The following is a 64220-nucleotide window of genomic DNA, read 5'->3' as shown; positions in this document are numbered from 1 at the left end:
AATTAGGTCATGAGGGTGGAGACCTCATGAGTGGGATTAGTGCCCTTATAAAAGGGGCCCCAGTGGACACAGCTAGAACCAGGAAGCAGCTCTAAACAGACATCAAATCTGTCTGCCTCAATCTTGGGCTTTTCAGCCTCTAGAACTATGAGAAATACATTTCTGTTGTTTGTAAGCCACCCAGTCTATGGCATTCTGTTATAGCACCCACAACGTACTAAAGCAATATTTTACCTTTTCTGTCACTATGCTATCTTCTTCTTTTTTTAATGTTTTTAATGTTTATCTATTTTTGAGAGAGGGAGAGAGAGCACATGAGAGTGGGGGAAGGGCAGAGAGAGGGAAACAGAGGATCTAAAGTGGGCTCCAGGCTGACAGCAGAGAACCCAATGTGGGGCTCAAACTCACAAACTGTGAGATCATGACCTGAGCTGAAGTCAAAGCTTAACAAACTGAGCCACCCAGATGCCCCTCTTATTTTTTTTAAAGATTTTGTTTTTAAGTAATCTCTACACCCAATGTGGACCTGAAACTTACAACCGGGCACCCCTGTTCCATATATCTTCTAACCAAATGATTTTAATATATTAATTTTATATCCTGCTACCTTATCTTGTTTGTAGTGGTTTTCTATTGATTTGTTTGGGTTTTCTGGCTATACAAATTTATCTATAAATAATGATAGCTTTACCTCCTCAATTCCAATTTTATACTTCTAATTTCTCTTTTTAATTACAATGCTTGCTACCTCCAATACAATGTTAACTTGTAGTGGAGAAAGTATCCTTACCTGGTTTCTGATTTTAGCATATAAATGCTGCTAGTGTTTCCTGGTTAAGTGAAAGGCTGGATTGCTGGATTTGGAGGTGCGCACACACACACACAATTAAATTATATCAAGGAAGAAACCCTATATTTCTCTTACTGAATATTTTTATAAGGAATGGGTGTTGGAGCATCTGGGTGGCTCAGTCAATTAAGCTTCCAACTTCAGCTCAGTCATGATCTCAAGGTTTGTGAGTTCAAGCCCCACGTGGGGCTCTGTGCTGACAGCTCAGAACCTGGAGCCTGCTTTGGATTCTGTGTCTCCCTCTCTCTGCCCCTCCCCCGCTGGCGCGAGCGCGCGCGCTCGCGCGCTCTCTCTCTCTCTCAAAAATAAACAAACATTAAAAAAAGAATGGGTATTGAATTCTGCTGAATGATTCTTTGGCATCTCTGTAAATGATGATATGATTTTTTCCTTAGATTTAATATGTTAGATTATATTAATGAACTTTGTAATAGTGAATGATTCTTGCTTTCTTGGAATAAACCCCAAACAGTCATGGATTCTATTTGCTAATATTTTATTTAAAATTTTGCATTGCTAAAAAAAGAATTTTGCATTGCTATTCATAAGTGAATATTGGTCTATATCATTTTCTTTTTCTTGTAGAATCTTTGTCAGATCTTGGTATCAATATTATACTTACTTTATAAAAGAATTGGGAAGTGTTCCTTCTCTATCTAGACTCAGGAAAATAAAAATAGCATTCAAATTATCTGCTTTTTAGTATTAGACTTCCCCTGTGAAAGCATCATGGTCTGGTAACCTTTGGGGAAATGTAGCTCTTTTATAGCTTTCTCTATTTCTTCCATGAAAATGGACCTATATGGGTTTTTCTCTTTTAGAATCAAATTAAAGTAAATTATATTTTCCTAGGATGTTTTCCATTTCTTCCAGGTATTTAAAACAATTTGCATAGAGTTGGAAAAGGAAGTTTCTTATGTTTAAAATGTCCTCTTACTATGGTTATGTCCAACTTTTCATTTCCTAATTTGTATATTGTGCTTTCTCCTTCTTGATTATGTTATTTAATGACATATATTTCTATTTAACAAAATCAGCTCATCTATTTATTTACTAGTTCTACTGTTATCTCTTTTCTAACTCCTTTATTTGAACTTATCTCTTTTTTAATTTTTTCCTTCCATTTTCCTTAACTTTATTGTTTTTTCTTTCTATAACTTTCTGAGTTGGATGCTTATTAATTTAATATTTTCCCTTGTTTTTAATACAAGTATTTTAAGGCTACAAAGTAGCTTTATCTGTATCCATTAATTCTGATATTTAGTGTTTTCATTATTATTTTCTAAAAATTCAGAAGTTTTGGTTTGAGTTTCCTTTCAGACCCCAGAGTTGTTTGACAAAGAGATTTTACGTATTCAGATGGAAGATCCGTTTTATGTTGATTTCCAATTTTATCCAGTGTGATCAGAGAACATTGTTATTAGTTCTACTTTTTAGAATTTGTTAAGATTTTCTTCTTGGCCCAATATTGATTTTGTTATTTAGGTTTTTTATATTCTTACTGGTTTTTTTTGTTGTTGTTGTTGATGATGATTTGATCTGTCCTGGAATGAGAAAAGTGAGTTAAATTTCTCCTGTTTTTAGTGTGTTTTAATCTATTATTTATTTTTCCTTGTATCCCTTAACATCTCAGATTTATGAAGCTGCTATGTTATTTGGTACAAAAATAGTCATAACTTTATATGTCCATTGTGAATTGTGGCCTTTTTGCCTCAATTAATGCATTTTTTGCAACAAGCTTTCTATTTTGGAATAATTTTAGATTTACAAAACAGTTGAAAAGTTAGTGCAAAGTTTCCATATACTCTTCACCTAGTTGCCCCTCATGTTAATATCTTGTATGACTACATTTGTCAAAACTAAATATTACTACATTGCTACTAACGAAAGTCCAGACTTTATTTTGATTTCACCAATTTTTTCACTGATGTCTCTTTTCTGTTCCAGACTCCCACCCAGAATCCCATATTGCATTTAGTCATCATATCTCCAATCTGTGACACTTCCTCAGTTTATCCTTGTTTTTCATGACCTTGATAATCAGTTAATGCCTTTTGTTCTGAGTTCCTGACTTTGTCTGATAACTAAGATCGCAATCTGCATTTTCTTTATTTACATTTAACTGGTATACCTTTGTCTTTTCTTGTATTTTTAACCTTTCTGAATCAATTTGTTTTCATTGATTTTCTTGAATCAGCATTTAGATTTTACTCAGTGATCCAATGGAAAAATATTTCTCTTTAAACAAATAAGTTAAGGCCATTTATATTTATTGATACAAAAGATGTTTGGTGTCAACATTGTCATATTATTTTAACTTTTATTTACTTTTTTAGCTATGTGTTTATATATTTAAAGTATTTTAGGGGCACCTGGGTGGCTTAGTCAGTTAAGCGTCTGACTCTTGATTTTGGCTCGGATCACGGTCTCACAGTCGTGAGATCGAGCCCCACATCTGGCTCTGCACTGAGTGTAGAGCCTGCTTGGGATTCTCTCTCTTTCTCTCCACCCCTCTCCTGCTCATGTGCACGTGTGCACACATGTACTTTCTCTCTCTTTCTCTTTCTCTCTCAAAATTAATGAACATTTTTAAAAATCTATTTTACTATGTAGTCTGTTTTGTTTGGTATTTTTGTAGTTACTCTGATGTTTAGAAAAGTTTGTATTTTGGCCTAGTGACTAATTTGGGTTATCTTATTTTTAATTACTTTTTTTTCTACTTGTGTATTGCTAATGTAAAGAAACCCATTCCTAAAAGAGAACACAGGCAGTAATTTCTCTGACATCAACCTTAGCAACATTTTTCTAGATGTGTCTCCTAAGGGAAGGGAAACAAAAGCAAAATGGAACTATTGAAACTATACCAAAATAAAAGGCTTTTGTACAGCAAAGGAAACCATCAACAAAACAAAAAGAAGACCTACTGAATGGGAGAAGACATTTACAAATGATATACCCAATAAGGGGTTAATATTAAAAATATATAAAGAACTTGTATCATACCTGTGAAAGGCTGCTCAACATCACTAATCATTAGGGAAATGCAAACCAAAACCACAATGAGTTATCACCTCATACCTGTCGGAATGGCTAGTATCAAAAAGACAAGAAAAAAACAAGTGTTGGAGAGGATGTGGAGAAAAAGGAATCCTTGGGCACTATTGATAGGATGTAAATCGGTACAGCCATTGTGGAAAACAGTATAGGGTTTCCTCAAAAAATTAAAATACAACTACATATGATGTAGTAATTCCATTACTGGATATTTAACCAAAGAAAATGAAAACAATAATTCAAAAATATATATGCACCCCTATGTTTATCGCAGCATCACATACAGTAGCCAAGATATGGAAGCACCCTAAGTGTCTATCAATAGAGGAATACATAAAGAAGAAGTGGTATACACCTCACACCTGTCAGAATGGCTAAAGTGAACAACACGGGAAACAACAAATGTTGGTAGGGATGCAGGGAAAAGGGAACCTTCTTACACTGTTGGTGGGAAAGCAAACTGGTGCAGCCACCCTGGAAAACAGGATGGAGGTTCCTCAAAAAATTAAAAATAGAACTACCCTACAATACCTAGGTAAATACCCTAGGTATTTACCCAAAGGATACAAAAATATAGATTTGAAGGAGTACATGCACCCCAATGCTTATAGCAGCATTATCAAAAATAGCCAAACTATGGAAGAAGCCCAAGTGTCCACTGATTGATGAATGGATAAAGTATATGTGGCATATGTATACAATGAAATATTACTCAGTCTTCATAAGGAATGAAATCTTGCCATTTACAACAATGTGGGTGAAGCTAGAGTGATTTATGCTAAGCAAAATAAGTCAGAGAAAGACAAATACCACATGATTTTACTCACATGTGGAATTTAGGAAGCAAAACAGATGAACATATGGGAAGGGAAAAAAGAGAGATAGAAGCAAACCATAAGAGACTCTTAATGATAAAGAACAAACTGAGTGTTGATGGAGGGAGGTGGGTGGGGGATGGGCTAAATGAGTGATGGGTATTAAGGAAGGCACTTGTTATGATGAGCACTGGGTGTTATATGAAAGTGATGAAATTCTACTCCTGAAACCAATATTACAATATATGTTAACTTAAAAAAAAAGAGAGAAGAAAAGAAGTGATGATAGATAGACAGACAAATAGATATAGATATAGACATAGAGATATAAAATATTACACAGCCATAAAAAGGATGAGATTATACCATTTGAGACAACATGGATGGACCTAGAGGGTATTATGCTAAGTAAAATAAATCAGACAAAGACAAATACCATATGATTCCACTCATAAGTGGACTCTAAAAAAATGAATAAACAAAAAGCAGAATCAGGCCTAGTTGCCAGAAGGAAAGAAGATGGGTAGGGCAAAATGAGTGAAAGGGAGAGGGATATACAGGGATATATATTCTATATATAGAATGAATAAGTCATAGGAATAAAAGGCATAACATAAGGAATACAGTCAATGATATTGTCATAGCGATGTAATGGGACAGAGGTTAGCTATATATACTTGTGGTAAACATAGCATAATGTATAAACTTGTCAAATTACTAAGTTGTGTACCTGAAACTAATGTAATATTGTATGTCAACTGTATTCAAATAAGAAAATGGAAAACAAAAAAAAATACTATTGAGTTTTATGAGTTGGTTTTGTGCCTGGCCTCCTCACTGAACTCTTTTTTAATTCTAATAGTATGTCTGTTGAATCAGTTGGTTTTATTTCTTCTCTTCCAATCCTTATACATCTTATTTATTTTTCTCCCATTAGTATTGACCAAGGCTTCCAGTTCTATGTTGAACAGTAATTGGTGAGAGTATCTAGTCTTATCCTCAATCTTCAAGGAAATGTATCTTAACTTTCTCCATTTAGTATAAAATATGTTGTAAGGCTTTGGTATGTAACCTTCACCAAGTTAAATTTGCCTTCTGGCATGCCTGGCTGGCTTAGTCAGTAGAGCATGCAACTCTTAATCTCAGGGTAATGAGTTCAAGCCCCATGTTGGGCATAGAGCTTATTTATGAAAAAAAAATTTTCCTTCTGTTCCTGGTTTGCTAAGAGTTTCATCAAAAGTGGGAATGTAACATACTTATTCTACATTAATTGAGATAATCCTATAAGTATTCTCCTTTATTAGTGTGGTAAATTACATCCATAGATTTTTTTGAGGTTGAACGAATTCTCTTTGCATTCTTGGAATAAACTCCATTTGATTGTGATGTACTTTTTGACGTACTACTGTTGGATGCAGTTAGCTAATATTTTATTTGGGATCTGTGCATTCGTAATTGAAATGAGCCTATAATTTTCTTTTCTTTTTTTGTCCTTATCTAGTTTTAGAATCAAGGTTTGAAGATTGTCCTAGACTAATAAAATGAGCTAGGCAGCTTTCTCTCCTTTTCTATTTTCTGGAATAACTTGTATAAGAAGGGAAGTAAGTATTCCTTGTGAGTCTGGCACAATATACCTGTAAACTTATCTGGTCCTGGATTTGGGGGGGCAGGGAGGGGGGAAGGGATGTCCTTGCATACCATTTCAATTTCATTAATACTTAATGGTCTATTCAAGTTCTTTACTTCTTGCTATTCCATTTTTGTCATTTTATATTTTTCTAGGAATAAAGTTTTACCTAGATTTTCCAATTATTTCTATCTAGTTCCTAATAGGTTTCAGGCTTGACTACCTAGTACCTTCATGGACAGGGGAGCACTAAAGGAGCATCATGTCTGTCATTTGGGACCAGAGGGAGATTGGCTTCCTTTGCACTTCCAGCAAAGCAATGGCTATGTGTAATTCTTTGTTGCTTTGGATATTTGTGATTGTATATGAATGTGTGCACTTTTATAAATGTGTGTGTTTATACATGATGTTCTAATGTGTTTCTATTTATACGAAAATAAACTAAAAGAGAACAATTTTTCAAAGGGAAATTAGCTGGATGATCCTCTGTGTAGTTATTTTTCTGTCTATATGTGTCCCTGAGCTGTAAGAGGGTAATTCCCTGGGTCTCTCAGTGTCTCTGTGTATGTCTGCCTCTCCACCAGTGTTGATTCATTCTGTGTGTTTTTCCATGTCTCAGAGTCTCTGCAACTATAAGGGTTCATGATTCTGTGTGTATCTTTATGTCTCTGCACCCGTCTGTGTTTCTAAGGGTGGGGAGAATTCTGTATGCATCTCTGTGTTTCACTGTAGAAATATATGCATGGAGTGCACATGCTACGTGGCAAGTTCAGACTCTCCAAGTCTGGAAGAAACATTACAACAGGAAATGCTCTGGATTCCAGCTTCCGGATGGAATTTCACTCAGAAAAATACCCCTTCCTGGTCCTCCCAATAACTGCAACATTCTTTGTCTTTTTTCAAGAGGCTGAGTTGAAGGGGTTTATGCTAACCTTGACCTCAGAGGCCTTGTCTTTCAGGAGGACTTGGCAGAGCCATGAAATTCCACACCCTGCCACTTGCCTCCTGCCAGGCCTACTTCTTCCTCCTAAACCCTTTTATAGCTCCACATTATCTACCAGACCAATTCTGATCCAAATTGTCCAGAGAGGCCAGGGGAAGACACAGAGAGATGAGGACAAAGAAACAGAATAAGATTTTTAAAAGTAAATAGATAAATAAAGATTAGATTTTGGAAGAGATGAACAGATACAGAAATGATAACAGGAGATAAAGACAAAGAGACAGAGACAAAGAAACAGGGCCTGAAAGCTGGGAGCAAATACTCAGAAATGGGGATAAATAAATAAGGATGGGGACAGACAGATATACAGAGAGATGGAGTGGGAAGGGTGAAGAAAGAGGGACTGACAGGAATGAGGCATGAATGTAGGGAGAGAGAGAGAGAGACATGAGGTTAGAGAGGCAGCTATATAAAAGATGAGGACAGATGGGGTGCCTGGGTGGCTCAGTCGGTTGAGCGTCTGACTTCGGCTCAGGTCATGATCTCACAGCACGTGAGTTTGAGTCCCCCGTCGGGCTCTGTGCTGACCGCTCAGAGCCTGGAGCCTGCTTCGGATTCTGTGTCTCCCTCTCTCTCTGCCCCTAAGCCACTTGCATTCTGTCTCTGTCTCTCTCAAAAATAAATAAACATTAAAAAAATTGTTTTAAGATGAGGACAGAGAGGGACACAGAGATGATAACAGCCAGGTATATAGGAAGGGGGTGACTGGATGAGATAAACAAAGATAGAAACAGATAGTGTTAAAGATGAGGAGACAGGCTGATGATGTAGAAGCTGAAATTTTTGAGCATTTGTTATGTCTGAAGCATGGCCCTTTGAACTGTACATGTGTTAGTTCATTTAATGCTCACAGTAATGCTGTGCATGTACTGTTATCAACCCTATTTTGCAGATGAGGACACTGAGGCACAGCAAGTCAGCAGTACAACTAAGATTTGAATTCAAACAATCTAGCACCAGTGACTGTACTCTTGGCTACTCTATCAGTGACAAAGAGAGACAGAGGAACGGGGAGCTGGGGACAAGATAGCAAACAGATGAAACCCATGTAGGGACAGAGAGATGAAGATGAGAGACAGGCACATGAGGAGAGTAACCCAATAAGAGAGATGCTAAGAGACAGAAAAGGAAAAGATTAGGAGAGAATAAAATAGGGAAACAAGGGCAAAAAGACCAACAAAGAGAGATAGAAACAAAGAGTATAAATGTTGCAGGGAAAAAATGGAACAGAAAAGTGAGAATAGAGAAAGATAGGTTGGGAAGAGAGACAGATGAATGCAGCAATATAAACAGAAAGATGACGACTGGGAAACATCCAGAGAGAAGTAGGGACAGAGCAGTGGAGACAGAAAGGCAGACAGTAAAGAGGCCAAGGAGCCAAAGGAAACTGAAAGAGAAATAGAAAAGACAGACATTCTGGAACACACAGAAATTCAGAAACAGATGAGGTATGGCAATGTGGTAGTATATGTATGAGGACAGAGACTCAGACCAAGATGAATTAGATAGGAACAGGATGGAAACAAGACAACCCCCAACATACACAATATAGAGAGAATGGAGCAAGGAGAGGAGAGAGATGGAGCGAGACTAGGTGAGACAGGAAAAAGAAATCACCAGAGAGATGTAACCAGAAAAACAAGAGAAAGCAAAATGTAGACAGAGATGGGGGGGGGGTGGTGTCTGAGAGGTGGTTAACAGTGATGGTGAACTTGAGGAAGGGGAGACAGTAAAAAATAAGAAAGACAAAGACAAAATAAACTCATCTTGATCCAACAACTTGCAAGTCTCTTGGATATATCAGGGCTGGCACTGGGCTGTGTGGTGCTAACTAGACTATGAGCTTAAGAAGGCAAGGCCTTGGCCTTCATTATTCACTACTGTATCCTCTATCTACAATATATTCCCAATCATGTGGAGGACTACTGTTTGTTAAATATTAGGTCCTGGGAACTGTGTATGCATTGCATGGATTTTGCCATTGAATCTTTACAACTCTGATGTGGTAGGTATTATTATCATCATTCCCAGTTTACAGATGGAGAAACTGAGACTCAGAGTGATGAGTAACTTGCCCAAGGTCACACAGAGGAACTAGGAGTGAAGCCCCAGCCTGTACCAATGGCAAAAGTATTTCTTGAACCAAGGATTAAGGTGAATCTTTTCCTGACCATGAACTTGAGGTGCAAACAAATTCTAGTCTGTCTGGCTCCAAGGTCTACATATTTGACCATTATACCACACTGCTTCAGTGAAGCCTTACTGACACTGATGGAAGCCTGCTGAGCCAAGGTTAGCATGTCCGACTCCTTACCCTCTCAAGCTCCCTCCATCCAGTGAAAAAGGTTGGCCTGGCTAGCTCAGAGAGACTGGAAAAAAGTCCTATGAGTGTCACTAATAAACTGTGGCAGACCCCAGCCTGAGATAATCAGAGAATGCTTCCTGGAGGAGGGGGTAGTTCAAAGAGGCCAGAGGCAGATATATACAGAAGTCAGTAAAGGTTCAGGATCCCTTATTTGCACAGGTCCCTTCTAAGGTTCTGTTTAACCATCAGTGAAAAATCAAAGAGTAATGAGGATTTGTTACTTTGCAAGAAAATTGAAATGCCCTAACATCTTACAGCTTATATATGAAAGAAACTAAACAGAAGTTTTCCCAAACTTGACAAGTCCTAAAAATGTACATTATTGTGAAGCTGAAACTTTTCTAAAACACAAATTTCTATCAACCACGCTATTAAGAAAGCCTAATATTTTTATTATTTCTGTAAGAAATGACCTTACCTCATGCTTCAGTGACAACATAGAAGCCATCAGACATCAGGAATGGTTACTGGGCCCTCATCTTCTCACCACCGAATCTCTAAACCTCCCATTAACTGTGTTCAGCTCTGTCTCTTTCCTACCAGTTACAATGAGGGGCCTGAAGACCCTCCTCTTCTTGGAGGCTCAGTGCCCCAGATCCCAATCCCTCCTTTCTCTTTCTCTTCTGCATCTTTGTCCTCTCCCCCTCTACTGGATCATTCCCAGCAACAAACGAGCATAGTCTAGTATCTCCCATCTTTAAAGAAATCGTGCTTTCAGGGCATCGGGGGGGCTCAGTTGTTTAAGCATCCAACTCTGGATTAAGCTCAGGTCATGATCTCATGGCTCATGGGTTCAAGCCCCACATCAGGCTCTGCTTGGGTTTCTCTCTCTCCCTCTCTCTCTGCCCTTCCCCTGCTTGTGCGCGCTCTCTCTCTCTCTCTCTTTCTCTCTCTCTCTTTCAAAATAAACTGATAAACTTAAAAAAATAATTCTTTAACCCTCCTTCTACCATCATCTTATCTCTCTGGTCTCTATTCCCCTTCACAGCCAAGCTTCTCAGTGGAATTGCCTACACACCCAGGTCCACTTCAATAGGGGTGAGAAAGGTGTTCTGTTCCCTCAGATTTCATGGAGGGTCCTGTAATAATTTACACTCTCAACAGCACTCTACACAATTATTCCTGTTTGTTAAATGAATTTTATTTATTTTTCATGATATACTTTATATACTTTAGAATATACATATATGAACTGTTTGAATAAATAATAAATATCTGTGTACCCATCACCTAGCTTCAAAACCAGATCATTTACAAATGACAAAACCCCCTGGGTAACACTCCCCAGTCACATCTCTTTCCCCTCCCTGAGGTAACCACTGTGCTGAATTTTCATTTTTCATTCTTTGCTTTTTTTGTGTAGTTTTATAACATATGACTGTATCCAAATACTGTGTAATTTTTCATGTTTTTCCACTTTATATAAACATATTCTCCTATAACTTTTTTTGAATCAGCATTAGGTTTTCTGAGTTTCATCATGTTGATACATGTAGCTAGAGTTCATTCATTTTTTCTTTATACTATTACATCGTATAAATATGTCTGAATTTATTCACCCATACTCGTTTCCATTTCTTGCTGTTAGAAACAGTCTTCAGTGGGGCACCTGGGTGGCTCAGTCGGTTGACCGTCCGACTTCGGCTCAGGTCATGATCTCGTGGTCTGTGAGTTCGAACACTGCGTCGGGCCCTGTGCAGACAGCTTGGAGCCTGGAGCCTGCTTCGGATTCTGTGTCTCCCTCTCTCTCTGCCCCTCCCTTGCTCATGCTCTGTCTCTCTCACTCTCAAAAATGAATAAATGTTAAAAAAAATTTTTTAAAAAGAAACAGTCTTCGGTGAATATTCTTGTAGTGTCTCCCAGTGCACATGTACAAGGATTTCTCTAGGGGAGCAATCCTCAAACTATTTTTTTTAACTCAGAACTTCCTTTATATTCTTAAAAATCACTGTAAGACCCCCAAAGAGTTTTCATAAATGTGGGTTATATCAATTGATACTTGTTGCATTAGAAATTAAAACTGCAAAAGCTTAAGTATTTACTTTTAAAATAACAATAATTACATCATATTTAAATAAATATTTTATGAAAAATAAGTATTTTCCAAAACAAGGAATAATTCAGTGAGAAGAGTGGCATTGTTTTAAATTTTTGCAAATCTCTTTACTGTATTGCTTAATAGAAGGCAGCTGGATTCTCATATCTGCTTCTGTGTTCAATCTGTTTGATATCTAGAAAACTCCATTTTACATTCTTGAGAGAATGGGGGTAAAAGAAGCAAATAACACCTTACTAGTATTATTGTTTTGGCTCCCTGCCCACCGCTTCTGCCCCCAGTTTAATCCAGACCACACTGTGAGAACCACTGCTCTAGGATATGTACCTTAAAAGGCTGGATCATAGAGTATGTGCATCATTCAGCTTTACTAGAAAATGTCCAACTTTTTCTAGAGTAGTTGTATCAATTTACACTCCTACCAATGGTGTATCCATTCCCTCTTCATTCATTCTGGTGTTCACCCCTACCACTGCACCAAAACTACTATCAAGGTCACTACCAGTATCCATGTTGCCATATCCAATGGGCCCTTTTCAATCCTTATCTCAGTTGACTTCTCAGTACTCTTTTTAAAAATCTCCAACACAACCCTAGTTATGTCCCTATCTCTTTTACCTCTTTCTCAGTATCTTTGCCACCTCCTGCTCCTTCACCCAATTTCTATCATTGGAGTTCCTTGGAGCTGAGTCAAGGATCCTCTTCCTTTCTCTTTGCTCTGTTTCAGACTGACCTCTTCTTTCATGACTTTTAATGCCATCTCTATACTCACAACCCTCATTTATATCTGAAACCCAGACCTCTTCCCTGGGATGTATATACCATTACCTGCTTTAACTTCTCCACTTGATTATCTTAAGGAAGTATAGAATTGAACCCTTGATCTTCCCTCTGAAAATCTGTTCTTTCTGTCTTGTTCATCACAGTGAATGGCCTAGCCCATGTCAGATCCCTAGGATGCATTTTTGATGCCTCCCTCTCCCTCCCACCCCAAGCCACCACACCAACCCCTTTCAGTTCTAAATATCTCTCAAATCTGTCTACATCTCTCCATCTCCACAGCCACCACTTTAGTCTACTTACCATTATCTCTGACTGCAGTACACTTCTAATCTTGCCCACTTCCAATCCAATCCACAGAAGCCAAAGCACTTTTTTTTTTTAATTATACCATGTCAATCCCAAATTAAAAACCTTTCAATGTAGTGTATTTCAGCATTTGGGAGATGTGAATTATCTACAAAAGAGATACTATTTTATCATGATCCATTTAATATGACACAAACTGAAACAAAATTTCATGAAACAAACTTACCCTCCTACACAATTCTATCATACATTGATATTTTCTATTCTTTTCTCAAATTGATTTCAGTACCTTCTGCAATTTGACATACATTTAAAAGTACTGCTTCAATACCTTTCCACTGCTCATAGAAATAAGATCCTTTCTCCTTCCCATGTCCTATAAAGCCCTACATAATTTGGCTCCTGCCTACTTCTTTGAGTACATATCCCAATCCTCTTACTCTCAGCTCACTATGCTCCAGCCACACTGGCCTTCCTGCAGTTCCTAAGTATACCATTTCCCCTTCTGCCTAGGGCCTTCCCACTTGCTCTGTCCTCTGTATGAAACACTTTTGCCTCCACTCATCATCTGCTAACTCCCACCCCTTCACATCTCAGCTTAAATATCAGGTCTTGCCTGACCCCCTCAGACTAAATTGTCCCCACCCATTTTTCTCCTTCCTATCACCCTGTTCTATTTCTTTATATAAGCTTATCACAATTTGTAATTATGTGTGTGTTTATGTGTTATAATTATGTGTTTGTTTAACTGCTGTCCTTTCCAGCACCAGACCATAAACTCATGGCCTTGTTCATGTCTGTCTCATTCACTACTGCATAGCTAGTGCCTCACAAGGTGCCTGGCCCATGGTGTATGCTCCAAAAGATATTCATCAAATAAGCAGAGATCTGAAGAACAAATGAAGTGGAATTGGGGAAATGTGGAGAGTTTCACACAGAGGCAACAGCATATGCAAAGACTCAGAGGCTAGAGACACTAAGGAATGGTCTAAGACTTTTAAACTTAGACCCAAGAATGAAGTCTGAGAGGCTGGCAGTGGCCAAACAAATCATCAAGGGCCCAGCTTAATCTTCCCTGTTGAAGAAGGTAGGTTTCCTTTTGAGCCAGTGGGGACTCATCAAAGGGTTCTAAGCATGAGAGTGATATGAGTTGATTTACTTTTTCAAGAGATCATACTTCCTACAGTGTAGAGAAGGGATTCCAGGAACAAAACTGAAACAGGGAGACTGTGACAGTATTTCAGGTTAGATGTGGTGCTGGCTGACACTAGGGTCGTATCAGGAGAAGTGAAGAGACTACATAAATAAATTTGGGAGATATTCGGGAGGTAAAAATGACAAGATCTGGTGATTGCATGGGGGTGGAGAAGAGCGAAGAGTCAGGGGTGTAACTCAGGCTTCTGCTTTGACTGGGGTCATTCACAAAAGTGATGTACAAAGGACAAACAGGTTGGGAGGAGGATGACTTGAGGTGATGAAAAGGTTTTAGGTATTTCTGGAGTAGTCAGGTAGAGCTGTCTAATAACCAGTTGAATGCATGGGTCAGGAGAACTCTCTGGACCTCAAGAGGTGTCACTTTGGGAGTCATCAGCAAAGAGATGATAATTGAAGCCATGGGAGTGAATGTAATAATTGAAGAAAATAACACAGATGGAGAAGACAAGAGCTCAGGCCAAATCCCTAAGGAACACCAACATTTAAGGGTTGGACAAAGAGGAGCCTGGAAAGTAAAGGAATTTAACCAAGGCAGTAGGAGAAAAATGAGAGTGTGGTATCATGGAAGTGGCTTAAGGAGGAGGGAGTGGTCACAAGTGCCAAATACTAAGAAGAAGTCAAGTAGGATAGCCTTTGAAAAAATTCTATTAGATTTTGTGACATAGGCTGTGGCCTATGACTTTGTGACTTTGTGACTTTGATGAGAGCAGTATTAGGCAAGTAGTGAAGGCAGATTGGAGTGGGTTGAAAGATAAGTGGGAAGTGGGAAAACTGAGACAGTTAAGTGTAGGCAACTCTTCTGAGGAGTTTATAGAGAGGAGAAGAGAGGGTGGTGGTTGGAGAGGGAGACCTTTCAGTAATTGTTTACTTGTTTTCAGATGGAAGAGACCTGAGTATGGTTAGATGATGAAGGGAAGGAGCACGGACTCTGTAGGTTTGGTAGCAAGAAGTCAAGAACTTCTTTCAGTGACCTCTGCTTATTCTGTAAAGTAGGAGGTGGAGGTCATCTGCTAAGGCTTAGGAGCAGATAGAGAAGTTGGTGGTTTGAGGAGAAGAGAGGTTTGAAAGGGCTGCTGTGGAGGTGGGAGAGAGAGCAGCCTCGGAACACAGTAGGGTTGTGGGTCAGTACTGAGGGTGTGGTAGAAGCTGAAGACCATGAGTTTATAGTGGCACAAATCTGTGAGCCTGAATACTTTTCTCCAGCAGTGTTTAGCGGCCTTTGCACAGGCATGGAAAAGGCGGACAGTTGGGCTGATCCAAGGTTGGGATGTTGCCAAGCGGATGCAATAATCCTGAGAACTGAAGCTATTGGCGGGAGAGTGGCGAAGTAAAGGACCATAAGGTCTAGTTTGAGCGGAGAGAAGCGTATCAAAGACAAGTCCTCTATGAGCCAAGCACTAGGGAGACTCTGGAACCTGTGGAAAGGTTTCTGGAAAAGAGATTGAAGGATGAGCAGAGAGAAGATGACCTGAGAGAGGGACAGAAAGGCAGATTTGGGGCTTGAGCTCAGAGACTTGCCTATGTGGGACTGAAGGTTGGGGTATAGGGAATGAAGGCTGAGGTAAATTTTTAAGGGGGAGAAGGAGGGCCTTAGGGCGGTCACCGAGAGAAGTGAGGCGGGTTGGAGTGAGGGGGCGTGCCCAAGAGCAAATCCCGGGCGAGGGGGCGGGGCCCGGGTAACTGGGTCCCAGCGCCGCTGTGGCTGCGGCTGCCTCAGCCACGGCTCCCGCCTCCCCACCCCCCTTCTCCGGCTCCTTCCTGCCGGCCGCCGCGGAGACCTAGGCCGAAGCTGTTACCCTGCCCCCGCGGCTGAAGCTTCGTCCGGAGGGATTGGCTGAGGGCGAGCCCCGCAGCCTAAGCGCGCGACGCACACGCGCGCCCCCCGCCACCGCCGTCCTCTCCTCCCTCCCTCCCCTGTCCTGCCCTCCCTTCCCTTCCCCTCCGCCCCCCAGCCTCCGCTGCGGCGGGAGGAAGAACCCTTTCCGACCAGTCAGAAGAGCCCAGATCGATTCCCATTCGGGGAGAAAGAGACCCTGCACTCTAAACAGACCGACCGCTCGCCCCGGGGCCACGGAAGTGGCTCGCCTCTTACAAGAGAGCCCGCGCCGAGCGCAGCCCACCGACCCTCACCCAGCTGCAGCCGCATAGACAAGCGCTCCTCAGCGGGCCCCCGGCCTCGCCGAGCCCAATCCCCGCGCGGGGCCCGGGCCGGAGATGCCTGGCACGGCAGCAGCGGTGGCTGCTGCTGCTGCTGGTACTGCCACTGCTGCTAAGGCTGCTGGCCCGGGCCGGGGCCGGGGGCTTAAGACTCCGCAGTGGGGCTGAGCCCGCAGCCCCGCCCCCCGAGCCTGAGGCCGCCGCTTCGCCGGGCGCCCGGCCTCCTCCGCCTGCGCCTCCGCCCCAGGAGCTGGAGCCAAGCGGGGAGCCCGGGCCCCGCGCCCAGGCCCGGACCATGCATGGCCACCGAGCCCTGGGGGGTGCCGGGCCTTCGGAGCCCGAACATCCAACCACGAACCTCCCCGGCGCCGCTCCTCTGGTCACTGCCGACACGGACCCTGGAGCCTCTGAGCCCGGACTGCCGGTGCTTAGGGGCGCAGGCTCGGCTCTCGGCGGCCCCCTGGATCCCCAGTTTGCCGGACCATCGGACGCCAGCCTGGGCGCTGTTCCAGGCCCCCGGGTCTTACCCTGCGGCCCCAGTCCACAGCACCACAGGGCCCTACGCTTCTCCTACCACCTAGAGGGTTCACAGCCCCGGCCTGGTGAGTGATCGAGAGAGCATGGGAGCCCGGGCCACGGGCCTGGTACTGGAAGTGGGTTCTTATTCTCGGGGCCGACCCGCTCACCCTGGCCCTTCGAGTCTTCTCAACCCCCACCCCCTTCCCTCGCTCCTCTTCCGTCCAGTCCTTTCAACCTCTGCCCGCGGTCTTCTCTCTCTGTCCCCTTGCCCCCTCAACCCTTACCACCCCCTTATCTTCTATCCGCTGAGACTAATGGGAGAGGGAGCACTCCCAAGAAAAACGGGCAGGATTGCAAGGGAGTAAGAGGAATTTGGTTGGGGGAACAGTGTTTGTTTGGGGGAATAGGAGAGGAGTCTCCCATTTGCCAAGCGCTTACGTTGTGCCAAGCACTGGGCTGCGTGCTTTACATGGATTCTCATTTCATCTTCAGGAGCCTCCTGTGAAGTAGGTATCATTTTGTAGGGTAGGAAACTGAAGCCCAGAGAAGTTGAGTAACTTGCCCAAGGTCCCACAGCTAGTATGGAGCCAGGATTCAAAACCAGATATATTTGAGTACAAAGTCTGTGGTCTTTCTCTTTCCCCAAACTGAGGTTGGAGACCATGAAAGTAAATGCCAAGCCTTCTGCTTATGTGATTTTCTCCTGTACTGTTCAGCTCAGCAGCTCTGGAGTATGAGTGGAAAAAAAAAAAAGAGGGATGGTGGATTGATCCAAGGTTGGGGTTTTGCCAAGGTGTGTGTGGCGGGAGGACAAGGGAAGGAGGGAGTAGAAGGTGCTGATGAGAGAGAGAGGTGAAAGAGGTGGGCCTTGGGGGTCAACCTGGAGGGGAGGGCTGGAAGGGCTGCTAGGTAAGGAGACAGCAGAAGGGGTGGGAGCAGAAGCCAGTTGTAGCAGAGCTGTAGAGCTGCAGGGCTTCAAGGATGGTTGTGAAGAGAAACCAGGATGCTTGAACTTGGATTTGCAGAGGTGGAGCAGCTCTAGGTGAGGCTGGGGCCATAGGCTGTTGCCTGGAGAGGCCTCTGAACTGCACAGACCTGAGTGTCCAAGGAGTCCAGCATGGCTTCCCCCATCTGGGGACATCCCCATGTGGACCTGAGCCCAGGAGCCACAGAGAAAGAGCAGTGTTATTTCTAGTCTGCCTTCCACTGGGCAACACTGACAGAGCTGCTGAGCCCCTGGGACCCCCCAGGGCTCATATCCCAGGCTCCATAGGTCTCTGGGACTATGGCCCAGCACAATTAGCAGTAGTGAAGCATAAAGCACTGGAAAGACGTGCCCCTTACTGTGTTGTGACCTTGGGCTAGTTATGGAACCTCTGAGAGTTTCCAGGGGCTTCCTCTTCGTGGGCTGGAGATATCCAACTGATAAGAGGCCTTTAACACCCTGTCCTGCATGTTGCTCCTGCTGGCTTTCCAAACACCCCTTGACAGATGCTGTATGGAGCAGGCTACTCACCCACTTTACTGTAGCACCTCCTTTCAGATCTCGAAACATGCCAGAAGGACTCCCACCTCAGGGTCTTTGCATCTTCTTTTCCCTCTGCCTGGCAGCTCTTCCCCCTGCTCTCCATCTGGCTTGTTCCTCATCTTTCAGGTCTCAGCTCAGATGTCACCTCCTCCAAGAGACCTTCCCTGACCACTTTGTGTGTGGGGTGGGGGGGAACACTTGTGAGTCTCCATCACACAGTTGCCTGTGTGCTTCCATCCTTGCACTTAGTACAGTCTGAAATTATCTTATTGTGTCTACTTGTTTATTGCCCATCTTCCTCCACTAGAATGTGAGTTCTGTGAGGGCAAGGGGATTGTATCTGTTTTGTTTACTGTTGTATCCCCAGTGACTAGTGCAGTGCCTAACACACAGTAGGTGCTTAATAAATCCTTGTTGAACAAATGCCTGAACAGACATGAAGGGAGCGCATAATAAGCCCTCAGTAACTATAGGCTTAGAGAAGGACAACTGAATTCCTGCCCTCTAGATGCTCTTGGTCTGGGAGTCAGTAGCTGGGCAGTGTCTAGACCCTTGGTCAATAACCTCTGATTGATACATGGTGGTGATTCTGAGTTGCCTTCCCACTCCACCAATCCTTACTAATTACCAATCACAATACCCATCCTGAACTATTCCCCTCCTGCCCAAAAGAGCAAAAAAGTTTCCAGGATCCTTTTTCCCAGTGAAGTCCCTGCCTGTGTAGGTGTCTTTTTTTTATATACTACATGATAAAAAGTGTCAGGGAAAGACCTGACTTCCCATCCAACCATTCCTAGCTGACTCACTGTGTGACACTGAGTGAGTTCCCTTATCTGAGCCTCAATTTCCTCATCTAGAGAATGCCATGAGGAGTCTATGAGATACTGGTGAGAAGCTTGCAGAATAAAATAAAATTTAAAAAAAGAGAGAAAAACCTTCTGAAGAGGAGGCAGAGATATTACTCAGGCCCTGGCAAAGCAGGCGCTGGGCCATGTGATTCACAGCAGCATGGGGTGTGAGAGGCCCGCCTCCCCCACTGCCCAGCCTGCCCAGGGGTAGGCACAAGTGACTTGCTTCTCTCTCTACAGGACTCGCCTATAATTGGCCCAAGAAGCGCAGGGTTGGTGGTTGCAGTGTGTGTGTGAGTGTGTGTGTGTGTGTGTGTGTGAGAGAGAGAGAGAGAAAGAAAGAGAGAGGGAGAGAAAGAGAGAAAGAAAGAGAGAGAGAGAGTCCTCTCAATTAAAGGGTTGAAACATTTTAGTCCACATGTTAAGATTTCTGTGTGCCTGCCGACTTCCTCCCTCAGACTGCTGAGGCCTTTATTGAATCACTATCCTTAGGGGCCAGTGGACCATCGGGGGAGGGTGGTGCTTTTTAAAATAATACAACTGACTCTTGAACAATGTGGGGGTTAGGGGCACCAAGCCCCATGCCCCTACTTGCACAGCCTAACATCTATGTATAACTTTTGACTCCCCAAAAACATAACTATTAATAGCCTACTTTTGACCAGAATCCTTACCAATAACATAAACAGTCAATTCCCACATCTTTTTGTATATGTATTATATACTGTATGCTTAAAGTAAGCTAGAGGAAAGAAAATGTTATTAAGAAAATCATAAGAAGAAATACATTTATGGGACTGTATTGTATTTATAAAAAAAAAATCCATGTGTAAGTGAACCTGTGCAGTTCATACTGTGCTGTTCAAGGGTCAACTATAGTCACATCTTATCCATGTGAAAAACCTTCAATTACTTCAAAGTGCTTTCTCTTTTAGTTACCCTGATTATTGGTAGGGAAAGGGGCGATCGTTTTTATACCCATTTTCCAGGTTGATAAAACCTAAGGCCTAATTGGGTTACTGAGATAACCCAGTGAGATACCAGAGAGGGTTTTGAGAGAGTTTCCAGCTGTAGATGTGCTCATAGAGATTTGGGGGAAACCCTACCCTATTCTAGATTTGAAGCCTGGAATATCCTTCCAGATGCTATGTGGGGAGTAGCTTGAGGCCTGTGTCTCAGTCAAAACAGTTGCACCTGATATAAGAGTCTTTTCATGGGTAATAAAGAACTAAGCCAATTGAGAGGGGCAGAAAGAAGGCTGGCTTCTTCTAATTTGGAGCCTAGGGCATCATCAGAGACTCCAAGAGTTAGAATTGGAGCTGGAAAGGGCCCTAGACACCCTCTGGTTCTGGGTTTCCCAAACTGGGTGAAAATCAGAATCCCTTATTGACTTTGAAAAAATAACTGATTCCCAGACTCCACCTCAGAGCCCCAGAATCTTGGGGTTGCAATCCAGGAATCTATTTAAAATTCCCCAGGTGATTCTGATGCACAGTCTAGAGTGGGAACTGATTTTTAGTAGAGGTAGTAGAGGCTCAGAGAGGCAGTTTACTCATGGTCCTACAGTGAGTCAGCCTGATTAAGGCCTGAAGAATGCATTGGCCTCCCCTCTAAGGCCCTCTCCTCAGGACCCTATGTGGGCCTACCTCCCTCTCTCCCAACCCCAAAGGAAGGCATGGGATCTAAGCTAAAGGGAGTCAGCCCCTCACTCACATACACACAAATACCGGCTGCCTCAGTTTACCATCTATGCTTAGCTCTCATGAATGGCTTCCATCTGGCACTTCAAGCTGGAAAGCAGTTGCAGTTTTGGGACTCTAGGCAGAGGAAACAGGCATCAGAAGTACCCATCACAGGGCCTGGTCCAAAGGAAGAGCTCTAGGGAGTGTCAGCAAGGTTTGTAGAGCTAAGAGGAACATGAAGGGCAGTTAAGGTAAGAATTTCAGTAGGAGCAAAGGCACTGAGACATGGGGCATCCTGGGAACTGGGACTGGTGTTGAGAGGAGTAAGGGATATGCCTGGGAAAGGGACTTTATCCTAGGGCAAAGGGGAACCATTGAAGGGTTTATTAAGCAGAGGAATGATGTGCTCAGATGTAGGTGTTTGAGAGATCCCCATAGCTACTTGTGGAGAGTGGATGGTAGGGGCACAAGAATGGGAGCAGAGATGATAGGCAGTCATCCCAGTGACAGGCAATTATAGTTTGGTTTAGAGTGGTGGCAGGTAAAGACAATAAGATCAGAGAGATATTTAGGTGCTAACATGAACAGGCCTTGGTGGTGGCTTGGATGTAGAGGCCAAGGAAGAAAGAAAAGTCCAGGATGAGTTTGTGTGTTCTTGTCTGAAACCAACTACAGTGGCCCAATGGGTGGTGGGGAGGCCATCTACATGCAAGAGAAGGAGCAGGTTTGACGGAAGATACTGAGTTTGAAAGGCTTTGGGGGACATCCAGGTGGAAGTGGCCAGCAGACATTTGGATGGAGGGTTGGAAAGCTCAGAAGAGAGAGGTCTTGGCAATATATGTTTGGGAATTCCCACCACCAATGCACACCATGGATCACAAAGCAGCTCATGGGGAAAAGTGTGTGGGGTTCTGGGGCCAGTCCCATCCCTGAAGACATAGATAGTGATCCACTATCTATGATCCACACCCAGTTGGATCATTCATTACCTGACCAAATGTTGCCTTAGAAATGCCTTGGGGAAGGGGAGCAGTTTTTAAAGCACATTTGCATAAAGCTGAGGCCCATTTCACATATACCCAGGGTATTTGCTATTGCAAAGAACTCAGGGAATACTCCTTAAAAGCAAATGAAACATTCGTAAAGTAAATTCTTGTGGCTCCCTCCATGTTCTCCATTTTGAAGGCATCCTGTGAGGCCATAGAAGGAGGTCGCTTATGGAAACAAGAGGGGGCTCATGACAGGAGGGGTGGTGGGCTCTGCTGGGGATTTTTGAAGAGCAGCAGTTTAGGATTCCAGGGGAATGTCTGGGAAAAGACCCAGATTTGGTTCAGTCAGCTGAGGCCTTCCAAACAAACACAACAAAATATAAAGACTCTGGATAGCTGGGAAAAGGACTTCCCTGACAGGACTAAAAGAATTGCAGTTCCCAGGTTGCAGATGGTTGGCACGCCCTTCCTTGGCCCTTTCAGGTGCCTCTGTCCCTGTGGGAGGGCCTGGCTGGAGCTACCTGCTTCCTCAAGGGAGAGTGGCAGCTGTGTCCCAGACAGATTCCAACCAGGACTTTCTGGGGGCCAGTTAGCTAAATGCCTTAGGCAGATGTGGAGCTGGCCAGATCCTGGCTGGGTGGGGCTAGGACCTGTCTGGAATGAGGGCAGGAAGCACTGTCTGCCATTGGCCAGCCATGCAGAGTTATGTTTCCCCCTCTGGAGAATGCAGATATGTTGGAGCAGTGAGTCCAGCCTCTCTGGGCTCTAATACCCAGTTCCTTGGGCCTGGAAGGCATCACATCTCCAAAAGGTGCCTCAAAACACACACACACAGCTGGAGACAAGGATGCAGGGCAGTAGCTGAAGGAGTCTCAGCTCTCCTGGCTCTGCCATTAGTTCACTGTGCCCGTAGCCTTCCTTACCCCTCCCAGGGCCTTAGTTTCCCCATTTATAACACTGGGACCTGGTCATCACATTTATCTGGCAAATAATATGGCATCAATAAATACGTGGTAATAAATACTTGGCAGATAAGGTAAAGTAAAAGGGGAGGAAGAAGGGCATTTCTTTATTCAACAAATATCTATTGAGGACCTACTATGTGCTTGGCCCTGTGCAAGGTGCTTGGTGTACAACAAGACAGGCACAATCCTTGTGCTCATAGAGCTTCTTTCTAGCAGGGAAGATCTACATAACAAGTAATTCCAAGCATAGATGCAGCCGAACATATAAGGAGGGGGGTAAGCAGGGAAAAGAGGGCACTTGAGTTGAGACTCCAAGGATAAATAGGAGTCCAGAGGTAAGGCAAAGCGGAAAAGCCGGAAAAGCCGTTCAGGCCATGGGAACAACATGTGCCAAAGCCCCAGGCGGAAGAGAGCACTTTCGAGGAACAGACAAGAGGCCATTGTGGCTGGAGGGTGGGGGTAGGGAAGTGTTCTTGAGCTGGGCATTACTTGTCCCCAAGCTCTGGAGGTTGGAGTTCATCTGGGAGGCAAAGGGAACCCTTCACAAGGCTGCAGGAATTGAAGCAGACTGTTTTCATAAGATGGTTGTGGTGTGGAGAATACCTTGTAGAGAGGGTGGAGGGAAACCAGTTAGGAAGGTAGAGAGTGGGAAAAAGCTTATGGACTCTAAAGCTAAGAAAGTTGAGTCTGCTAAGGCTTAGGGTCTGCCTTCTTGTGTGAGTTAAGGGAAAGGGAGGAGACCAGGAGAAAGCCTAGCCTCTGGCTTGGGGAACTTTGTGGATGGATGTAACACTGTTGGGATGGGGAAGGCAGGAGGAGGAACCACTAGGGCCTGGGTGTGGTTTGGGATGCACTGAGTCTGAGGAGCCTGAAGACAGGAGATGGGGCATCGAGGTGGCAGTACCCAGCAGGCATCAGCTGTGCCCACCTGGGCCCCAGAGTTAAGGTCAGGAGGGTGAGGGGCATAGGTATGTGGCTGAGGCCCAGAGGGAATGGAAGGCTCTTCCCCGGTGCTGGCAGCTGTTAGCCCTCTGTGGCGCTTTCCTGTAGCCCATGCATGGAAAGGGTTAAGTCACAGAGGGAAGGCGGTGGGAAAGGCGGGACTGGCAGGGTTGGCCCCTGGGAGCTGCAGCTGGCAAAGAAGCCCTTCCGTTTGGGCCTGTTAGGTGCGCAGCAGCTGCCCACACCACTCCCTTTGCCTTCACCTTCACCTTCCCTGCTCACCCCCTTCCCCAACTCCTTCCCAGTTTCCCTAGGCGGGGCCTCCCAGACTAATGCATTCCAGGTGTTGACACAGCCCCAGGGGCGGCAGGAAGTGGGGCAGGGAAGGTTTAGGTCTTTCTTACTGTGTGCATCGCCTAGGGGCTCCAGGCTCCAGGCCTTACTGACTGCTCTGTTCTCTGGAGAATTCCTTCAGGGATCTCTGTTTGGGTCCTGAATCCCTGGTACTGTCAGGCAGTGGTGAGAGCCCCCCAGAGGCAGCTCTGCCACTTCCTAGCTTTGTGTGACCTTGGGTGAGTCACTTCACCTCTCTGTGCCTCAATTTTCTCATCTGTAAAATGGGGTTATTATGCCCACCTCTGAGTGTTGTCATAAGAATTAAACGCCACAGGTAAAGAAAACCCCGCAGCTCTCAGCATGACACATTATAGCCATGTTCAACAAATGGCCCTGGCCCTGGCCCACCCTTTTTGTTTCTGCCCCCTTGCCTCTCTGAGCCTGCATCCCTCACTGTCTCTGTCTCCCTTCTGACTTGCTTTGGTTTTACAGTTTCCCTCTCTAGCTGTCCAGCTCTCTGTAGTTTTCCTGTCTTGTTCTTCTTTGTCTTTGTCCCAGTGTCTCTTTCTGTCTCTCTCTGCCTTTTTCTCTCATAATCTTTCTGTGTTACTAACTCTCAAATTTGACCAGGCTTCTGGTGAGGGTGGAAGGGAAATGGGTGGATGTTGGGTCCCTGGGGTCACACACAGCAGGGGTCAGAGGGGCCATTCCCTAGTGGCTCTGTCCTCACAGGAAGGGAAATCCAGCCAGCGTGGCAGCCCCAGAGCTGGGTAATTACTGCCCCCAGTGCTCCCAGCTGCAGCTCCACTCCCTTCCCTTCCTGTCCTCTGAAGTCCCCAGCCCCCCCCCCCCCCCGGGGGTGGAGCAACCATCCCCATCCTTCTCTGGCCTCAGGTCCAGAGACACTGGGAGAAGGCCAGGCCCTTACAGCAATCCAGCAACTGCAAGAGGGATGGGCTGCCTGTGCTCCCATGCGACTGTGTGTTGTGTGTTGTGTGTGTGTGTGTGTGTGTGTGTGTGCATGCCATGCATGCATGCACATGTGCCTGGCTGCCTGGCTGTCTTTATCCCCAAGGGTCTGTTTTGTGTATATCTTAATGTTCTTATTTCTGTATGTCTATGTATACGTTTGAGTGTGTCTGTATATATCTGTGTGTCTATGTGTGTCTTTGGGTCTGTATTTGTTGTATGTTCCTATTTGCTTGTTTGTGTGTCACCTTGTTTCTGTCAGCCCCTGGGAGTTTCTAGATGTTTCTGCATGTGAGTTTCTGTTTGTAGATCTCGTCTGTGTGTGTGTGTGTGTGTGTGTGTGTGTGTGTTTCTGTGCCAATGTCTGTCTCTGTATGGCCCCTATGAGTCTATATCTTGGTTGTGGTTGTGGTTGGTATGTGTCTGGCAGTGGAGGGGGGTGGTGAGTGCTAGTCTTTTGGCCCTTCCTGCTGCTTGCTCCTGTTCCGGAATGTTTTTACAAACCCAGGACTGTTCATTGTGCCCTCAAACATACTCTTCACCTCCCTACCCCTAGTATTCACACCATTGCTCACTTTTCTTCCTTTGCCTGTAGGACTGTGCCCATTCCACCTAAAACCTACACCCCTTTCTGGATGGTTGAACTTGAAAACCACCTCCTTTAGAAAGTCATCCCCACTCATCCCTTCAAATGTGATTTCTTTCCCAATTCAGCAAACAATGGCTGAGGATGTGCCCTGTGACTCTGGACGCAGACATGCTTGGGATCCAGTCCCATTTCTCACTGTGTATCCTCAGACAAGTTATTTTGCTTCTCTGCATCTCAGTTTTTGTGCCTATAAAATGGAGCTAATAGTACACAGGGTTGTTAGAAGGATCCCTTACAGGAAAGCATCAACACAATGCCTGGCCCAGAGTAGGTGCTTAACAAACACTTGAATCCCCATACTTTATATCTTCCACTAAAAAGTGAATACCTTGAGTTCCAGAGAGTTCTGAAAGTTCTTGCAATCCCCTGCTCTCTTCTCCAGGCACCTTGCACAGGGCAAAGTGTGAACTGGACCAGGCAGAACAAAAGGCAGAATCCAGTTCAGGGAACTGCCAACAAGTATTGCATGAGCTAGCTCCCTGAGCCTGGTCAGGCCCAGAAGAGACTGGGCCCTAGCAGAGGGTGTAATAAGGGACCTTCAGGGCTGCCACCCAAGAGCCAGAGCATGTCAGGGCAGGAGGTAAACAGCAGAAGTGTAAGGGGCCTTAAGGACCATCTACTTCAGATATCAGAAAGTGGTGCCCCACAAGTTGAATTTGACTTACAAATTTTGCTTGGCATACTCACTGTTTTCAAGACTAGGGGGGTTCACATAAAAGTTTAGATTTCTGGTTCTCTTGAAATATTGGAAGATCTGAAAGTACAGGGCCCTGTTACTGCAAAGTGACAATTAGATAGAAGGGAGGAACTACTGTCCCTACTTCAGGGGATGCATGTGCTCTCCAGTTTACTCCAGTCCTTATCATTCCATAATGTCTTATACTGTTCTATTTTACAGAAAGGTGTTCACTTTCCATGAGGGTCCACACTTTACAGAAACATCCTTCACTTTACAGAAGGGGCCTCACTTTATAAGAGACTTCCTCCATGTTACAGAAGAGTCTTCTGTTTGGCAAAGAGTCCTTCATTTACAGACAGGTCATCCATTTTACAAAAAGGTCTATAGAACTCTCCTCGCATTTTAGAATGTCCCTCCATTTTGAAGAAGTCTCCTCCACTATGGAGAAGTTGCTTACCTTTACAGAAGGGGCATTCTTTGTATCAAAGAGACCTCCCTTTTATAGAAAGTTTCTCTACTTTGCAGGAAGAAAACTCCTTATTTGCCAGAATGGCTCCCACTTTCCAAAAGTGCCTTCACTCTGCAGAAGGTGCCTTTGTTTTTCTGCAGAGTCCTTATGTTCAGAAGACCAGTTCACTTCAGGAAAGGAACCTTCAGAACTACCCACAGGGTTCTTATAGATAGCTCCCAGTGCCCTTCTCACACTTGACGGAACTTTGTGTTTGAACTTTCATGGAGATCATCTGTCAGACCAAGCAAGGCCTGGGTCAGTCTGGCCAAAAAGGTGTAGGGCAACTGGACTGGACCTCACATTCAAGGCCAAGGTGGAAGGAAATGGGGCAGCTATGCCTTTATCCCCTGCTTTTTTCTCAAAGTGAGGGACTCCCCCTTCCCCACCAACAGAGCGGGCATTCCAAAAGGCACTTTCTTATTTGCTGTTGTTCTTTCTTTTCCACTCCCTCTGGTCCCTTTCTCCACCCCACCCCACCCCACCCTACCCCACCCCACTGCCAGGAATTCCAACTGTCCCTGGGGCCTACCTCTTAGCCTGGAGAGGCTGAGATCTGGGGGCTGTAGGGAGAAGCATGCAGTAAAGGTCAGGAGGCCTGAGTGCTGGGGCCAGCTTCTGTCCACTCTAGCATCTCACCAGGTCCTCAAAATGAGGAACACACACATATTCTCCCCGATTTTGCAGATGGGGAAATTGGGGTCCAGAGCTGTAAAGCAACTACCCAGGTCACCATGGAGTTAATAGCTGAGGTCCAGTCTGAGGCCCTATTAGCTGACTTGAGATTGAGCCAAGGCTGCAGCTAGGAGGTGGGAAAGGGGGTGTTGCTGTCCAGGGAGGGGGCATGCTAGCAGTGGAAATTACCAGAAAGAGGTGAGGGAGAAACAGGGTCATTCCAGTGGAAATGGGCAAATGGAGGAGCTCTTATCTTCAAACAGCTAGAGAGTAGACTTGTTCTGCCAGGAGCCCCAAAACATGTGCTCAGGGCACCTGCCAAGTAGGGGCATGCAGCAACCAAAAACAATTTTTGGAATGATTTTTATTTCTTTTTTCTTTTCTTTTTTTTTTTTAGCAAACAAAATTGTCTATTTAATTCAATATCTTTTTAATGCCGGCATATATGTTTTACATTATGAGTAAGTGTTTTACATTATTTATTTATTTATTTATTTATTTATTTATTTATTTATTTTTAAATTTTATTTATTTTTAATTCACATCCAAATTAGTTAGCACATAGTGCAACAATGATTTCAGGAGTAGATTCCTTAACCAATTTAGCCCCTTACCAATTTAGCCCATTCCCCCTTCCACACCCCCTCCAATAACCCTCTGTTTGTTCTCCATATTTATGAGTCTCTTATACTTTGTCCCCCCTCCCTGTTTTTATATTATTTTTGTTCCCTTTCCTTATGTTCATCTGTTTTGTCTCTTATAGTCTTCATATGGGTGAAGTCATATGATATTTGTCTTTCTCTAATTTCACTTAGCATAATACCCTCCAGTTCCATGCACATAGTTGCAAATGGCAAGATTTCATTCTTTTTGATTGCTGAGTAATACTCCATTGTGTATATGTACCACATCTTCTTTATCCATTCATCCATCGATGGACACTTGGGCTCTTTCCATACTTTGGCTATTGTTGATAGAGCTACTATAAACATTGGGGTGCATGTGTTCCTTTGAAGCAGCATACCTGTATCCCGTGGATAAATGCCTAGTAGTGCAATTGCTGGGTTGTAGGGTAGTTCTATTTTTAATTTTTTGAGGAACCTCCATACTGTTTTCCAGAGTGTCTGCACCAGCTTGCATTCCCACCAACAATGATTTTGTTATTTTGATGACAATAAATTGTCATGGAAAAATTCAAAACTCTATTATACTTCTTAACACTTATTTTACAGTTTTGTATGATTTGTATTTTCAATTGAATTTGAATTGAATTTGAATTGGGGGATGGGGTACCATTGTCTTTTCTTTGCCATGCCACCTCTCCTAGGAATCCTGCCCTGATCTGAGGAGCTGTCAAGGAGAGCGGGGCTGGATTCTGTGTCCATCTCTGGCTGGGTTTGCTCATGTTTCTTGGTGTATCAACAGCTTTGTGTTGGGTTGCAGCCTGTGGCCTGTGGTTATATGTATCTGTGTGCATAGTTTTGTGTCTTTGTGGATGTGCAGTTCTGTTGGCTTTCAAGTTTAACCCACACTGCTGTGTGAGTGGGGGCAATATGCTCTTTCCCTCTTTGTTTCATGGACTCCCCCAAACCAGGGGCTGTGATTACTATCCAATTATCCAGATAAGTAAACTAGGTTCAGATAGATAGAGAGGCTTGCCCATGGTCACGCAACTAGTAAGTGGGGATGTTGGGATTTAACCAGGGTCTGTCTGTATGACTTCTAAACCAGCTCTTCCTAATTAAGGTGCCACAACACCTCCACCCACACAGTCTAGTCAGTGCATGCTGTCATGCCACCCCTCTTTGGAATAGTCACATACCATGGGTTTTAAATGATTGACCTTGTTTTTTAATAAATAAGACCAGATTAAAGGTTATCCCAGAAATAATGTCGCTGTCATGAGCATTCAGGTGCCTATTGCAGGGAAATTGGGTAGAGCCCACAACTTGCCTGAGGCTTAAATGGACAAGAGACTATGGGGCCCTGGTTGCCAGGTGCCACCTCAGAGGCCTTGCTCTGCCTCATTCACTCTAAGCCTTCCTTGACTAAGGTTGCTAAAATTTGCTCAAATAAAGTATGGGTAGATTTGAATTTCAGATATACAACAAATAAGTTTTTAGTATAGCATAATAAATTTTTAGTATAAGTATTCATGAGACATGCTTATACTAAGAAATTATTCATTGTTCATCTGAAATTCAAATTTAACTGGGCATTGTGTATTTTATCTGGTCGCCCTGTCCCTGGCCTCTCCCTCCCCTGAGCTTCCCCAGTCCTAACATGCTAACCCCCCTTGTACTTCCTAAGCTCTACCTTAGCTTTTCCTGAATGAGACTCTCTTGTCTTTGAGATTGGGAGCACCCTGAGGGTTAAGATCAAGATTACCTTTTGGCCTGCTGAGGGCCTGTTGGGACTGCACACCCCCACAGCAGAGCTGGGACAGTGCCCTGAACTCCTGGGGTGCCCAGGGTGTGCTTCTGGTCAGTGACAAGAGATGCCAGAATGGCAGCAATGATTTTGTGTGAGCACAATGCACCAAGCACATTGCATGTGGACATGTGAACAACTCTGCAGCTCTCACTAGGTCCTCAAGGGCTGTGCATTGTCAATATGTCTACTGGGTACATTTTCACAAAGTATTATAAGGTTTGGTGGTATGACTTTCTGCAGGGGGTAGGGTGGGGAGGCTTTGTGGCCTCTGCTCTAATGGGCACTCAGGACTCTGGTAAACCCAGTGGTAGAGGAGGCAGTTCTGGTGGAGGACTTTGTCAGATGTGTAGGTGTAAGTGTGTGTGTGTGTGAGAGAGAGACAATGCTGTGGATTGTCAACTATAAAAAATGGGCTGGAGAAAACCAATGCAGGATCTAGCCAGGTGGGGATGGGATGGGGCAGTGGGAAGGGCTTTGGTATCCAGGAAAGGAGAAGGCATCCCTTGGGAGCTCCCCAGGGGCAGAGATGGGATTTTTCACATCCCTCAGCACTGCATCTACTTGGGCTCAGAGCAGGGCTCAGAAATATTCAGGGAACTGAACTAAGCCTAGAGAAGCCAGAGAGTTCAATAGGGTTGTGAAGTGCCATGGAGGCCTAGCTGAGAAGTTCCTATTTTCCCCATGGGCAGTGGGAAGTCACAGAAGGTTCTTGTGCAGGTAAGTGGCATGACCTGAGCTGGAGGTCCATCTACCCACCTGGAGGGAGCAAGATGGGACAAGGGGACCATTGAGGGAAAACATAGGAGGAGACAGGGAAATGTAGGCAGAGGGACAGGAATGAGGAGCACTGAAATGGGAGAGGGAGGGATCTTGAACCTTCTTCCTTCAGTGGAGCTTCAGCTGGTTCTTGGCCGGGCCTTGGCTCCTGAACTGGAACCCCACTGTCGTCTCCCTACAGGTGGGTGTAGAGATATTGTGCTCACTAGCCACACTGCAGCTCACAACTTTCTGAAGCACTGGGGTATTCCCCTGCCCCTCCTACTTCCCCTCTTTTCCAGCTTCCCTTGGAGAGCAAGATTAAGAAAGGAGTCCAACTCAGGACCAGTCTGCTGAAACTCTGCCATTGACTTGCTATGTGACCTTGGACAAGTCGTTGCCCGTCTCTCTGCCTTCATCTATTTAGAAACTGAGCTCACAGTCCCTGTCTCTCTCTCCTAGAAATCCAGAGTGTCCCAGAATATTTGAATTTTATCCAGCCTCCCATTCTGCAGGGCTGCTTACAAGGAGGCAGAAAGAAAGGAGAGGCAGGTCCATTGGTGGGCTCCCAGGTGAGGTGGATGAGAAGGGATTAGAGAATGGGCCAGAGCACGGCCACAAAGAATGGTATAGTTACCCTACCACCAGGACAAACAGTGGAGCAAAGAGAGAGAAGCCCAGCCAGAGGGCCTCCAGCTGCTCTGTACAGACTGGGTAGGGAGAGCTCACCTATGGAGGCCTGCCTGCTTTCAGGTGTGGAGACAGGGCCAGGTGGAGCCCTGAGGAGGCAAACAAGGGGCACCTGAAACCCTGGAACCTATGTGTGTCTTTGAGGGGGGATGTCTCTGCACAATGGGGTGCCTGGCTTTGCTTGCTAGATCTCTGGCCCTTTCAGCTACCCTGTCTCTCACTTTCTCTGGCCATTTGTCTCTCGAACTGTGTTTCCTCATGTGCCGTCCTCCAAGTGATTCATCCTCTTCAACCCCACGCCCAGGGGGGTTGGCAGGGCAGGACCAGGCCAGGATGTGCTGAACAGGGCAGGGTACACTGCCCAGCTGAGCTGAGAGGAGCACCTCCTCCCTCCCAGTCAGGGCCCTGCCTGTTCAAGTGAGAAAGGAAGTGAGGACACTGCACCCAAGGCAAGGTACTGGGTGGAAGAGTGGGGCTTGGCCAGGGGCCTGGGGCACCATGTTCCTTCAGGATTGTGAGGTGACAATGGCTGGAGTCCCCTGGGGCCTACCTTGCTAGCCTGTGGCCAGAGTAGGGCCCAGGGCCCAGGGAAGCTGCTAGAACACTATAGTTTGGGCTATTCCTTCCCTCCAGGACTGGGATACCCAAAATTCCTGTGGCTCCTTTTGCCCATGTGACCCTGTAGGTTGTCTCTGAATGTTATAGCTGTATGTTTTTGCAGCAGGGGGTACGTGTAACACCATGACCACTTAGACCAGTAGGCAAATTTCAGGTGTTTATATATGCCTGAGCCCCTAAGACTCAAGGACACCATGGACATGTTTGTTTCATGAGTATGACATAGTAAATTAGGGCACATGTCTGTGATTGTGTATCTGTGTTTCTGGGTACATGGTGGTGTGTGACTTTGTGATGTTATCCCATTGTGTGAGGCAGTATCTAACATGGTATAATAACCCTGCATGGCTATAGTCTTGATGACTGTGTGAACCTGTGACACCATATTATGGCATGTGTCACACTCTGTGGCCCTGCAATTGTGAGACACAGTATAAATTACACTGTATATCTTTGTGACTCAGTGTAACCATATTTGAGGAGTATATATGATGGTGAGTAGTTGGGAAATTATTGTATGAAACTGTATAAAATGAGAGGCTTGCCACTGTGTGATTTTCTTTGTGACCGTGCATGACTGTGTTTGCTGGGTGTACATGATACTGTGGCGCTGTGTGATAATATGTGAGGTTGTGACTGTGGGTCTTTGTGACTGTGTGTGACCAGGCTTTCAGACCCAACAGTTGTATGAAACAGTCTCAATAACACCGTGTGTCTCTGTAATTGAGTAGACCTTTTTGTGACTGGTGATTTGTGAGACTATATAACACAGGATAAGAGACCCTGTGGCTGTGAGAGGCTATGTCGCTGTGGCACAGCAAAACCAACACTGTGTGTGGGTGGGAGCTCTTGACTGCCACTCACTCTCTTGTCCTCACACCTGTTTGCCAGCACCCTTTCCTACACTGTGGCCTTTCATGGCTTTCTCTGTCCACAGGATGGTCACCTGGCTCCTCAGCCTGCCACAGGGGCTTGCCCTCTATGCTCTGCCCAGCCCCCCACTCCACCCCCACACTGAATTCTCTGTCATATGAGACCCTCTATAACTCCCTGACTAGCCAGGCCCACCTGAGCCCCATACTACTTCCCTTGGGACATGTCATCCTGGACGGTCCCTCATTGTCTCCCAGGTGGAATCTTCTCTCCCAAAAGTAACCATCATCTTCCCTAGGGCCAAAGACAGAGGTGGATTTAGGGAGTCCACAGTGAGGGAAGAGGGAAAGTACAAAAAAGACCTCCCTTTTTCTGAATTTGTTGCCCACTGTTTTAAAGCTGTTCCTGTGACCTGAATGCTGGGTTCTGTGTATGTGGTTGTACATGTGTGTGGAAGCAGAAGAGGGTAGTACAGATTAGTGAGAGGCTGGGATTTTAAGAAGCAAAACTTTTGCTCATGAAATACAATTTTGTCATAGCATGCTCAGATGTATAAAATTGTAGACAAGGAAATCCAGATATTCTCAGGACCTTAAGAAAAAGGGTGAAGAACAGTTTAGCTCAGCATACTTACTGTGGCTATATAAACAAGGGCTGAAAACACATACACAAATTGTAGGGTGCTCGTACCCACCCCTAGCCTGGTTAAACTCCCTAGTAATAATGCCTGCTAACATACAAGGAATCAATGTACGGATCACAAAGAACTCTTGTCTATTGATGAAAACAGCCAGCCACAGCACTGGGCCTGGATCCCCATCTGAGGGCTGTGGTAGGGGCTTCCCAGAAAGACAGTGTGCCCAGGAAAGGGGCTCAGGGAAACCCAATACCCCAATACCTGCTAAGACATACAAGTCCCCGGCTCCTTTGGGATAACATCAATTGCTTCACACCCAGGTTCTCCTTTTCTGCAGGGCTGCACCAAGGAAACCGTATCCTGGTTAAAAGTTTGTCCCTTGACCCTGGGCAGAGCCTTGAACCTCATCCAGAAGGTCCCCAGCGGCTTCGCTCAGACCCTGGCCCCCCTACTGAAACCCCCACTCAGCGTCCCTCACCACTGAAGCGGACACCAGGCCCAAAGCCGCAAGGTAAGTGGTTCCAGAGAGGGGCAGAGAAATGGCCCGGGGGAGGAGATAATGGAAGGGAAAGGTTGGCCAGTGTCAGAGGAAAGGACTTGTTAGAAGGATAGGAAGCATCATGGTCTAGGAGCCAAGGGCTGTAGCCTGGGGCTAATGCATACATACTGGCATCTTGCCTCAGGCCTGCTCTGTACCTACCTTGGGCAAAGGTGCAGACTAGGAGTTTGTGGAGGGCCTTGTGGCCTGACTATGACAGCCACCTCCAAACTCAGCTCATTGGGATCTCCCCTCTCTCTTTTCCCTGTCAATTTCTCCAGTCCCGCCAAAGCCCAGCTACCTGCAGATGCCCCGGATGCCCCCCCCACCTGAACCCATTCCCCCTCCACCATCACGCCCTCTGCCTGCAGACCCCCGAGTGGCAAAGGGCCTGGCCCCTAGGGTGGAGGCCAGTCCAAGTTCTGCGGCAGTATCCTCACTGATTGAAAAATTTGAAAGGTGAGTCTGATCCCTGGAGGACCCTGTGGGGGTGAGGGTGGGCCTGGGACAAGAAGGACAGCTTTAAGACAGGACTCTCAGCCAAGCTCATACCCTGCCTCCATGTGTGTCCACCACCCACCTCAGAGAGCCTGTGATTGTCGCCTCGGATAGGCCAGCCCCTGGCCCCAGCCCAGGTCCCACAGAGCCAGCCATGTTGCCACAGCCACTCCCACAGCCACCAGTGCCCCAGCTTCCTGAGAGCGAGGCCTCCCGCTGCCTGTTCCTGCTGGCTCCTGGGCCCCGGGATGGCGAGAAGGTGCCCAACCGGGACAGCGGCATTGACAGCATCAGCTCACCATCCAACAGTGAGGAGACCTGCTTCGTCAGTGATGATGGGCCCCCGAGCCATAGTCTGTGTCCTGGGCCCTCTGCCCTAGCCAGTGTCCCTGTTGCTTTGGCTGACCCCCACCGGCCCGGCTCCCAGGAGGTTGATAGTGACCTGGAAGAGGAGGACGACGAGGAGGAGGATGAGAAGGACAGAGAAATCCCAGTGCCCCCAATGGAAAGACAGGAGTCTGTGGAGGTACTGACCCATGCTCACCGAATGGCAGGACTGTGTGGAAAAACCAGGAGCCTGGCTTTTACACTTGGTTCTTCCCCAGCTCATTATTTCTCAAAACAGCATTGTTTCCACTTAGAATGTTCGGCTTCCCTGGTTTCCTGGTACTAAATATCAGTAGCAAACCCATATTTCACCCCCCACTCCTTCACTGTAACTACCAACATGACCATGCACAGTTCCAAATGACTACCAAGAAAATTGTTCTACCTTTATCAGAGAACTACTAGCTGGACCTCAGTTTTTCCATCTTGAAGATGAGCATCCTGGTTGGGGATCCTTAAAGTCCTGGTCCAGCTGGAAAATCCTAAGACTCAGTAGCTATGTGACATTGGGCAAATCTCCACTCCCCTACCACAAGCCTCAGTTTCCTTATTTGTAAAATGGAAAGTCTCTCATATCCAGAGACTTCCTGGAAGCTGGCCTCCAGAGGGGCACGAGAGCTAGAGCCCCTCCTGTCCAAACGACCTGGAGCTGTGGCAATGAAGGCTCTTGGCAGCAGGAAGTTGTTTCTGTGCCCCCGCAGCCTAAGGCTGCTTTCAGAGGCATCTTTGCACTTAAGTTAGGTTGTAGCCAGAACAACTTCTTCACCAGAAGCCAGCGCAAATGTAGGGCCTGAGGCCAGGGACTCAGCAAATATGTGTCCAGTGGATTGGAAACTGGGCCAACAGGCAATGAGTTTTATACATTCTGGTACTTTCATGTTTTCTTCACATTCCAGGGACTCAGCAAGCCTTTGCTGACAGTGAACTGAGTGAGTGAATAAATAACATGTATAGACTACTTAATTTGTGGTCTTCTATGTTTTACTTATATTAAATCATTAAATTATCTCAATTGCAAATGAACTTAAGTCCTATTACTATCAGTGTATGTAGATAAGAAGACTTAGATACTGAGCAGTTACACAACTTATGCAAGCTAATGAATGACAGAGGTAGGATCTGAACCCAGGAAGTCTGACTTCCTGGCCCACATAATTAACCACTGCACTATTCTAAATGGATAAAGAGAGCAGATGACTGGGTGCATGAGTGGCCGAGTGAGAGAGTGCATATCACCAGAATTGAGGAGTGGCCTTTATGGTACACTGGGGAGTCAGGGATGAAGTTGGGAGGCTATGGGTCTAGAGATGCAAGTTGGGATTATCCCAGGGTAGCACTGGGTTTAGAGTAGCATTTGAGCTCTTCAGAGAATTCTGAGGGTGAAGGTTAGGGCACAGGATGATAAATGAGTGGTTGCCTCTTCTCCTTTCCAGTTGACCGTGCAGCAGAAGGTGTTCCACATTGCCAATGAGCTCCTGCAAACTGAGAAGGCCTACGTTTCCAGGCTCCATCTCCTGGATCAGGTGAATAGCCCCTCAGGGATCCCAGGGCCCCAGGACCTGGTAGGTGGGCACCAAGGAGGAAGTAATAGGGCCTGAGCTCAACCCTACCATTACCAATCTAGAGTTGGTAAGACCTCTTTCTGACCTTGACCCCCACCCTGTCTCTGAAGTCAATTTTTATTATGACTCCAAACTTAATCTTTGTACCAACCCTCATTGCTAACTTTGGGTGGGTACATCAGCCCTGACTGCAACTCTGACCTAGATCCTGAATTTACCCCAGCTGTAAACCAGACCCTGAACTTCATTCTAATTCTGGCCGTATTCCTGACCCCAAATCCACTAGTATCCCTAAGGGTAGGAACTTTTGCTTGCTTTACTCACTATGTTATACCAGCCACTACAACAGTGCCTGGCACACAGTAGGAATTCACAAATATATGTTAAATGAATGGATCTGACCCTGAACCTAATTCTTGACCCTGCTCCTGACTTCTCATTGTCCCAGTGCCTACTTCCAGGTCCTAACCTTGATAACTGGAAATCCAACCCCACATATAAGCCTAGCTCCATTCCCTCTCTCCTCAGTCTCAAAACCAATGCAGATCCCAAAGCTCCACAGAGCTTACCACAAACACTGCCCTCACCTACAAACTGCCCCTTCCCCAGCCAAGCCTCAGGCCCAGCTGCGCTGAACACTCCTGCCTGCCCCACAGGTGTTCTGTGCCCGGCTACTGGAAGAAGCTCGGAACCGCAGTTCCTTCCCTGCTGATGTTGTCCATGGCATCTTCTCTAACATCTGCTCCATCTATTGCTTCCACCAGCAGTTCCTGCTGCCTGAGCTAGAGAAGCGCATGGAGGAATGGTGAGGGGCCCCAGATCTAGGCTGTCTGCCCTCCTTTCCTCCTGCCTGTCCTCTCCTCTTACTGCCTTTCACAAAGAGAATAAGACCAAAGTTCTTCCCTCTATGCCCTCCCAATCTAATATGAAACATAGACCAGGACTCAGAAAATTGTAACAGCACAGCCCTTAAGAGTATGAGGTTAGGAGCCACATTGCCTGGGTTCAAATTGCAGCTCTGCCACTTGCTAGTTCTGTGATATTAAGCAAGTTTCTTAAATTATTGTGGTTCAGTTTCCTCATCTATGTAATGAGGATAATAATAGCCTACCTTATAGGGTTGTTTTAAGGATTTAAATGAGTTGACACGTGTCGAGAGCTTAGAACAGAATCCTGTATATAATAAGTGCTCAACATGAGCTGTTGTTTTTTATCAGACCTAAGATAGAGCTGAGAATGGGAGGCTGTAGGAATCCAGACAAATGGACCAAACCTAGTCTGGGGTTAGAGAAGGATTCAAGGAAGAGGTGATTCCTGAGCTGAGTCCTGAGATAGAAGGGCAGAGTTTATAGGCAGTCTCCCAGCCACCAGGCTCTCCTCTTTCAATCCATCCTTTAGAGTCTACCTGCCATAATGGTCTTCCTGAACAATCAGACCATGTTACTTCCTTTTAAAAATCATCTCCATGTTCCCCACACCCACAAGATAAAGTGTGTCCCCCTCACCAGACTGTACCATGGAGGGCTGGAAGGAAGCCAGTTCCTACATCTCCCCAACTGACTTTTACCCCTGAGGGATAGACCAGACCTGGTTCTTGTGTATTCCCCAGGAGACTGTGACCAGTGAGGGCTAAGACCAGGTCCCTCAGCAGACTGTGACTCCTGAAGAGTATGACTAGGCCTGTTCACTTTGCCTCACCTATCAGACAGTGACCCTGTCAGGGCTTGGCTAAGTATGACTCATTTGTGTCTTCAGAATCACCCAGCATAAGGCTGGGCACAGAATCAGTAATAAGTGTATGAAGTGACCCTTGCAGTGAGGTCCGGGCAGGTATTCCAGAATATATTATTCCTGGTACTTGCAAAGGGCAGAGTTGAGGTAGGTGGTAGCCCGGCCCATTGTCTCAGGTCAAGCTGAGCCTTTTGGCCTAACTGGCCTATAACATAAGCAGCAATTCCAGAGGAGCAGACTGGCTAAGAAGTAGATTTCCAGGAATGAGATGACAGTAGCTTGCCTGTGGCTAGAGACCTAGAACCCTGGGAGAATTCTGGGGGACAAGGATCAGCAGGACCATGTCAGCCCCTGCTTCCACCCCAGGGACCGCTACCCGCGCATCGGAGACATCCTACAGAAGCTGGCACCCTTCCTCAAGATGTATGGCGAGTATGTGAAGAACTTTGACCGGGCTGTGGAGCTGGTCAACACCTGGACAGAGCGCTCCACCCAGTTTAAAGTAATCATCCACGAGGTACAGGTAAGCAGTGAAGCTGGATAGGGCAGACTGGGGAGGAAAGGTCTGCAGGGACCCAGTGACAGGTCTGTTGCCAGGCCTGAGTCCCTCTGCTTCTGCCTGTCACAGAAGGAGGAAGCCTGTGGCAACCTGACATTGCAGCACCACATGCTGGAACCTGTGCAGCGCATTCCCCGCTATGAGCTGCTTCTCAAGGACTATCTGTTAAAGCTGCCCCATGGCTCCCCGGACAGCAAGGACGCCCAAAGTGAGTGCACACATCTGGGCCCTGCCCCCTACCCCATCCCCCAAAACTTAACTCACAGGGTCAGCCTTCCATTGCCACATAATTGAGATCCCAGAACAGGTTCTCCGAACTGAAAGGCCCACATCGAGGCTCTGGAGTAAGACTGCAGGATGAACCTCCAGGTCAAGATCTTTCCCTAAGTACCCAGACAGAACATTCAGGAGTCCCCCAGTCTAAAGTCCCCAACTGGAGCCCCAAAGTTTGAAAAGCATGCCTAGAATGATCCCCTAGAGGAAGCCATCTGTTTTCTAGGCCAAGACCCCAAGGCTGACCCCTAGACTCATGCTGAAATGAAGTTGTGCCAAGTCGAAAATGAAACTGAGTCTGAACCCCCAGGGACTGAGCTACGAGGCCAGGAGCCCAGACTGATCCCTCAAGCCAAGCCCTCTTTACTGAATCTCCACAGCTGAGCTCCCCACGAAGAGATTTGTCTCACCAAGCCCTTGACTTTCCATCCTCTACATTTAGAGCTCTACTCTGTCACCAGCCGCTACCTAGGATGAACCTCCCAAAAGAACCTCCCAAGTCTGATCAGAGCCCTACAGAATCACCTCTTCAGAACTGAGCACCCCAGACTGAACCCTATATTTTCTACCTCCAAGATTTGGATCTCTAGGCTGAGATACTCCCTCTTCAGACTGAGTCCTCACACACTGAACTATTAGAAAAGTATTTCATTCTGATTCCTCCAGTATGAGGCCCACCCCCCCCCAGGGTCATACCTCTAAGAGTGATCCCCAGAATCTCCCCAACTTTCTCTCCCCAGACTATTATTTCCTTTCTTTCCTTCATTAATGTAGCAGCTACTTACTGAACACCTTGGTTCTGTGCATGTCATGGGCACAGGGGATACAGAAGTGAACAAGACAGACAGCAAATAGACAATAAACAGAAGTGACAAATAAACAAGAGGACATTAGAAGGTGCTACATGTAATTCAGAGATTAAGAGGGTGATATGATAGGGACTTTGGGGCTTACTTTAGTTTGGGTGGCTTCTCTGAATAGAAGATATTTGAGTCATACCTGAATGACAAGAAGAAGGGAGCCATGTGTGGATTGTGGAGGAGCATATTCCAGGCAGAAGCAACAGCAGGTGCCGAGTTCCTAGGGGCAAGAGGGCAGTAGCTTGCATATGTCTGGACAAGCAAGAGGGCCAGTGTGACCTGAACATGACAAGTGAGGGTAGAATGGTAGAAGTAGGGTTGGAGACTTTACAGGCCAGGATAAGGAGGTGGATTTTATTCTGAGTGTGGTGATTAGCCATGAGAAGATTTTGATCAGGATCACTTGGGAAGCAAGAGAGGGAGCTGAGAGACCAATAGAAAGCCTTTGTAATAATCTAAGTGAGAAAAGTGCTTGGATGAGGATAGTAACAGTGAAAGCAGTGAGAAATGGTTGGATTCAGGATGTTATATTTGGAAGCAGGACCAAAAGAACTAGGGTGTAATGGGTGTGAGGCTTGGGAGAAAGAGTCAAAAATTACTTGCAGATTTTTGGTTAGTGGTGATGGTTCTCGAGATGAGCTTAGGAGGTCGATTTTGGGCATGTTCAAAGTGAGCTGCCAGTTAGGCAGTTAGATGAGTCTCAAATCCCAGGAAGAGAGATTTGGATGTCACTGGCTCATAGACAGTATTCAAAGCTGTGAGGTTGGCCACAATCACCAAGAGAGTGAATGTAAACGGTGAAGAAATGGGGGCCAAGGACAAAGCTGAGGGAGGTGGAATCAGCAAAGGACTTAAGAAGGAGCAGCCCTAAAGGTAGGAGTAAAGTTAGGAAAGTGTGGGGTCCTGGAAACCCCAAGAGTCAGGAGCAGACAGTTTTGTCCACTGCTGTGCCTGCTTCCCAAACTGAGCCCCCTCCATCCCACCAGACAGGACACTTTGCTACCAAGCCTGGACCTCTAGAAAGAGCTAGAACCCTAGGAAGTTTGACAGCCAAATGCTACAAACATCTGCAGACTAAGTGCCTCAATCCTCTCCCCAAATGAGAGCCCCCCTGAAGTGCCAGGAATGGGATACATAACCTGAACCTCTAGAAAAAGCCTTCTAGACTGATTCCCTGGAAGTAGTTCCATGGACTGACATCTCTAACCTGAGCTCTCAGGCTGAATCCAGTATGAGGTCCCAGTTATATAACCCCACCCTGGTTTCCCCAAACTAAGTTCTGGGCCTCCAGAATGTTCTCCCCACCTTGAGCTCTGAGAGCGAGTTCTCAGAGCTCTCAACCTGAGATCCCACAGGGAGATTCCCCCTGTCGGAAGAACTTCCCAGTCTGATCTTCATGGGCCACCATTCTATAAACAGGTATGCCAAACTTAGCACCCTATATTAATCCCCTATTTACTGTCCCTCAGACTGAGACACCCTATATTTATCCCCGATTTACTGTCCCTCTGTCCTGAGCCCAAAAGACAGACTCTTTTGTCAGAGACTGATCCATGCCACAGTCTAAGACCACCAAGCCCTCAGACTGCATTTCTACAGTTCCCCAGTGTGAACTCCAGAGGGAACCCCGAGCTTAATAGCTGCCCAGTCTCAGCTCTAAACAGAAACTCCAGATTGTGTTCTCCCTAACCCAAATCCCCCAGACTGAAGACCCCTATTTTCTATCCCCTTCACTGAGCCCTTAGATTAATGCTAGATTTTCCCCCAAATTATGTGACCCATGCTCCAAGTCTGATCTTCCCCAGTCTCAATTCCCAGACTGACTCCTCCCAGACAGCCCCCCATTTTCTACATCCCAGCCTTGGATTCACAGATTGAGATTCCCAGGCTGAGTCCTTCAGAATTAAGTCTCCAGACTGGGCCCCCTACTGAGACCCAAGAAGGACACCTCACTGGCACACTGAGTCTCCACACTTTATAACCTTCCAGGGGGATCCCCAGAAGAAGCCTCCTGTCTCATTTCTCCACTCAGAGCCCATGAATTCTACAGAATCACATATCCACATTGAGCTTCCAGGACTGAGTTCTGAGACTTTATTTCCACACTGGATCCCTAGCATGACATTTCCAAACTGAAATTCCCCAAATGAGCTCCCTGGACTGAACCCCCAAATGAGTTGCCAGTGTAATCCTCCTAAACTGGGCACCAGATAGACCTCTTTTTACCAACTATGTGTCTCTGGGCAAGCTGCTCAGTCTCAATTTTCTCATGTGTAGAAGGAGGATGATAATGATACCTCCCTCATAGAGTTGTTTTGAGGATAAATGAGATAATCCAGGTAAAGCTGTTAGCACAGTGCCTAGCACATGGCAAAGTCTCAATAAATGTTAGCAGTTTTTATTACTGAATGCCCTGACTGATGCCTTCCATACTGAATGCCCATAAAGTCAGCCCCAGATCAAGTTCACCTAACTTAGGTTCCTGTTTTGTACCAATTTCAACCCTATATGAGCCCCCAGAATGAACCTCAGAGCTTGAGCCCAACTGAGCTCCCCAAACTGAGCCCAAAGATGAACCCACACACACACTGAAAGAACTTTCCAGTCCAGTTTTCTGGAGCCACTCAAAATGAGAATCTCTGAAAGCCAGTCTAAGATATGCTCACTAAGTTACCTGGGCCAAGATCTTAAGCTAACCTCCTAACTTTTTACCCCTCAGACTAAAATCCCCAGGTAGAGCCCCAGAAAGTGCCTCAAGGTCTAAGCCCCAATGAATCATATCTCTGGTTCCCTAGACTGACTCCCCCACTTTCTGCTTCCCAGACTGAACTCTGGAATCTGGACCCTAGACTGGGTTTCTCAAACCAGGCCAACTGAAACTGCTGGCCTGGGCTGCCTACCCTGAGCCCAAGACTGAACTCCAAACCCAGACTGCCAAAGCCCCACCATAGCTTCCAGACCAAGCCCCTACACTGAGCTCCCCAAACTGCACTCCCTAGACTTGGACCCCCCAAATGAAATCCTAGGCTGACATCCCCACACTGAACCCCCAGACAGAGCCTACACACACTGGACCCCTGGAAATGTCAGTTTGGACTCCATATAAGACATCTCCAGACCGAGTTCCTGATACCAAAGCCTCTAGTCTTAGCCCAATGGCCTGCGCAGGTCTAAGCTTGTATGCCCACAGCTTGCCAGAGTCTTATTCTCCCTTCCCTGGGTACCTCCTACTTCTTCCACCCGACATGCTCCCTGCCCTGGGGTGGGGGAGATGCAGAATGTGTGGGAGAAAGGGCAGATGGCAGAGCAGCTCCAGCTCTGATGTCAACTCAGCTGCTTCCCAGGTAGACAACCTAAGGCCACCACCTCTTCTCTCTGTTTCCTCATTTTGGACAAACAGGGCACAATCACACCTATCTTACAGAGTTGTTGTGGGGATTGAAAGGAGCTAATTTATGCAAAGCATCTGTTGGGAAGGCCTGGAGAGAGTGGAAGGACTCTGGCCCCATCCTTGGAAGCTCCTAGTCTACTAAGGGATGAAGATTTGTAAATGCATTATGAATATGCAGTGTGACTAGTAGGACAGAGGGGAGCAAAGAGGAATGTGGGAAGCCAGACAGGGTCCCAACCCAGCCTGGGAACTCAGAGCGGGTTTACTGGAGGAGGCAAGCTGAATCCAGAAGACTGAGTGGCAAGACAGGACATGTTTAGGGAGGTGCAAGTGGAGAAAGTTGGAGAGGTCAGCAGAAGTCAGATCTCCAGGGCTTTCAATGCCAGGCTAAATGGCTGGGTCTTTACCCTGCAAATATAGGGGAGCCATTGACAGATTTAAGCAGAAGAGTGACAACAAGCTGTATGTCAGAAAGACCCTCTAGCAGCCAGGGTGGAAGAGGGGTTGGAGATGAGAGACTCCTGAAAGGCCTGACAAGGGCTACGGATCTTGAGCACCAAGACTTGGTCATGGAGGGAGAGCTTCCTAGAAAACCAAGACTTGGTTTGCCTCTTCAGATGCACGTGTACTCCTCCATCACAGGTATATTTTAGTGGGAAAATCCAGCACCATACAGACAAGAGTGGAGTGCAATACAGCTATAGCAGGCCCTCAAGCACTAGTAGGATTCGTTACTGTATGGGGATGTGTAGGGACTTATTCCAAGTTTTTTTTTTTTTCCTGATGATTCCTGGTCACTGTAGGAAATTTCCTTGTAGAAATTTTTTGTAGACAAAAAAGGTAGGGAAAAAGATCACCTGTGATAAAAGCCCCCAGGGAATAAGCATGATGAACATTTTGAAATATATTCTTCCTGGTGTTTTTTATACACATATATTTTGCAAAATCAAGATCACACAGTATATACAAGTTGTTATCCTTTTCTTAAAATATCCTGAGCATTTGACAAATTATAAGCATTATTTGTAAAGGTTGTTTAGTATTCCACTATATGAATGCACATTAATTTAACTCAACCCCTACAGTTGGACATTTTTCTTTCCGGTTGACACTGTTGTAAAAATCACTGCAATGAAAGTGTATTTGTACATAGAACATGTATTTTTTATTGAATTTTTATTTTAATTCTAGTATAGTTAACATACAGTGTTATATTAATTTCAGGTGTACAATATAGTGATTCAGCAATTTTATACATCACTCAAAACAAGTACTCATCAAAACAAGTGCACTCCTTAATCCTGATTACCTATATAACCCATCCCTCACCCTAAAGTAACCATCAGTTTGTTCTATATCATTAGAAGTCTGTTTCTTGATTTGTCTCTCTCTTATTTTTTCCCTCTGCTTATTTGTTTTGTTACTTAAATTCCACATATGAGTGAAATCATAAGATATTTGTCTTTCTCTGATTCACTTATTTCATTTAGTATTACACCCTCTACCTCCATCTATGTCATTGCAAATGGCAAGATTTCATTCTTTTTTATGGATGAATAATATTCCATTATATATAAATACCACATCTTTATCCATTCATTTATTAATGGACACTTGGGCCACCTTCATAATTTGGCTATTGTAAATAATGCTGCTATAAACATTGGCATGCATGTATCCCTTTGAATTGGTGTTTTTGTATTTTTTGGGTAAGCACCTAGTAGTGCACTTACTGGATCATAGGGTAGTTCTATTTTTAACTTTTTGAGGAACCTCCATATTGTTTTCCACAATAGCTGCACCAGTTTGCATTTCCACCAACAGTGCACAAGGGTTATTTTTTCCTACCTCCTCACCAATTTCTTGTGTTTTGATTTTAGTCATTCTGGAAAAGTGTGAGGTGGTATCTCATTGTGGTTTTAATTTGCATTTCCTTGATGATCAGTGATTTGAGCATCTTTTCATATGTTTATTGGCCATCTTTATGTCTTCTTTGGAGAAATGTCTGTTTATGTCTTCTGCCCATTTTTTAATGAGATCATTTGGTTTTGAGGTATTGAGTTGTATCAGTTCTTTATATATTTTAGATACTAACCCTTTTACAAAGATGTAATTTGCAAATATCTTCTTTCATTCAGTAAATTGTATTTTAGTTTTGTTGATAGTTTCCTTTGCTGTGTAGAAGCTTTTTGTTTTGATGTAGTCCCAATAGTTTATTTTTGTTTTTGCTTCCCTTACCTCAGGAGACATATCTAGTAAGAAGTTGCTATGGCCAATGTCAGAGAAATTACTTCCTATGCTCTCTTCCAGGATTTTTACGGTTTCAGGTCTCCCATTAAGTCTTTACTCCATTTTGAACTTATTCTTGTGTATGGTGTAAGAAAATTGTCCAGTTTCATTCTTTTGCATGTGGCTGTTCAGTTCTCCCAACACCATTTGTTGAAGAGACTGTCTTTTTCCGATTGCATATTCTTTCCTACTTTGGTCAAAGATTAACTGACCATTTAATTGTGGATTTATTTTGGGTTTTCTATTCTGTTCCATTGATCTATGTGTCTATTTTTGTGCCAGTACCATATTGTTTTGATTACTACAGGTTGGTCATATAATTTGAAGTCAGGAATTGTGATACCTCCATTTTGTTTTTCTTTTTCAAGATTGCTTTAGCTATTTGGGGTCTTTTGTGGTGCCATACATATTTAGAATTGTTTGTTCTAACTCTGAGAAATGCTGGTGGTATTTTGATAGGGATTGCATTAAATGTACAGATTGCTTTGGGTAGTATAGCCATTTAAACAATATTTGTTCTTCCAATTCATGAGCATGGAATGTCTTTCCATTTATTTGTGTTGTGTTCACTTTCTTTCATCAGTGTATAAAATACTATAAAAGTTTTCAGAGTACAGGTCTTTCACTTCTTTGGTTAAGTTTATTCTTAGGTACTTTATTATTTTTGGTGCAATTGCAAATGGAATTGTTTTCTTAATTTCTCTTTCTGCTTCTTCATTATTAGTATATAGAAATGCAACAGATTTCTATACATTGATTTTGTATCCTGTGGCTTTATTGATTTGTCAGTTCTAGTACTTTTTTGGTGGAGTCTTTAGCATTTTCTAGATGTAGTATCATGTTATCTGCAAATGGTGAAAAGTTTATTGCTTCCTTACCAATTTGAATGCCTTTTATTTCTTTCTGTTGTATGATTGATGTGGCTAGGACTTCAGTACTATGTTGAGTAGAAGTGAAGAGAGTGGGCATCCTTGTCTTGTTCCTGACCTTAGGGGAAACACTCTCAGTTTTTCCTTATGGAGTATGATGTTTGCTGTGGGTTTTTCATAGATGGTCTTCATTATGTTCAGTAATGTTCCCTCTAAACCTACTGTGTTGAGGGTTTTTATCAAGAATGAATATTGGGGGCACCTGGGTGGCTCAGTCAATTAAACGTCTAACCTTGGCTCAGGTCATGATCTCATGGTTTGTGAGTTCGAGCCCCACGTTGGGCTCTGTGCTGACAGCCCAGAGCCTGGTGCCTGCTTCAGATTCTGTATCTCCCTCTCTCTTCCCCTCCCCCACTCGAGCGTGCACACCCTCTCTCAAAAATAAACATTAAATTTTTTTTAAAAGAATGGATGTTGTACTTTGTCAAATGTTTTTCTTCTGCATCTATTGAAGTGATCAGATGTTTTTTATCCTGTTTCCTGTTACTGTAATGTACCACGTTGATTGATTTGCAAATATTGATCCACCCTTGCATCCTGGAAATAAATCCACTTGACTGTGGTGAATGATTCTTTTAATGTATTTTTGGATTCATTTTGCTAGTATTTTGTTGAGGAGTTTTGCATCTATGTTCAACAGAGACATTGGCCTGTAGTTCTGTTTTTTTGTGGTGTCTTTATCTGGTTTTGGTACCAGGGTAATGCTGGCCTCATAGAATGAATTTGTAAGTTTTCCTTCCTCTTCAATTTTTTTTGGAATAGTTTAAGAATAGATATTAGCTCTTCTTTAAATGTTTGGTAGAATTCGCCTATGAAGCCATTATGGTCCTGCACTTTTGTTTGTTGGGAGCTTTTTGATTACCAATTCAATTTCCTTGCTAATAATCAGTCTGTTCATATCTTCTATATCTTCCTCCTTCATTTTTGGTAAGTTATATGTTTCTGGGAATTTATCCATTTCTTCTAGGTTGTCCAAATTGTTGACATATAGTTTTTCATTATATTCTCTTATAATTGTTTGTATTTCTGTGGTGTTGGTTGTTATTTCTCCTCTCTCATTTGTGATTTTGTTTATTTGAGTCCTTTCCCCCTTCTTTTTAAGGAGTCTGGCTAGGGGGTTATCAGTTTTGTTGATTAGAATGTGTATTTTCTTGGTAGAGATTCCTATAATCTGAATTATTGAGACAAAGAGTAGGCTCATCACTTTCTTTCTTTATATGACTTTTTCCTGGTTATAAAAGTAATACATGTTGTCAAAAATATGGAAAAACAGAAAAATCTAAAGAACACAATAAAACCACCCATAGTCCCACCATCCAGAGACAATTTGTTTAACATGGATATGTTTCTTTCCAGTTACATATGTAATTATTATTGTTGTTATTTTTAATGGCAAAAATAATCCTGTTAAGCTTTCATTTTATTCACTGCCAGTTATTCCATGCACTGTGATTCTGCCATTGTGGCATTTTCTGATTTTAAGTGATGTTGCTATAGACCTCTTTGAGGCTGGTGCTTTCTGGGATGGGAAGGATGTGGTCAGGCCAGGAGGAGGTATTCAGGGAGCAAAGAAACCCCCAAGAGCCTCTTCTCTGCTAGTCTCCCATTTGACCTCCCACTCTGCCCACAGAATCTCTGGAGCTGATAGCCACAGCAGCAGAGCACTCTAACGCTGCCATCCGCAAAATGGTGAGTGGCCCTTCTAGCCCCTGTCCTTCCTTGGCCACCCACCTGTGGTGTCTCTGTCCGGGGGACTTGTGACTTGTGGACATGTAAGGGAAGGCCAGCACTCCAACCCTGCCTTTTGCTTACCGTCTCCTGCCAGGAGCGAATGCACAAGCTGCTGAAGGTATATGAGCTGCTAGGGGGTGAGGAAGACATTGTCAGCCCCACCAAAGAGCTCATAAAAGAAGGCCATATCCTTAAGCTGTCGGCAAAGAATGGGACCACTCAAGACCGATACCTCATACTAGTAAGTGCCAGGTGTGGGCTTGCACACATTGACTTGGTACTCACTCAAGTCTGTACTTCCTGGAGCCATTCTGTCCTCTATTTTTCATTGTATCTTCACTATCTACCCTTGGAATTTTTTACAGGTGATGTAACTAAGACTTAGAAGTGACTTGCCCAAGGTCACCCAACTAGGAAGTGACTCCCATGCCTAGACTCTTTCCTTGTGACCCTTGTGCCCAATCTGGGCTGTGCTTTCTCCATCTATTGCCTTGAGTCCCCAGCAATAAAGCTTCAGGAGTCCTATAAGGGTAGGGAGCTGGGCCACACCTCTCCTGGGTCCCCCACACTTACATCCCAAAACTTTTCCTTCTTAGTTCAACGACCGCCTCCTTTACTGCGTGCCCAGGCTGCGGCTCCTTGGCCAGAAGTTTAGCGTGCGGGCACGCATTGATGTAGATGGCATGGAGGTGAGCACCAGGAGGTGGGAGATGGTGACCTGGAGTGGGGCCTTGGTGCTGGGAGGAATGAAGTCATTCTGACTTTGACCCTGAGTCTTTGTGTGCATGTGTGCAGAGGGTAAGGGCCCTGTGGAGCTTAGTACTCACAAAGCCTCTTTCTCCCTCCATTCAGCTAAAGGAAAGCTCCAACCTCAATCTGCCTCGGACCTTCCTGGTGTCAGGAAAGCAGCGCTCCCTGGAGCTCCAGGCTAGGTACTTGCCCTTACCTATACCTTCCCTCCAGCCCCCTCTTTCCCTTCAGATATGAAGCCATGTACCCTAATGCCAGGCTACCCACCTCCCAACTCCAACCAAGGAAGAGACTGTTTCAGAGGAAGGATGGGCACCTTTCCGCCAAGATGCAGGCTTGCTCTTTTGGTGGGTTTTGTTAGAGGAGAGGGAACAATGAGATATTAATCCAAATAGGAATAATAACAACACAGTTTATTATAGATTCAGATATTTAAGAGAAATAACAACCAAATGCAATGCTTGGTCTATGGTAGGAGCCTAATTTGAGAAAAACCCTAAAAGACATTTGCAAGACAATAGGGAAAATCTAAATGTAAACTGAACAATAGCTATTGAGTAATTATTACTTTTTCAGGTGTGATAATGGTATAGTGGTTATATAGGAGAATGGCCTTGATTTTTGGTGATGCATGCTGAGGATTTAGTATCATGATATCTATAATTTATTTTTAAATGATTTATCAACCCCAAATACATACATATATGCATATACACACATATACACATACATATATAACTATATGTGAATATATATATATATGAAGTAAATATAGCAAAAGATTTTCTAAATTTGCATTTATATAGTAGGCATACATTTAGTGAACTTGTGCTATCCTTTTTTGTATGCTTGAAATTTTCTAAAATAAAACTTTTTAAAATAACATTTAAAAATAATGCCCAGCCATTTAACAAAGGGGATTTCACATCCGTCCTCTACTTGATTATAATAATAGCTCACATTTAGTGAAGACTTGTTCTTATGCTATGCAGTGTTTTAATTTTAACTTAGACAATTTATGTTTAAATTGACTAGCTGAATCCTTAAAACAACCCTTGAAGTAGCTACTGTTGCCATCAACCCCATTTCACAGATGAGCAAACCGAGGCACAGAAGAGTTATGTACCTTTCCCAAGATCTCATAGCTACAAAGGAACAGAGCTGCAAATAGAGTTCATGCTGCCTTCTGAGGGCCCAAGTGATAGACTATCGAGGTCAAGGTCAGGGCCAGAGAATGGATGCATATGGATAGAAGACCTGTTTCTGACAGGCTGCAAGGAAGTGAGAAATGAGAGTCAGAACCCTTATTGCTGGGACTGCATGGAGTCAGGAAAGAGAGATGAGTATGGCTAGAGGGCATCCTCCTGGAAGATGAGACATGGGTGTTGGCTTTGAAGCTCTGGGAGACTGAGAGAGCATCCAGAAGCCTGAGGCCAGGAAGCTGGCCAATCATTGGTAGGAACTAAGCCAATCATTGGTACAACCAGCAGAGGGCTCAGCATAGCCTGAGTGACAAGCCACATGACTCCGACATGTCTTCTGCTGGGAAGTTGGGAGGGAGGTTGCTGCAGAGATGCTGGGGCCAGAAAGGAGCACTAAGCAGTGTAGGGTTTCCTAGGTGGCAAAAGGCAGGCATGGAGGATTTGCTTTGTAATTGCTTGTACTACCCCTAAAGAATTTTTTTTTTTTTTTTTTTAATGAGGGACGCTTGGATGGCTCAGTCAGTTAAGCGTCTGACTCTTGGTTTTAGCTGAGGTCATGAACTCAGTTTCGTGAGTTCGATCCCCACATTGGGCTCTGTGCTGGCAGTGTGGAGCCTGCTTGGGATTCTCTCTCTGCCCCTCCCCAGCTTGCATTCTCTCTCTCAAAATAAAAAAAAATGAACTTAAAAAAATTTTTAATGAAAATTTCAAATATCCAGAAAAGTAGAAATACAACAAACACCCATATGCCTACCATTTAGACAACTGGTGCTCAACCATGAAAACACAGGAATCAGCTGGGGAGCTTTTAAAAAATACTGATGCCTGAGGGGTGCTTTGCTGACTTAATAAAGCATGTGACTCTTGATCTTGGGGTTATAGGTTTGACCCTCACATTGGATATAGAGATTACTTAAAAATAACATCTTAAAAAAAATACTGATGTCTGAGACCCACCCTCAAGTCTGATTTAATTTGGGGGTAGCCCCTGAACATGAGAAGTTTTAAAAGCTCCCTTGGTGGTTTAATGAGTGCACCTGGGTTTGGAACCACTGACTTAAGAGTCAACAACTATTGACTTTTTGCCATATAAATCCTTTGCTGAACCATTTTAAAGTAAATTACAGACATGATATACTTCACCACAGGCCTTTCCTCTATTTGCATGTATGTGTGTATGTGTATGTGTACACACACAAACACACAATGCTTTCTTTCTATATTTTATTATGAAAATATTCCAAAATACAGAAAAGTTTAAAGAATTATACAGTGAACAACTGTAAACCCACCATATAGATTCTACAAGTGTTAATATTGTGCTACATATATTTTATCACTAATCTATCCTCTTTAATTTTTTTAAGCTTTATTTATTTTTGAGAGAGAGAGAGACAGACAGACAGAGTATGAACGGGGGAGGAACAGAGAGAGAGACACACACACACAGAATCCGAAGCAGGCTCCAGGCTCTGAGCTGTCAGCACAGAGCCCGACACGGGGCTCGAACCCATGAACTGCGAGCTCATGACCTGAGCCAAAGTCAGATGCTTAACCCACTGAGCCACCCAGGCGCCCCACTAATCTATCCTCTTATCCATCCACCAATCCATCTGATTTTTTTTACATGCATTTCAAATGAAGTTACAGACATCACTACACCTCACCCTTGAAGACTTTGGTGTGCATATTATTTTTTTTTATGTTCATTTTTGAGAGAGAGACAGAGCATGAGCGGGTGTGGGGGGGAGGGTTGCAGAGAGAGGGAAAGACAGAATCCGAAGCAGGGTCCAGGCTCTGAGCTATCAGCACAGAGCCCGACATGGGGCTCGAACTCACGAACTGTGAGATCATGACCTGAGCTGAAGTCAGACACTTAACCAACTGAGCCACCCAGGCCCGCCTGGCATGCATATTATTAACTAGAGTCCAATATTTGTTTAATGTCCTTTCCTTCTCTTGAGGACAGATTTTCATACAGTGAAATGCACAGGTCTTAAGTGCATGCCATCAGTGTGTTGTGACAAATGTAAACACTCATGTCATGTTTTTAAATAAACATGGAATACTATGTGTATTTTACATATGTTGTTTTCACTTAACATATTATAAACAGCTTTCTACACCACTTATGTTGTCTGACAGTAATGATGTACCATCATTTATTTTATCTGATCCCCTGTTGTTGGACACTTAGGCTGCTTCCAATTTTTCACAATAAATAGCATTGCAATGGACATTCTTGTAGCTAAATATTAACTCATATCCTTAATTTTTCATGAAGTGGTTTTAAAGATGTAGCCAGACTTTCATATTAGAAAAGTACTTTTGATGTCTGGAGTGTACATGTGGAAGGGGATTAGAAGACGCCAGGCAGGACACAGCCAAGAAACCAGGTCCTATGCCTAGTGAGCAGTTTATGGGACTGCACCACAGCAGCAGCTTTGGAGACTATAGGACAGACAGGAAAAGTGAATGGAAGGTGAAAGAAAGGGGTAACTCACACTGATTGAGCAGCTAGTGGACCAAGGATTGTGCTGGGCACTTTACATGTCACCTCAGTTACTGCTGAGAACCCAGACTGATAATTATCTCCACATAAAATGGAAAAGAAAATGGATTAAAGAAAAACAAATTGCCTTCCTTTCTCACACTTGTCATTCCAGCAACAGGGAGCTATTTATGCTTTCTTATATGTTCCATACTGTTACACACACCTCACCCTTAATCCTCTGAGGCCCAGCACCTCCTTGAAGAAACCTTCCTTAACAGCCCCCACCCAAATTGCAGGCTGGGGCAGGTCTCTTCTTCTGGGCTTCTCAGCCCTATTTTCACTCTGTCACAGTACTGATCCCCCTGTACCGTCCCTATCTCCCCTCCTAGACCATGAGCTCCTTGAGGGTATGGTCCTCTCTAAGCCCCAGGTTCCTAGCACAGAGTCTGGAAAGTATTAGTTAACTGTTGAACAAATAAACTCAGGCTATATGACTCGCCTAAGGTCACACAAAAAGTTAAGGACCAGAGGTTCAAACCCAGGTCTGCCTGACGCCAAAATAACTTGCTTGTTACCACTCCAGTTGGTTTTGGTTGGCCTGCCTAACCCAACATTTTTCTTTTCTCCCCCCAAGGACTGAGGAGGAGAAGAAAGACTGGGTCCAGGTAACATCCAAGAAAGCTTTGTGGTAGGGGGCTGGAGGAATATTAATAGGTCTCCTTGGGGTTGGAGGATTCTCCCCTAAAACTCATGTCAGACCAGAATGGGCCTAGACACCTGCTTTCCAACAAATTTTACCATCCCAGTTTTACAGATAGGCAAACTGAGGTCCAAAGGTTAAATGTAAACTCACAAATTCTTCCTTTAGAAAGCTGGCTCCGCTGAGGGTATAACCCCAAGGAGTTAAGCCCTGTAAAATCTTAAGCCAAGACAGTGGCCAGGAAGACCTTCTGAGGTTTTTCAACCACTGATCGCCTCCCCCATTTCATAAATATAAGAACAGAGACTTGGATTTGGGTTGAGGCTTGCTCAAGGTCATGTGCCTAGCAAGGGGTAGAGGTAGACCTAGAAGCCAACTTTTCTGATTCCAGGCTGTCATAGGAAGGTGAGGGTGGAAATGCGTGGGTTGTGAGGTGACCTGACCTCTTATTTTTTACAACCTCCTTCACAGGCCATCAACTCCACTCTTTTGAAGCATGAACAGACGCTGGAGACCTTCAAACTGTTGAACTCAACAAACAGGGAAGATGAAGACACACCCCCTAACTCTCCAGTAAGAGTCCCCACCCCTTCCCCTGCACTGGGACCCCTTCCAGGCCTCCAAGTTCCCACTTTATCTTGAAATGATCCTTGCCCCTTCCCAGAGAGTAAAGACCAGAGAGGCAGTACATGACCTCGGAAGTACAATCTTCTGTTGGTATGGCCACAGAGAAATCGTTGGGAAAACCTAGGCCCAGAAAGTAAAAATGACTTGTCTTCAGTAGCACAGTAAGGTAGGGGCAAAGCAAGGATTCATAGGCAGGTCTTCTGAATGTATCTGCTGCCTCCAATGATGATCCAAGCCTTGGGGCAGTGGGCAGGGGCTGGCTGGACTGGGCTGGGGAGCAGTTGTGTCTGACCTGGGACCCGGCCCTCTCTCCAGAACGTGGATCTTGGGAAGCGGGCACCTACACCCATCCGGGAAAAGGAAGTCACCATGTGCATGCGCTGCCAGGAGCCCTTCAATTCCATCACCAAACGCAGGCACCACTGCAAGGCCTGCGGGCATGTGAGTTTTGGCAGACAGGGGCAGAGCTAGGGAGGGGACAGGCTGACAGTCCAAAGGCCCACTTCTGAGTGGGTTACCTTCCAAGTTAGGGGAGGCTATGAGTCCACTGTGGGAGTTGGTACACTGAAGGGAAAGACCTGCGGGAACCAGGCTGTTTTTGCCCACTTGCCACCCCAGGTGGTTTGTGGGAAGTGCTCCGAGTTCCGGGCCCGTCTCATCTATGACAACAACCGCTCCAACCGTGTGTGCACTGACTGCTACGTGGCCTTGCATGGGGTTCCTGGGAGCAGCCCAGCCTGCAGCCAGCATACACCCCAGCGCCGGAGGTCCATCCTGGAGGTAAGAGCCAGGTCCCTGACTAACACCCCCACACTGGACCACATGGGCTCCAGTCACCCACCCAGTGTGACTGATGCCTAGGCATCTCTGAAATGCCAGGGTGCCTTGTGCCTCCACTAAGCAAGTGACACAGGCTTGGAGTGAGTAAAATGAGTGCAAAAATGAATGAAAAACTAACTTTTATTTAAGTGCTTTAAATATTTAATCCTCACAGCAACCAATCTATCCATGCTATTACTGTCCATGTGTTGCAAATGAGGAAACCGAGGCCCAGGGAGTTATTTGCCCAAGTTACACAGCCAGTGAGTGGCAGAGCTAGGATGGTTTTTCAATGAACAAATTACCTTTTCTTATTATAAAGTAGAATATGTGCACTGAAGAAAATTAGACAATATAAACAAAATAATAAAAACACCATATTCCTTCTACCCACTGGATTACCATTGTTAATAGTTATGCTGTAGCATGCACATACACACATTTTTGGTTTTGTTTTTTAACCAAATTGAGGTATTTAACACTTAAAGAATGCTTACTCTATGCTAGGCACTATTCCAAGCACTTTGCATTAACTCAATCCTTACAACATGCCTATATGCTCTCCTTCCAAGTCGATACATTTTCATCTAGAGCTGGGATCCTGAGCCAGACTGCCTTACCCAGCTCCCCAGTCCCCTTCACCACAATGCTAAGTTGCCTCTTGTTAAATGTGAGGAATGAATGTATGATGAAAGATGAAAAAAAAAGGTGAGGTGAAAATGCGTAAATGACTTGAGAAATAAATGAACCGAGGGAAGAAGGAATGCCTGACTGGCATTTAGTGCCCCTGCTGAGAGTTGTACACCCCTCTCTCCCTCCCTCCCACCAACTGTTAAAAGGCAGCAGCCATGGTGGGAGTTCAGCAGACAAGGCCTGGCTTTCCATCTCGATTCTAACTCACTGGGGGTGGGGGGCACTGGGCAAAACACTCCTGCCATCTGAGCTTCAGCTTTATCAGTCCCTATGCTGAGCGGGTGTCAAAGCCATGAGGAGCCAGTCCAGGCCTTCTATCAACACTGATGTCCCCCATGTCTCTGGCCACAGAAACAGGCCTCAGTGGCTGCGGAGAACAGCGTCATCTGCAGCTTCCTACACTACATGGAGAAAGGTGGGAAAGGCTGGCACAAGGCATGGTTCGTGGTCCCTGAGAACGAACCCTTGGTGCTGTACATCTATGGAGCCCCTCAGGTGTGCATCCTATTCCTTCAGGTCCTTTCAGCCACCTGGCAAAACCAGGATGCTTCTCTTCCCCTTCAGTCCTTGACCTCTCCTTGGCCTTGGGGGATTGGGTGAGCCTAAGGGAAAATCAGAACCTCTACCCTTGTGAGAAAAAGACCAACTAGAGACAAGGAGCGATTGTGGGCCAACATGTGTAGGGAAAAGTGGGGTGAGTGGTGAGGCTAGCTTCCTGGAGGAAGTCAGAGTGGAGGCTAGGCACTTCTAGGTCCAGTTTGGAATGGGGAAGAACATGCAGATGGAGGCAATAGTCTAGATGAAGGCCTGCAAACATTATCTGGTATATGCTAAAGAGACTAGCCCAGCTGGTTTTGGTTGTGGGAGGAAACAGGTATTTGATCCAGCCTGCATGCTAGCCTCAGTTGACATTTTTCTGTTGCTGTCATTGGAGCCATGGAAGGTTCCTGAGCAGGGGAAGGAAAAGAGGGGTTCAGCAGATACAAAACTAGTGAGAAGCCCAGACCCAAGGTGATCTCAGCTCTGTCCTGTTCCCTAGGATGTGAAAGCCCAGCGCAGCTTGCCCCTCATTGGCTTTGAGGTGGGGCCTCCTGAGGCAGGGGAGCGGCCTGACCGAAGGCACGTCTTCAAGATCACCCAGAGCCACCTGAGCTGGTACTTCAGCCCTGAGACAGAGGAGCTGCAGCGGCGCTGGATGGCAGTGCTTGGTCGGGCAGGCCGTGGGGACACGTTCTGCCCAGGGCCCACACTGTCTGAGGACAAGGAGATGGAGGAGGCACCGGTGGCAGCTTCAGGAGCCACTGCTGAACCCTCTGAAGCTCCCCAGACCCGAGACAAGACCTAGAGGGTTTGGGGGGAACTGGGGCCCCCTCCCCCACACTCTAACTGCCCATGTCCAGTTGGGGATCCCAGGCCCCTCCCTCCCAGCTCAGTCAATACTTGAACTCCCATCATGGGCACTTTCAATCCCCAGTGCTGGGTCTTGGGTTTTTTAATTCTTTTCACAAAACATGGGCTTTTAAAAAATAATTCCTACAGTGATGTTAATTTTTTTTAAAATCCCTGTCCCCAGGGAGGGTGGGAGCTGTTGCTAGACCCCCTTGAATTAGGTCATTTTTCCCTCATCCCCTCAACACCCTACAGATCCTGCCTCCACCCAATTCCCCCCAAAGCACTGGAGGCAGGAGATCTGGATTCAAGTGCCAGCTCTGCCACTGACCCCACGGCCCTGGCCCACCCGTGCCCCCTCAGCTAGTATCTTCACACATATGTTACATGGGGTGGTGACAAGACCCCTCCTGCCTTTCCCATGGCTTACAGCTTCTACCCGGCCCCAAGGCTACCCAGTATTTTATCGTCCAGACCCATGGCAGGGCCACAGGGCAGGACGGGAATGGGGGGAGAACAATGGATACTCTTTGTTTTGTTTTTTTAAAAAAATACAGTTTATTTCGGGCTTACGGAAACTTTCAGAGTGCTGCTGTGTTCCATTTGTTCAACTGTTTGTTCAAAGTAACAGGCTGCTAGGGTGGGCCCAGAAACCTCTCCCTTGCTGAGCTTTGAGGCCCAGCTCCTATAAGGCTGATTCCAAGGCTATTCACAGGTCAAGCCACAGATTAAACAATAAGGTACTATTTATTGAGGTTTTAAGCCTCATCTCTGGACTTGGATAAGAGTATGGAAAGAGGCTGGAGGAGACAGAAAACAAAGCCCAGGTCCCCCAAACTCACCACCTACCCCAAATCTTATACTTCCTGAAGGAACCCAGGGCTGGAGGCTGGGCTGCAGGAAGGGAGTGTTCCTGGGAGGTTCCAATTTCTGGGCAGGGGTACAGAATTGTTCTGTGTTATGGGGGTGGGGAACAGAGGGAAAAGAGGGAGAAGTACCATAGCTATTTTCGTTAACGTCTTCACCTCATCTCACTTCTGGTCTGTACATTTATCTCACCACTCCTGACCCAGCAGGAGTACTGGTCCTCTCCTTCACAAATCCACCTGGCTATTGTCAACCAGTATTTAGTTTCTCCTCCAGTAACACCCACACCCACTCATCCCTCCCTCTTCATACTGACTGTACCCAAGAATGTGCTAGCAAACCAGGCCTCATCGTGCAGCCAGTAACTTAAGGCCCAAGGGAGTGTGATGAACCAGGTCCCACTACCTCAAGAGCAAGGACCCTAAAGCTCTTCTTCCACTAGAGGAAACTGGACAGGGGAACTGGGAGAGGGTAGAGATGGGGCAACGAGTCCAGAAGTCCACAACCCTCCCCCAAACCCCTACAAACAAGTGTCAAAACAACTAGCAAGCAAGGGCCCAAACCATTTCCAGCCCTACTCATTTCTTTCTCCGGACAATGGTCCAGCCATCCTCCACTATATCCTCTTCTTTAATAGTCTGGGAGTCTGGACCAGAGGATTCAGGCTGGAGGCAAACCCCATCTGTAGCTGCCCCATCATTCATAGCTGTGACCTGGAGGAGAAATATAGGAGAGAGCTAAATACACCTCCTGGCTGTGGCCACTGGAGACCCAGGCTCTCCCAGCTTTGCCAGGATTGGCTGTGTGACCTTAGGAAAGTTCCCTGGCCTCTCTGGATAATACAACCCCACCCCCATCATTTTCCTGTGAAACTAACTGATTTCCCAGAAAACTAAAGACATCACATCTCCCAACCCAAAGGGCACCCCCTTCACCTCCATCTCCTCCACGCTGTCCGCGTCATCCTCATCCGTCTCTCTGGCTGTTGTAACTGCAGTGGCTCTGACCTTGCACTTTCTTTGGGTGATGTGGGAGGCCATCTCCTTCAGAGCAGCCCCATCACCCCTCTGGAAGTGGTAGAACATGGTCTGTAGCTGCTGGCTCACCTACCAAGAAAACATTCAATCAGCTTGGATTTTTAAAGAACCTACAATACAACCAGCCTGTGTTTGCAACAAGAGTAGGGAGGGGCTTGGAATTTTCCAGAAAAGAACAGGGCATTCTTCCCCCAGGAGTTCACTAATGAAGGAACCATATATGAAGGGCTCAGGTAAGGGCCTGAATAATGGAAGGAAGGCTTTCTAGCAAGGAAGATACTAGAACTGGGTTTGAAAGATGGGAGAGGTAAAAGGGAAGTCCATCCCAGCAGGAATTGATGGGCAGTAATGCAGGGGTGGAAATATACCTGGCCTGACTTGCCCTTGGGATGGGGGTGAAGAACAGACCTGGATGAGAATGATGTATGGAGAGAAATAAAAGAGAAGGGGCAGTGTTTGGAAAGACCTGAAAGACTAGACTTTTTCCTTTAGGCAAAAGGGAGTCACAGAAGGTTCTTCTTCAGGACTCCAGAAAGTATTGGTTAGAGCCAAGAGTCTTGGCCTAAAAACAGGGAGAAGAAAGACCAGGTAGGGAAATTGTAGTTGTGTCCATGATATGCTCACCTGGGGCAGACTCCCATCCTCCACAACGGTATCAAATTCGTTCGTCATGAGCTCCCCGAGGAAGTCTTCCACCTCATCTAGCTCCAAGTCAGCTGAGTAGGAAAGGAAAGACCAGCCAACTGAATCAATCACTCCTGCCCACTACTATTCAATACCTACTTCTTAGGTCCATATCTGATTGGTGGGTAAAGGTCCAAACAGTGAGACTTTTATTCACTGAAGTGCTCTGTACTCCAAGTTTTAACATGATTTAAAACAACCACCAAGGGCGCCTGGGTGGCTCAGTTGGTCCAACTTCGGCTCAGGTCATGATATCACGGTCTGTTGAGTTTGAGCCCCTCGGGCTCTGTGCTGACAGCTCAGAGCCTGGAGCCTGCTTTGGATTCTGTGTCTCCCTCTCCCTCTGCTCCTCCCCTGCTCATGCTCTATCTCTCTCTGTCTCTTAAAAATAAACGCTAAAAAAAATTTAAAAACAAACACTAAATATAAATACCTAATTTCCAAACTCCTGCCTCCTACCAAACAGCATCCCAACCACACTGACCCTCTTTCATCTGACCTATTTTAACAGGCCTCCTCTCTGTGATATTAAGCAAGTTACTTGTCTCTGTACCTCTGTCTTCTCATCTACAAAGTGGGGCAAATAGTGGCCTTCTTAGAGGTGTGTTATGAGGAGTCACCTAAATAATGCCTAGCATATGGGAGACCGGTAATACATGTTAATTTCCATCACTCAAGGGCTGAAGTTTTCAAAATATAGAGAGCCTTCACAACTGTGGTTCCACTGACAGTGAGGGCCACAGACCAAGGGAATAGTAAGAGGAAATGGATGTTAAGTACTTCCAATGATGAAATCATCACAGCCTTCACATCAACATCCTACTGTGTGATTTTGGCTAATCCCTCCCCTCTAGGCTTCAGTTACCTAGAAGAGCCCATGCTCTTCTTTTTCGGAATTAGAGAACTATTCAAGAGTCTTCCACAAAGCTCCTCACTCTCTCTTTCCTCTGGCAGAGTTCATTCACTCCCTTGACTTTTCCTACCACTCTAATCTAATATCCCCCAAAGCTTTCTCTCTACTTGTTTTACAGATGCCTCAGGCCCTCCATATCCAAAGCCAGACTCATCACCTTACCCTCCAAACCTACTTCTCATCCTCCAGGGTTCCTCTATTCCATGAAAGGCACCTAATCCACCCAGCGACTCAAACCAGAAACCTGCCTCCTTTTCTCTCCCTCTCCACACTCCAATCTCCTCCAAGGCCCTAATCCACCCCTTCTTTTCCATTACTATTGCCCCTGCCCTGGCTCAGACCTCATCATTTTCTAGACAGAAATAACCTTCTCATCAGTCTTTCCCTCTCTAGTCCATGCTCCACACTGATTATTTTCTGAACTTTCCAGCCAACAAATCCTATTACTCACCTTAGAAACTTCCCATGAATTTTTATCACCTACTTCAGTGTTTCATATCCTGCTTCTGAGAAGTGACTGTCCTGCTGGTTTTTAAAGAAAGCTACCCATAGAAAGCTAACAGGGAAATAAGGTAAACAAGCTTTTTTTTGTGGTTCTTATCTTTATCCAAGCCTTTATTACGTTAATGATTATTGTAACTCCTAAAGAGGAGCTGAAGAAAAGAGATTTTCTCACATAATTTGACTGGAAAAGCTTTTTCTTCACCGAACATGTAATGGAACTATTCTTCCATAGCATGCATTCTGGCAAACACTGGCCTAACACACAAAACCAAAGGAATGTAGGGTCTTCCACGTCTTATCTTTTCCCTGGGGCCGCCCAACCCCCTTGCTTCATTCTCTACCACTCCTCCCCTTCTTATACCCACAAGTGCACACACACTCTTACTCTAATACTGAGCTCCCTGCCACTTCCCAAATATATAATCTTCTCATACCACAGACTTATTCGTGTGTTGCTCTCTGTGCCTCCCCCACCTAGTTAACTCCGGTTCATCCCTTTAAGACTCAGCCCAATCACTACCTCCCCTAACAATCTCCAAAAAAAGCCTCCTCCTCAGTCTCATGCTACCCAAGCACCCTGAGCTCCTCTTTATTAGAACATCACCCTGTGTATAAATGCCTGTTTACTTAAATGGATCCATTACTAGATGGTACTTTCTTGAGAGGACTCTGCCTGATGTCATCTCCAAGATGAAAAACCTGAATAAAGAATTTTGTAAAAATCCTAATGTGCAAAAGGCCCTCTATAGAGTCCCTTATTTTTACATGACCTTCAATTCAAGACCCATCAAAGGTAGATCTTTGCTGTCCAAATAACCAAATATACCTACTGAGCACTTAAAATGTGGGTAGGCCAAGTTGAGATGTGCTAAAAGTGTAAAATACCTACCAGATTTTGAAAACTTAACACTAAAAGGGGATGTAAAATACCTCATTAATAATGTTTTATACTGATGACACGTTGAAATATTTCGGATATATAGAATTCAGTAACATTAACTTCATCTGCTTCTTTTCACTTTGTTACAGTGGCTGTCGGAAAATCTTAAATGACATGTGATTCACACTGTATTTTTATTGGATAGCGCTGGGGTGGATACTTTTATACCCATTTTAGGAATTAGGAAACTGAGTCTCAAGTAAAACAACTTGTCCAGAGTGATACCACGGGTCAACGGCACAGTCCGTAAGGCATCTCAACTCAAGATTCTGTCTCCAAAGCCTGTATTCAATCCACCTCGACCTTTGGTACCATCCCACAACTGTTCAAGAGGAAGTGATGCGGCCTCTCCAGGACCCGCCTCCTCCTCCCCACGCCCCCCACAAACAGGTCGCAGCGGCTCACATTCACTCACCGTTGCGGAAGAAGTACTCCTCCACTGCACCCCCCAGCCACTCGGCCTTCTCCTGGCTGTGCACGCCCCCGAAGCCATTCTCCACGGCGATCTGCGAACACAGGCCCAAGCCCACTATGTCAACCTGGAAGCCGGCCTGGGGTGGCGTAGGGCTGGCCGCTTATGCGGCCCAGTGGAGCCTCAGGCGCACTGTCCAGCCAACTCTTGTTCTGCCCCAGACCCTAAACTTTATCCCAGCCACGGCCCCACATACCTGCAAAGCCGGCCAGGCCTCCAGCGCCGCGCGGACGCCAACCCCGAAAAGTGCTCGAGAATCTTCCCCTGCTCCGGCCATCATCAGGCTTCAGACCACGTGATACCCAGAAGGCCCAATCGCTGCGCAGTAGGGCCCAGGCCGAAGGAGCTGAAAGCCGAGTCGGAGAACGCAGATTTGCCTTTCGCTGACTTGGCAGCAAGACCAGAGCAATAGAAAAGGCTTTCAGAACAATGGATGACACCACTGCAGTTACTCATATGTAATAAATCATAGGAAGCCAGGAGTGGAGGACGAGAAGGGCCATGGGTTCTTGAAAGACGTGGGGAACTTTTTAAAGATACGGATTGCAGGCCTTGGTACAGAGGAATCAACCTCAGAGAGCATAGCCTTGAAATCTGTGTAAAACAAAACAAAACAAAAAAACACTCAACAGCAGAATATGCATTTTTCAGAAGTGCACATGGAACATTCTCGAGGACACACCATATGCTAAGTCATAAAGCAGGCCTCAATAGACTTAAAAGGATTGAAATCATGCAAAGTTTGTCCTCCCACCACAATGGAGTCAAATTAGAAATAAGTAACGAAGAAATTTGTGAAATTCACAAATAGGTGGAGATTAACTCACTTCTAAATAACAAATGGGTCAAAGAAAAAAATTATGAGGGAAATTAGAAAACATCTTGAAATGAATGAAAACAAGAACACAGCACACCAAAATTTATTAAATGCAGCTAAAGCAATGCTTAAAGGGAATTTTATAGCTATAGACACCAATATTATAAAAGAAGGATCTAGGGGCCTGGGTGACTCAGTCAGTTAAGCAAGCAGCTCTTGATTTTGATTCAGGTCATGATCTCATGGTTCATGAGTTCAAGAGCCCCACATCAGGCTCTGCACTGAAAGTATGGAGACTGCTTGGGATTCTCTCTCTCCCTCCCTCTCTCTCCCCCTCCCCTGTGCTCACTTTCTCTCTCTCTCTCTCTCTCTCTCTCTCAAAATTAATAAGTAAACTTTAAAAAAAAGATCTCAATGGGGCACCTGGGTGGCTCAGTTGGTTAAGTGTCCAACTCCTGATTTCAGCTGAGATAATGATCTACAGTTAGTGGGATCCAGCCGCACATCGGGCTCTGTGCTGCTGGCACGGAGACTGCTTGAGATTCTCTCTCTCTCCCCCTCTGGCTGCCCATCCCCTGCTCATGCTCTCTCTCTCTCAAAATAAATAAATAAAACTTAAAAAAATTCAAGTTAATAACCTAACTTTTCATCTTAGGAAACTGGAAAAAGAAGTAATCCCAAAGCAAGCAGAAGGAAGGAAATAACAAAGACTGGACAGAAGACACATGGAATTGAAAATAGAAAAACAATAGAGAAAATCAGTGAAACAAAAGTCAGTCATTTGAAAAGATCAACAAAATTGACAAATGTTTAGGTAGATTGACTAAAGAGAGACAGCTGACAGCTGACAGCTGACAGCTTGGAGCCTGGAGCCTGCTTTGGATTCTGTGTCTCCCTCTCTCTCTGCTCCTCCTCCACTTGCACTCTGTCTCTCTCTGTCTCTCAAAAATAAATAAACATCTAAAATTTTTTTTAAAAAGAAGAGGAAATTAGGGCATAGAGGGAGACAAAGATGCACAGGGAGATGACTATGTGAA

General features: G+C 45.2%; 2 protein-coding genes across 3 annotated transcripts; one reads left to right on the top strand and one right to left on the bottom strand.

Moving 5' to 3' along the window:
* The first annotated feature begins 15767 nt into the window (after positions 1–15767).
* On the top strand, positions 15768–57527 carry FGD1 (FYVE, RhoGEF and PH domain containing 1). 2 transcript variants are annotated; one of them, XM_045473280.1, is made up of 18 exons: positions 15768–16833; positions 33865–34038; positions 34347–34524; positions 34651–35089; positions 36384–36473; positions 37169–37317; positions 38610–38766; positions 38872–39010; positions 48175–48233; positions 48370–48516; positions 48872–48964; positions 49128–49207; positions 53356–53386; positions 53893–53994; positions 54364–54489; positions 54667–54828; positions 55912–56055; positions 56600–57527. In XM_045473280.1, the coding sequence occupies exons 1-18, from the start codon at positions 16527–16529 to the stop codon at positions 56903–56905; spliced, it is 2883 nt and encodes a 960-aa protein (XP_045329236.1). In that variant the 5' UTR covers positions 15768–16526; the 3' UTR covers positions 56906–57527. The 2 variants fall into 2 exon arrangements, with proteins under 2 accessions (XP_045329236.1, XP_045329237.1); XM_045473281.1 differs by lacking the exon at positions 55912–56055.
* A 150-nt stretch (positions 57528–57677) lies between these two features.
* TSR2 (TSR2 ribosome maturation factor) lies at positions 57678–62697 on the bottom strand. Its single transcript, XM_045473282.1, has 5 exons — positions 62563–62697; positions 62310–62400; positions 59478–59569; positions 58752–58922; positions 57678–58529 (listed from the first exon to the last, which is right to left on the bottom strand). Exons 1-5 carry the CDS (start codon positions 62644–62646, stop codon positions 58395–58397), a joined length of 573 nt encoding a protein of 190 aa, XP_045329238.1. The 5' UTR covers positions 62647–62697; the 3' UTR covers positions 57678–58394.
* Between the last annotated feature and the right edge of the window lie 1523 nt (positions 62698–64220).

Source organism: Leopardus geoffroyi, chromosome X (genome assembly GCF_018350155.1).
Source record: "Leopardus geoffroyi isolate Oge1 chromosome X, O.geoffroyi_Oge1_pat1.0, whole genome shotgun sequence".
Taxonomy (NCBI): Eukaryota; Metazoa; Chordata; class Mammalia; order Carnivora; family Felidae; genus Leopardus; species Leopardus geoffroyi.
Note: the sequence above shows the minus strand (reverse complement) of the source record. Positions and strands in the feature narration are given on the sequence as shown.

Coding starts and splice junctions, on each gene's coding strand:
- FGD1 (XM_045473280.1), top strand. CDS start 16,527: ATGCATGGCCACCGAGCCCTGGGGGGTGCCGGGCCTTCGGAGCCCGAA. Junction 48,234..48,369: donor ACGCTGCCATCCGCAAAATG/GTGAGTGGCCCT, acceptor GTCTCCTGCCAG/GAGCGAATGCACAAGCTGCT. Junction 49,208..53,355: donor TCCCTGGAGCTCCAGGCTAG/GTACTTGCCCTT, acceptor TCTCCCCCCAAG/GACTGAGGAGGAGAAGAAAG.
- TSR2 (XM_045473282.1), bottom strand. CDS start 62,646: ATGATGGCCGGAGCAGGGGAAGATTCTCGAGCACTTTTCGGGGTTGGC. Junction 59,570..62,309: donor GGAGTACTTCTTCCGCAACG/GTGAGTGAATGT, acceptor TTTCCTACTCAG/CTGACTTGGAGCTAGATGAG. Junction 58,530..58,751: donor ACAGCGTGGAGGAGATGGAG/GTGAAGGGGGTG, acceptor TTTCTCCTCCAG/GTCACAGCTATGAATGATGG.